General features: G+C 42.6%; 1 protein-coding gene across 1 annotated transcript; it reads left to right on the top strand.

Annotated features, from left to right (window-relative positions):
- Positions 1–934: 934 nt before the first annotated feature.
- SYNE3 (spectrin repeat containing nuclear envelope family member 3) lies at positions 935–36402 on the top strand (the record flags this gene model as incomplete). Its single annotated transcript, XM_082000082.1, has 17 exons — positions 935–1092; positions 4011–4183; positions 4626–4935; positions 9912–10073; positions 10815–11159; positions 12286–12422; positions 14371–14518; positions 15285–15467; positions 15738–15881; positions 16683–16817; positions 17796–17957; positions 18693–18856; positions 19826–19949; positions 20125–20280; positions 20950–21099; positions 22450–22488; positions 36205–36402. The coding sequence occupies exons 1-17, from the start codon at positions 949–951 to the stop codon at positions 36400–36402; spliced, it is 2874 nt and encodes a 957-aa protein (XP_081856208.1). The 5' UTR covers positions 935–948.
- Between the last annotated feature and the right edge of the window lie 24546 nt (positions 36403–60948).

Raw genomic sequence — 60948 nt, forward strand, 5'->3', positions numbered from 1 at the left:
TCAGCCAAGCTGACCTAGAAGGGCCTTTGTTATGATTCACCCTTATTAGTCAAGTTTAGTACGGCAGTGCCTAAGGGCGAGCGTAGGATGGCTCCCCTCCATTGTACAGGCACAAAGGAGGCCATCTAGGCAGCAGCAAGCTTGTGCTCTAAACAGAGAAGACATAAGAGCACATCAACAGAGCAACCAACCATCATACCCTCCCATTGATTGGGAAGGGACAAGAGAGAGAGAGGGGGAAATTAAAAGCTTGGGGCCTGATCTGGAATAAAAGAAGTGGCAAAAGAAGAAATCCATCAGTATTGATATTCCCATGTGGTGGCTTGTGAGGGGTTTGTCTTGGCAGTTGCTGGCTAATTCCTGTTTGTGTATCCAGAGGTTATTCAGAGAACCTCTCCATGGTCTCAGCAGAACAAGTTAACTGAGGGCCTAAGCATCTGATCCTGATCTCACCAGCTTTAAAAGGTTTATATACCTCTAAGTTAAGCATGTGCTGAAGTGATCTGCTAGTCTGGTGTCAGGTGCTCAGTACATGAGCCTGGAAGGGCATAGGGAGAGTTTTGTACTGACTAGGCTCTGGGAAGAAGCAGAAAGTGTTTGTGATTGGTGTAGCCAATCTGGAATACATCACAAACACTAGAATAATCTCATTTGAAAGCTTTGCATTAAATCTGTTTACTGTAGTCGAGCTTCCCACAGTTCCCCACCTTCTTTTTGTTTCCTGGTATATTTTCATTTGGGAAAGCTGCAGTGTGAATGTGTTCTCTGTGCTCAACTGAATCGCAATACTGCTACATTTTTTTGGTATTATTATTAAAAAGGAATGCCACAACATCACTAGCTTTTCTCCCTTGCTCCTTTAGATTGCCCTGAATGCATTCCTGTTTAGGTCTTAACCAAAACCTATTTATTTTCTTGTTTCTTATCCTTTCAGCTTCTTCGAATGCAATGACTCAGCAGCTACAGGATGAATTTGACAGTAGCGTGGAGAATGCAGAAGCTTGGATGAAGGCCATCCAAGAGAGACTGAGGATCAATGACAACACCAAGGGACCTCGATCTGCCCTAGAAGCCAGACTGAGAGAGACTGAGGTAAGGGAAAAGTGATGCAGTAGTTCAGAGGTGGCTATCACTGCTGCTGTTGTTACAGCAGTTATGGCTGTGAGCTCTGGAGTTTTCCATTAGGAAACTGTCAGCTGCCCCTGCTTGCTGGAATATTGGTCCTGTGTGGATGGGTTTACATCAGTGTTCTTTCTAATTTTTCCATCTACAAAGTGTTAACAGACATTGTAGGAAAAGAGGATGGCAATTTGATCTCACAGGCTTCCAAGCTTTTCAGATTGATTTGGAAAACTAGCAGCAGGTTTGTCAAGTTGAGATGTTTACACTCTCCTATGAGCATGCTCAAACCTGAAACAATTGAGTCGCTGCTTGCAATTACCAGATAGTGATTTGCAGAAGTCCAACATATAGTATGAGAGAATCAGATTACGTTAGTGTTCCATCTCCTCCAGGACTCCGGCCCTGAGAGAGAAGATTGCAGTGTCCTCATAATGGGCTGTTCTAGAGTAATCCCTTTGTCCTTTACCATAAACTCTGATGATAAGAGGATTTACAGCTCCCCTTTATAATCTGTCTACTGAAAAGGTGAATGTTTTCATTTTTTTCTGGTCTTACTTAATCTCTTGTATCACTCTTCTCACAGAGATCCCGTTGCAGATTGTGCCTGCTCTTTTACTGTGATTTCACATTCATTAACTTCAGATTCATTAGATGTTATCTTGTTCTGGTAATCTCAGAGAATGAAACACTCCTGTTTGTCCCATCTCTACCATTCATGATTAGAGGGAGTGGTGGTATTTCTATGATTAACACTGAAACTATTTTTATACTCATATTACCTTTAATTCCAACTAGTCTGTTCTTTAAATTAAATGGCTAAATCTTTCCCATCATTATTTACCCAAAAGTCTTTCTTTTTGTGTGTCTACTCATGTTTGGACTGCTTCTCCTGAAGTTGAACAACTCCAAAAAAACATTGCAGGCTTACATGGAGGACAAGGTTGTTTACATGATGGTACAGCCGTGTCTTCAGTCTTTTTCCTTAACTGTAGCTCATCGGAGGCTGGATCTTGCCATCTGGAGTGATGGATGATGGCTAGACTTGCATGTCAGTCATGAAAATCTGAAGTATTTCCTCTCGGTCTATAGATTTATTTCTGCCCTTAAATTATTTTCACCCTTTCCTTTTGTCTGGGAAACTGTGATATGTACAGTCTAAAAAAACATGCAAGAAATACAGGAACTTGAGTAAGGAGAGTGGTAGTTTGGCAAAAGGGGTGCATTCATGGCAGAGATATCAAGACGTAAGGTTTAGAGGTTTGTGGTGATTTTATATGGCCTGAACTGAAGCCTGTTGACTTCTGTGGGCTTTGGAGGAGATCTATAACATGCAAAAAATCATGCTAGAAGATTTTTTCAATTCAGACTTTGGAAATTCATCATTGTAAAGAATAACAAGTATCTGTTCTCTCTTCCTGTGTGTACCTTACCTGCCTCCTGCTCCCTCATCCTGCCTTCTTTCTGGGCCTGGCTTCCCTGTCCAGCTCACATGTCCTCATGATGTGCTGGCTGCTTCACCTATTGGCTGTTTTCAAATCCAGTGATCATTTTTCAGTTCCTTTTTTGCATCTGGCTTGCTTTTTTTTTTTTCATGCTTCCTTCCTGTGGTTTATTTTCTGTTAATTTGTTAATGAAAATGCCAGCCAAAGATAGCAATCATTTAAAAAACAGATTTGAAAAAGAAAAATGCCTGTACAGCCACTGCTTTCTCTCCAGCTGTTGTTTGCTTTCACTTGCTGGAAAAATGTCAGGCTTAAAATACAGCGTTACTCTTGATTTTTTTGTTGGGTGATAGCTATGACTTCTGTTTGCTTTCTCTGCCCTACCCTTTGCCCTGCTTTCCTGGATTCTTTTAATCACACTTTTCATAGTAGATGGTTCGTCCAAACACCTGTTTGTACGTCACACGCAGATGTGCCATGTACATGCCAAAAGAACAATCTTTTCCCAGAATGTGTGACTGGAAATCCAAAGGCCTGTGATTTGGTCTCACCTTTGCAATAACTGACGTGATGTTTTTGAACAAATCCCATAGGTCTAATCTTTCCAAAAGTAATTGCTGATTTTGAACCTCTCAGTGTTTTCATTGTAGAAGCCTTTTCCTTCAGACTTGAAAGCCTGCAGTTTGCCAGGAGTTTGTGGAAGAACAGCAAGAAAAGCTAATGTAACGATATCAGAAGTTTGGATAAAGTGATGCTGAAAGCTGACATCCAAATTGGGACATAATTAATCTGTTACATTGTACAGCACTTGTGCTGATTTTCCACCTCTGGGTAGAGGAAGAGAGTCTACTTAAAATTACATGGCTTAGCTTTCAGTTCCTGGCATTCCAATTTGTGCAAGATATACATTTTCACCAATTCGTAACTTAGCAATTTAGGGTCAAAGCAAAATTTGGTAGCAGGCAGAAAATTCCACTAGTTAATTTCTCCTGGCATGTTTTCTGAGCAAACTTTCATTTGCAGTAGGAAGCCTTTTTAATCTGCTTCATGATTTCTTGTAGTAGAGCTTAAAACTGAGATGTTGCAGTGTACTCTGTGGGGTTTGCCTCTATGCTCTTTGGCAGGTGGGGGATAACAACTGGCATGTAGCAACATAGTGCTATAACTTTATAACAGCAGTGGAAACACAGCCAAAGATATCTGATAGAAGATGATCTGGTTTTTACAACTAATTTAAATGTTTTTCAACTGCTATGTGGTTTTCAACTAAATTCAGTCCTTTAGGATGTTTAAGGATAAACAAGTCTGAAGAAAAGTTAATATTTTCCTTTCAGGAGAAGCTTTGCAGCAGGGACTTCATGATTCCTGGGTAAAAACAAAGTTTAAATTTCATCAATTATACTTGCTTTCTTTTCATGCTTTCAGTCTCATTTGTTTTTCTCACAGAAAATACGTGCACTGGAACCAGAAGGCAGCTTGAAAATGGACTCGATTCTTGTGAAGGCAGATGCTGCTCTTCGCAGCATCGATGAGGATAAGAAGCATGAGGTACTATCTAAACTGAAAGACATTAAAGCCTTGTGGGAAGAGACAGCCATATACATTACTCACTGTCACAGGTAAGACAAATGTACTCTTTGCACAAGGCTGCTATTTGGTGTGTTGAGGCAGTTGTCTCATACAGGGCTTCCATAAAGTGCTTCCTGCCTCTCTCTGCTGCCTGGATTGTCGATAGCAATCACTGCTAATCCCAGTCCCATGAGCATGTCAGGGACTGTGTGGGGAGAGAGGGCTGATGGGACCTCAGTGCTCTCTGCCTTTACAGTCCAGCCCACCTCATGGTCTGGAATGATGAGTTTGGCCAGGCACAGGGACCGTGTACAGAATATTTTCTCCCCAAAGCAGCAAGGACCTGGGAAGTGAATCCGGACCCTCTGAAGCCAGAGCATCTTAAAATTGTTGAGAACTTTGTCCTTTGCTTTGAAGGCCTTCTAAGATTGCCAGTCACCACTACTCCCATCATAATTTCATCTAACGCATCTCTCTTGCTCTCCCCAACAGCCGTATTGAGTGGGTCTGGCTGCACTGGAGTGAGTACCTGAAAGCCCAAGATGAGTTTTACGCATGGATTCACAACATGAGGGTGACCTTGGAGCCTGACATTGAGTTGCAGCTTGGCTTAAAGGAGAAGCAGTGGCAGCTGAGCCATGCTCAGGTTCTGCTGAATGATGTCTTAAATCAGTCAGTCCTGCTGGAAAGGCTGCTAGAGGAAGCTGCTTCCTTGTTCAGCAGGATAGGTGACCCCAGCGTTGATGAGGATGTTCAGAAGAAAATGAGGGTGGAATATGAAGGAATCAGGGAAGAAGCTCAGGTACACCTATGAAGAGTGGGAGGTGTTCAGATTTCACCAATATACAGTATTGTTTGCTATCTGCTTCTTGAGTGATGGGGCTTACCTGGTAGGACTGCAAAAAGAAGCAGAGCTGAGGACCCCTGTTCTTTCAGTCAGTGGACTGTTTGCAACAGTCATCACGTCCCGAGATAAGCTGCTAACTGGGATGCTTACACTGTGTTTTATGGTATGTTGTTGTAAAGTAACTGCAAGCTGCTTGCTGCGACCTAGTGAATATTGGTTTAGGCCATCTCCGTATAAAGTTTGAATTGTTCCTCATCTTTCAGGACATTAGTGATCCTTGTGTAACCAGATGCAAAGTACCCATTCCCGGAGCCAGGGAATATTGCATGCATGCTCCCCTGTTGGAGGAAGTAGCATTTGTCCGGATCCAGAGCTGCACTCCCTGCCTGCAGCACTGAGAACCATGGAGGTGGGAGTCAGCTGTGGCCCAACACTGAGCTCAACTAGCCAGTTCCAGTATCTGAAAGATTTTCACTGCACACAGATACTAATTTTTGCCTGATGCTAATCTTCTAGGTTGAACAGTTTTTAGATAGGCTGGTGTGAGACATCCTAGTTCATCTTTCAGTGCCAGTGATTTCCTTTGACCCTATTCCTGGGTAATGATTTCAAATAAGGCTTTATACTTTACACTTTATACTTTTCACTTCTAAAATTCTGGTAAAGACAGGATTGGATCATGTGGCATGGCTGTGGGGCAGACATCTGCATGTGGGCAGAAGAATTCAGCTTCATACTAGTCTAAATCTATAGAAATACTCAAAGGGATATTGAAATATGTAGGCACATCTATCCCTAGCATATAGAGATTAAAATCTAGTCTTTGTCTCACAGTGGCTTCCAGGAATTCCATAGGCTGGAATTACCTGGTGCAAATACAAATAATTTTCATTACATTGTTTCTGCTAGCTGCCTCTGTCATAATGTTGCCTTCTATTTGTTCCCACACCTACACCCCAGTCCAGAACTGGAGCCTGATAGTGATTTATGCTCTCCCTCCCTGGGTGCTGTCGTACAAAGTTAACTTCAGATCACACTGGAAGAAAAACAACACTGGGGTGCTCATGCCATTGCTCTGCTTGCTCTACAAATACCTTTTCTGTTAAAAAAAACCCAAACCACCCTGAGCCTCAAAACAATGAGGAAACCTCCAAGCTGGCACCTTTCATGAGCATGAAATTCAGATATTTTTTAGCCATAAACTACTGCCAATAAGTATCTCCAAAAACCAGCGTATATTTGGAAATTCTGTAACTGCAGCTGCCACAGAGAGGCTGTAGAGACCAACAGACTTGAGCCTCAATACTGATTATTTGTGTTTCAAGGTAGATATCTTCATTACAAGGCAGCTGGCTTTACAAATAAGGAGGTTCCTGGGAATTCAGGTGTTGTCTATCTAGATTGCCATTTAAAATTCTCATTTACTCCCTTTTAACCAAGATTTGTCTTTGGTTTTGAAGCAGGAGACAGTCATTAGGTATTTTAATAAGGCAGTTCTTTCAAACAAGTCATTTGAATACTCAAAGCCAGAATGTGACCTCTCTGAGACTGGTTTTACATAGTGTAATTTCTTTAACTGACTTGGACACATGCTGGTGTAAATGAGATCAGGAAGTAGCTCATAGTACTTAGACAAAATAAGTCTTTATATCTCCAGCCAACTGAGACACTAGAAAAAGCTTTTCTTTGGCATTGGTTACAAATACCACATTTCATAGAAGGATGGAGTGAGAGAATCCAGCTAAGAAATTCTTCTTTCAGGAGGTATGGAACAAAGAAGGGAGTTGGGAAGCCTTGGATTTTGCAACTGAAGTAAATGCAGTGTTCATTAGCTAATGCCAAGGTTACAGGCACCTTGGGAATTCTGTTGGAAAGTATAACAGTATTTAGAGAAACCCTGCCACCTCTTCCAAAAGGAGGGAGGAATGAATGAAAGAGACGCAGGAGTTGTAAGGGGATTGCTCTGGCCCCTCACATGATGAGAGGCCAGGCTAAATGTGACTTGCAGTTGTCAGCTGAATGCCTGAGCTGCCTCCCAGAGGAGGCTTGCTGGTGTTTGTAGATTACACTTGTGTTTGAAGAGCATTTTTAGATACCGTGCAGTTGTCCAGCTCTTTCAGAAGGCAAGCTCTTGGACAGTGTTTCTAAAATGGTTTGCCTGTCTCTGGTACGAGCAATTGGTGGGCTTTTTTTTTTCTTTCTTAGTGCTAATATGTGTCCTTATCATTCCCAAATTTTAAAAAGCACATAATTTTCTTTTAATTACATTGACAGGTATGTTTTTAGATGTGGCAGCCATTTCCTACGTGCTCGCCTAGTAAAATAACAATATGCAGAGGTATATGGTTGTGGGTTTTAGCATAAATGATGACTGAAGATGGTAACAAAACTTACGATATACAGTTTGTTGATCTGTAGTCAAATGTATCAAATATGTCTAAGCACATCAAATTAATTTCAGTCCATGTTGTCTCTGTTAACTGAAACACAGATATTTCTAATTCCAACGCTCACATACCATAGAGCTAAGACTAAAAGCACCAGGAAGGGCTACAGAAGCTTGCTGTACTTTATTTCAGATCCCACAGAGGGATTTAAATCTGGAACTTTGTTTATGTGCTCTAGATCACCTTCCAGAGGAGACTCGTTTGCCTTTGCTGACTGTGAAGGGAGCTTAGGGGAGGAGAGGTTTCCTATGCCTCTGTCCACCCTCCTTGAGTACCCAGGGCTGGGCATATCCTGCCCAGACACATCTTTGTCTGCAGCCCATGGCAAACCCATTCTTCTCCTGTTGGTCCTCTCACTCTTTCCAGGGCCATGTCCTTGCTTAATGTCTCCTCACGTCAACCACATGCATGTGGAGATTGAGTTTAACACTGTCCTGCCCCTTGAACAGCTAACAGAAGCAAGTGATACCATATTTTCCATCATTAGAAAGTTTCCCTGCCTAACCTCTTGGGGGAGGGGGGTGTCTTGGCCAGCTCTTTGTAAGACTTTTGTTTGACAGCTAGCACAGTCTGTCCAGATGCATGGCATCTCTTCCTTGACCTCATGGGCCAGCAGGAGTATGCAAACTGTGCGCTCCTTTGTTTTTGCTGAATAGCCTGGCCAGGGGTGGGTCATTCAACTTCCTTTATAACCCTCTATATATTAGCGTAAGACTTTTGAGTTTAATAATAGCTCCACTTTGTTACTCTGACTTGCTCGCTTTGGAGCTTGTCAGTGCAACAAGTTAGCCTAATTCCCTGGAATCAATAAGCTTGGGCTGACTTGTTTCACTTCCATATTTGGCCCATTTACACCACTATAAGATTGCATTCTTCAAGTCCCTAACTTGAGGTCAAAGTGAGAATCATATAACCTCTGCAGATTTGAGAATCAAGGCAAGGGGATTTAGCAAAGAAGTGAGGTGCTCTGCTGGATACATCTTGGCCACAGAAGTCTGCAGTTAGAATTCAGCTTTTTGGTCTCCTCCAAACCCATGCTTGCACAGGTGGTGCTGTTAAAGGTCCTGCCCCAGTAAGTAGGCAGCATTTCATCCTCCATGGGAAGCAGCTGGCCCTTAGCTGTCCCTCTTTTATCCCAAAGCAAGTAAACTGACTTTTGCACAAGTCAGCAGAGACTGCAGTGGTGGTGTGGAAGACAGACTGGTGTGGTGCCACCTGGAGGGTGGTGGCTTTGTACTGCACCGTGGGCATAAGCTGTCCCAAAGGTGAAGGGCGAAGTGCCAGCGGGACCACCACCCAACAGCACACGGAAGATCCCCTGGTGACTGATGCTCATGCCACCCTCTGCTGGCCTGGCTGGAGAAAGGCTGACAGGACTGAGATGGCCCACTGCCACCTCAGGCAGGTTGACGGGTGTGAGGACATGCCCAGAGCTTCACAGAGACAAGGGAAACGCAGAGGGGACTTTGAAACTCTGCCGACCATTGCATCTATCACCTTACTCTCTGTGGAGGGCAGCTGGGATGAAGCTCTGCTCAGAGGCATGGGGTGTGTCCCATATTACGCAAAATGAAACTCAGCCCGTTGCCTGTGACAGCAAAGCCTTTCAAGGGTGCTGCAAGCACTAAATGGATTGTACAAGGAACAATTCATTTCTAATGTAGCTATAGTGTACCTCAATTGCTCTCCATGCCAACTGGTGAAGAGCACGAAAAAATCAGTCTGATTTCATAGGAAATAATACTTAGGTGGGATATTATACCGGTGAAACAACACATTCCTTGTGATTTGTGTGAAGTTTCCTTTAGCAAGGCCTAAACTTCAGCCAACAAAGATAGTCTGAGCAAGTGTGACTCTGCCTTGTTGTGATGAGTGCCAGACTGGATCAGCAGGGAGCAACTGAATGGTCTGTGATAGCCCCACAGGATAGTTTGTGATCTGCTAATTGAATAAGTGTGAACGTTCCTCGTCTACATGATTGAAGGTGATGGTCACTTTCCATACAGCCTGCTTAAATAATGAACACTTTAAAACAATTTGCATGCCCCTAGCACAGTCTCTCTTATTCTCATTTTGAGAGATAGGCAAAATCAATCTGTTTTGTACTTATCTTTATTTTTAACCAGCATGGGGAACATAACAGCTTGTCTCCCAAAGACTTCTGTCTCTTCTTTTTCTAATGAGAGAATAGGAAGTTTTGGAAAGGAGAGGCTAGAAAGTGACCTGAGAGGACCTTGCAGTTTGTCTCCTTGGAGAGTAGCCATTGACAGCCTAAAGCATGACCCAGATGGGGACAAGCCTTTATGTACTTTTGTGTTCTGTTTCTTGAGGTGAACTGGACTTCACCTCTACCTCACCAGTGGAGGCCAAGTGCTGTCGAGGCTCACAGAAAGGGACTCTTGTTTATACATTCTGGGTTACAGTGGAAACGAAAAAGAGCCAGATAAGCACTCTTCTCACAGCTTCTGATGTCTCTTGTTACAGAGCAGAGTGAAACTGCTTGAAAAGATAACCAGGGAACATGAACGGTACAGCGCTAACGTCAACCAGTTTCAATCGTGGCTGAATGCTGTGACAGAAAGATTAAACTGCTGCATTGGAGAAGCAACCAAGTCTTCGGCAGAGGACAAGTTAAAGGCATTGAAGGTCCTTAAACTATATAATTCTAACAAGGAGCTAGGATTGTTCATTCTTCATGCCTGTATATATTTCTCAAACCATACAAGGATGTACTTGAGAAAAGAATTACACAAACAGAATAGGTGGTGACTGTAACATGGGCTAGGAGAGAAGAGTTGTATCAGGTCCTGAAGCTTGTTAGCATGTACGGTTCTCCCAACTGTAGTATGAGTCACAGACTGGTCTATTTTATTTTTTTAAAGCCTGATCTCCTACAGTTATGTGACTCTTTGAGAACCTTGCCCTTTAAACTTGTTTAAATGAATGATACTTGGTAAGCATGATCCAAATAGAGCCTGAAGGCTCACAGATTTTGAGAGTTTAGAGCTGGTGATAAAAATACCAGTTTTGAGGACAGTGTCCAATATTTTGGTGCTTAAACTGTTTAGCTTTAAATATCTCAGAGATATGACTGTTAGTATTTCTTCGTGCCTGCAGTTCCTGTTTTCTTTGTCAGGGACCCCAGGTGACAAGCATTTATGAAAATCAAGCCAATATTTTCAGAATCATGGCAGTTAGCATTACTCAGAAGGCAGTCAAATGACCAACTGTGGCTTCTGGTCACTTGAAAAAAGATGTGCTTTGAAATAAGAAGTGAAGAACAAAATCTGTACAACCAGGAAAAGTGATCTTTTTTTCTTACTGCTTCCAGCTTTTTCCCCAACTTCCCATTCCTGCAGCTAATCTTTATTTAACTTCTTTCTGCAGGAAATTGCCAAAAACATTAGGAGCGGTGGAAAGAAATGGAAGCACCTTGAAAATCAATGTGCAGAGGTGATTCAGAATACCTCCCCGCTCGGAGCTGAGAGAATGAAGGATGAACTTGAAGAACTAAGAAAAGCTTTGGAGAAGTTGAAACTGCTGGGTAGTGAGGAGGAGGAGCAATTGCTCAAGATCCAACAGTCAGAAAGTGCCTATGAGTCCCAAGCCAGACAATTAGAAGCAGACATCCAGGAGCTGAGAAAAGATCTACAAAGACTAGAAAATGACTTGGACCCTGGGGAAGGGGAAAAGACTGAAGATGAGTTTGTAACTCTGTGGAGAAAATGCAATGTAAGTTGTTACCCTTTGTATGCCTAAAACAAGTGGGATCAAGTGCAGTCATAGATTGAACATACATCGTCACACCCGACAGGTACCTGTCCCACTGGTTAAAGGTGATAAGGAAAGAGTATGAGTGTGTATGAAACAGACTGAGGAAAATGTGAATAGCAACAATGGAATCAAGTAGTCTAACCTTTATCTCACTCTGCACAGAGGGAGCAGGGTTGGAAGATGTGTTGGAGCTTGTGTCTTGAGTTCAAAGAGACCATATGCAAAAAGAGCACAATACAGAATAAACGACACAATTTGTTCTACTTAAAAAGAAGCAGGAAAATAATGCCTCACTGTATATACAAATACATACATACATACACACACACACACAAACTATTTCTGTATTACAGCTTTCATCTGTGTAAGGTGGGTACCTGTATTCCTTTACTGGCAGAGTCATCTTTATTCCTAAGAAGTACCAACTTTGTAGCGATCCAGTATTTATACCAAAATCAATCTGTTGCAAAAGTGGATGCAAAACATTTGTCACACAAAAACAGATAAGAATCTTTACCACTCATTTCCTCTTGAGGGCTGGTTTTGCATTTATTATCTGTTCTCAAAGTGCCTTTCATTGCTATCTGTATGTCTAGAACTCAGCGGGACTAGCTGGGAAAAGTATATGCAAAAATGATCCACAAAATACAGACTGGCTCAATCCAGCTACATTTGCATGGTTTTTATTGATTTTGTTTCCCTATGTCACTCTAGAATTAACATTCTATGTGAGTCTTTGAGAAAGATCTGTTCATGCAAACATAGTTAAGACTGCTCAAAAAATGTATCTCATCTTATATACCTCAATCAGTGAACTGAAACTTAGCCTGTTTGTGATTCACTGGGTTCAAATGGGGAACCCTGCAGATCAGATGCAGAGGCTAGGCAGTGTGAGGAGAGAGAGCCTGCAGGAACCGAACTGTTCCTGAGAATGTTTTCTGCCTTAACAAAGCCCATATTCCTTACAACCAGGAAAAAAGGCAGCAGAAAGGGGACTTATGAATAAGAGAGACAGCCTTCTCTCTTCATTTCATATGCCAGATGCTACATAAGGTGTGATCTGTTCATTATTTTTATGATTAAGGCAACGAGAGCAGCTCTGGCTGCAGAAGAATCCAAGGTTGAGAGGCTGAAGGCTCAGCTTAAGGAACTGCTACGGTTTTCCCAAGATGTGCAGCCACACGCTGAGAGTGTTGTCTCTGCAATACAGCAGTATCAAAGGTAGTGGGAAGTCTGATTATGCTGGGGGGTGGGGGGTATCTTCTCTCTGACATGGAAGGGATTGACAAGGGCCTAAGAAAAAAGTGATATACTGTCCAGTTGTAGATGACAGGTAGAAAAGAAAGGCTTTTGCTAATTACATATGCCTCCACATTTCAGTAAATCTGTAATTTTAGCCATTTCCTAGGAGCTGTAGGCTGCTGGTCATTTTCAGGCAATGATCTTGCATCATTAATGTTGTGCATGGTTTGAAGAAAATTAGATTGTTGGCAGCTAATTTGATCTTCTTAGCATTTTATAATAATAATTTAGTATTTTGCTTGCCTTTCATGACAGCAACTAGAAAATCAGGACAGGAGCTGTAATAGTAAACGGTTCAGAAGAATTATGGCCCTCCCTTGTTGAGTTTGTTGTGGTGACTCATCAGCCTTAGCAATTACTTGGCAGAGTTTATTCCCCTTCTCCTGGCAGCATGTATGCATGATTCCTGTTTTCAACTCGCCTTGGGTTGGAAACTCTGAAAGTTTAGCCTCTCCCCAGACTTCAGTGTTTCCGTTTCCAGGCTGCCTGGAATCAGGAAGTAAAGAAGCTGCAGCAAATATTTCAAACTAGAAGAAAGGATCTTTTTTTTAAGGAAAAAGAAAGGTCAGTTTTTCTTACTGTATCCAAGCTTATCTTCCTCTGTCCAGTGCACAGTATGCTGTCCTCCTGGAAGGTTTATAGGTCATTATGGGAAAGGATTTCAGTTTAAAAACTAACAAACGATGTCGAAAGAGAAGCAGAGAGGGCAGGGGACTTGCCTCTGAGTAGAAAATGGCAGCTGCTCTTTTGCCAGCTTCTCTCCAAAGCTTCTTTGCAAAGCCTGGCAGCTTCACGCTGAGCCTGGCAGGGGCAGCAGAGCAAATGGCAAAGGACATGTAATGTCAGAACTTTCTATTTGTGGAGCTTTTGGCCTCTGCAAGCTTGCCTTTGTTTAGCTCCTTAACGTCCCAGTGACACAGGTAAGATTATTGCTTCTGTTTTTATAGAAAGACAGTATTAACCTTGGTTGGCATTGCTGGTGCCTGCCTGTTTTGCGAATTTGCAGGATGCTGTTCCCATATGAACGTACAGTTTGGGCTGCATTCCTATCAAATAGGATTCTGCAAACTGGGAGGTCAGGAAAGCTGAGAATAACAGGAGGCAGCTGCTTGGGGTGTGTCACTGTGAGGCCTCCTTACTCAGCTGTATTTTGGATAAGCTGTTGTAAGAGAAGCCTGGATAATTAATGAATGTGTGCTGATGCTTGTTTTTTATATAGTTTTTTATACACACGCATTTATAACTGTGCATGTATGTGTATACATATATAAAAAAAATACAAGGCTTTTGTCAGAATCACCTATGTATGTCAATATAAATATAAGTGGTTCTGAAAATTTTGAAAAAATTTATATCAGAAAAAAACATGTATTCTTTTTTTGCAGGTAACACAGAGCGATCAAATATTTCTTAATGTAATTTTTTAAAGGAACAAAGACTCAGTAATATGTAAAACAATACAGGCAACTGCAGTTAAATTCTAAACACTCTTGTGTGCCTCCCATCAGTCAGTGGGACTGCTCCAATAATATGATTTGTTAAATCAAGCTGTTGATAGCAGCCAAGAAAGATCACATACAAGGGGAGACTGCTGGCTGCTGGAAAGGCAAAGTAATTCCTGATACACAGTTGCACAAGAGACAAATGTGTCTTACGGCTTCTAAATAAAGTTTTGTTGGGTGTCGCTGACTGACAGAGCAGCTGTCAGTATGCAACACCAGGCTCAGACAGTAAAAAAAAGACTGAGGCTTTTGTGTTGGTTACGGTTTACACACGAGTATTGTGTTAATTCATGCCTTGATGAATAGGATGTTTGGACTTGGATTTCTTCATAATCCTTCTCTCGGCTCTCACTTTATCCTTGCAGTGTTAGAGGCAAGACATCTAAAATGAGCACTGACACAGAAACCCAGCTGAGAAGACTCTTCCAAAATCCCCTGCAAGATTTTGAACAGTGGAAGCCATCGGTCCAGATGCTCCTGGAGACTCCGGAGCCAGCGCTGGCTCACATTGAGGTAGCAAACCCGTTACTAAGTTCAGAAACTGATACTTGTTTTGTGTTTGCCCAAGCTATTCCAGCAGCTGCCCACATACAGCTGCGGGACAGCAGCAGCTGGAAGGGCCTTTCCAGCACGGCAGGAAACCCCACAGCATGGAAGCCAATACTTAGCTTTAGCTGTAGCAGGATGTCTTGCTTTCTGCCCTCCATTTGGTTAACTGGAGTTGTCAACTGAATAGGCTGAATTAAAGTGCTAGGTATCTTTAACAATGATGATAAGATTGTTTAGCATTAGCCCAGATCTCCCTGGACGGGAAGTCTGTGGACTCTTAAGAAGTGTGTAGTAATACGGTTGTGGGATTATAATGCATGATTTCTGCATGTGCCCAGCAAGGTGTGTTTGTTAGTTTGTCATCCCTGTGATCTCCAGAATGTGTCTGTGAACAGGGATGGAGTCTGTCCTCGGGATGAGCATTCAAGCTGTCCTTTCTGTTGGTTGTTTAGGCCTCTCCTCTGCACAGACAACTCTTTCCATAGTACAGCTTTCCTCTATTTCTGTTCACAAAATGGATGCAGCCCTGGTGCTTCTAACATTACCAGGAAGACTTTTCCTTTAACTGGGCACTGTCCAGGTACCTTCTGTTACCCCTTGTTGGCCCAGCATGCTGTTTTTACCTGACTTTGTCATACTGCTTTGGTTGTGTGACTTGTGTGAGAGTAATGTGGTTATATGATTTTTATTTTTTTGGTATGATTTCACTGGAAGAATTTTTCTCCTTTAGGCTGCTCTAGCTGAAAGCTCCCAGTTCAAAGAGAAGTTGATGACATTACAACTGAAGAAAGATTTGCTAAACAATGTCCTTGGTGAGGAGAAAGCAAAGTCTTTCCTGCAAGAAGTAGCTGAAGCTTCAAAGGAGAGAGAAATTCTACACAAAGGTCTGCTGCAAAGCAAAAGCAAACTCCAGGTGAGCTTCAAAGCCCATATACAGTCTTTATCTGTGACAAAGACAGTGATCAATCTTTTACTAAGACAGTTTTATAGATATAAATTTAGTACTAACCAGCTGTACCAAATCCCTTCTTCTAGGTTGATCAAATATTCAAATAAATTTGTGGTCTGTTGCATGGTGTAGCTTGGTGTTTGTTCCGAGTACGAAATTGGACATTAACAAAAGATGATGCCAAGGGATATATGTTGAATGCTGGATCTTTTTTCTTCATCTCTCTCCATCTAGAATTTGATATCGCAACATAAGGACTTTGATGCTGGTTTTGCACCTTTGCAGAAGAAATTATCTGCCATCAAAGCCAAATTAGATCTAGAGAAGGAACCACGGCCTGACCTCTTGGGTAAAAAGACACAACTCCAGAGACTCCAGGTACATTACAGTAATGTTTGACTGTGATATCCTCAGTTAATTGTGGTCCTGTTTGTTCATATTTCATTAACATTAGGAATTCAGTACCTTGTCCCCTCAATTGATTATGTGTTAGATAATTTTGTTTGGCCCAGTTTATAGCATGGAATAAATGAAATTGAAGCAGTGCAGCTGAAGAACGGGCAAACTGGGCTTGAGGGAAGGAACAAGCAGCTGGAAGCTGTTGGTGCCATACCTTCTTGGGCTAGTTTTACTGTTAAAGAAGGTGTATTCTGATACATCCCACTAGGAGCGAAACTGCACAAGATAACCTGAACCAATCTAACTCCCTCCAAAAGCAGGGAGTTCCCATTGTCCCACCTCCTTCTTTATCACCCCACCTCCTGCTCTTTACCTTGTCACTGCTTTGACATGTGCTGGATTTATTCCATGGGTTAATTCAGCTGGCCAAGATAAGAAAACAATAATCAACAGAAAAAAATTACCATTTTCCACTTGGTTAGTGGTTTGAACTGGTTCAACAAAGGGTCCAACATGCAGTAGAGCCTGTTCAAGGCATGCAGTGGGACTACATAGCTGGGAGAGGGGAGAGAAGAGCAGGAGGGGAAGAAAGAGGGGATGTGAGACTTTCTTTTCACCATGGTGAGCTACGGTGTTTCAGCTATATGGTGCGACTTCACCCTTGGTGACCACAGGGGTGTTATCACCATAGTTCTTTGCAGTACTTAGCTTATTATACTAAGTCTCCTCTGGCAGCTACTCAGCGACATTACCCATTGGAATCTGTCTTTTTGTCTGCAGATGATCCAAGATGACTTGGCAGAGCTTGCGATTCAAATGGAGGAGGTAGAGAAGCTTGTTCAGTCAAATACCACACACAGGCATGAAATGAACCAACTTTCAGCTGACGCTCAGGCCCTGAAGAGATCATTGGAGGTAACATGAGGAAGAGTTTTCAGTTGCCTGAGGAGACGTCATTTTAGTTGCCTGAGGAGTTGTCAGTTGCCACTGTTTAAAAATATAAAAAAATCTTTGAGCATATGAGATTATATGCTTTGAGTGACAAATATATTCATTTCAGGGGAAGAAGGCACTGAATTCTTAACCAGGATTCTCTGATTATCTGTAATGTGATTTCCCTTTGGGATAGGATACCATCCACACAGATTTTGTATCTATATAAATTATTTCTGGAGTGGGCCTGAGATTTCTGACTGAAAGACCTCATAGTTATATTATCATGGAAGTGCTTGGACTTCTTCACAGATTCCTGGATAGTAGTTTTGTATAAAACTGTTTGGTTTTCTATAGCTTTGTGACCTGAAAGTTAATGAGGGAAAAGTGTTGCAATTGCATAATTACTTGTTTTGACCTGAGGCATTTTGTAGCTTGTAAACATAGCTGTAAAAGGACCTTCCAAAGCCATCTCAGAAGAAGAGCTTATAAAATTCCCTTGGTTGTGCACTTCACCATAAAAAAACATATGATAAAGTGTTACCATAATACGCACTGTGGAATTCTAGTTTCAATCTCAGTAATCCCATTTATCGCTGATCTGGACTTGTGACAAAATAGTTTGCGCAGTCCTTTCTGATTCAGGGAGTATAAGATGTATTCAGTATTGATTGAGGTATAAAAAAAACCCCAAACATATTCTTTATTCTGTTTCAGTTGAAAAGAAAGGGAGCTATTCTAGTGCTTAATGCCCCCCCATGTGGTTGAATTCAGGCCTGCAGGAGTTTGTAGGTGCTTTCTATGCCACTGATGCTAAAGGATAAAGTTTTTTGTGTCTCATTAGCAGCTGTTTTTTTCCTTTTTGCCTATGAGATTCTGTGCCAATAGTCAGTGTTAGATCCAGTAATGAAACTGCTTTTTGTCTGTGTTTAGCTGCTGACATATTTTTATCATTTGTAGAGGATGATACAGCAGAGTGAAGAGCATGTTCAGAAGCATTGGGCATATAATGACAAACTTTCAGACCTCCAGCAGTGGATCACAGTAACCACTGAGAAGATTGGCTCCTGCCAGGGTGCTGATGGAGAGCAGACCACTGAGGGCAGGGTGGAAGACCTTGAGGTGAGAAAAGCATCTTAGTGTAAGATGTTAATTATTCACTTTGCAGCATTCGGACATCAAGGGTGGGGGTATTCTAGTGAGTGTTTCCTGGATGGGGAGAGGAATGATCGTTTGCTCCTCCTGCAATAACTGTTGGTTGCTGCTGCCTCCCTGCTTTGCCCTGTGCTGTGAGATGTGTAGCTAGGTAACAGATAAGAACAGTGAGAAATAGTTAAGAACAATTGAGATAGATAAAGTATTATCAAAGGATAGGTGATCTTAAAAAGAGCTCTTCCTGCCACAGTGATCCCTCTGGACAATACCTACTTTTGCCTATATGTACTCATCGGTACATTCAACATTATTACTCTGCCAGCTGACCTTATACTGTGTTGAACTGAGCTGTTCCACAGCTGCTAGGTTTTCTCTGTGTAGCAGTATTTGGCATGCTAGATTCACTCCGGCAGGTTGCTTCATCTGGCAGCTTTTGCCTTCACACGGGAAACTAAGATAGCTCACAGGAAGGGTACAGAAGGGGTGCATTGGCAGCTTGCGCCCTTTAAGTTTTGCCATCAGCTCTTTGACCTGTGTTGGCTCTTTGCAAGAATCCACAGCGTATTTTTTTTCCCGCTAGGTATGTTCTAGCTAGTGCCAACAGAACCAGCATAGTCCCGGACTGAACATGGCCTTCAGTCTGACATAGCCTCTGCTTTACCCAGGATACCTAGAAGTAACTGTAAGGGCTGTACGTTTCAGAGATGGCTAGCTGAGTTTCCAGATAAGGAGATCCAGCTACACCTTGTGGAAGCTCATGGCCAGCTGGTCATGGAGAATTCTTCCCCAGAGGAGACTGCCCATGTCCAGGCAGAGCTGGATCAGCTGAAGGAGTCATGGAGATCCCTGAAGGAGATGGCAACTAGGTAAGTGCTCATGTACATCTTTCTTATGTCCCCTTTAAGGAGATGCTCTTTACTGCTATATGGCCAGGCACACTTGATGCTTTATGCTCTGTGCTGTGAAAGTGAACAGCTGTGTTACAAGGCTAGGAGCAAGATGAGATTTTATTTAATCATTTGTAAACTGGAAATCATTACTTTCAAGAAAACCATTTTAGAGAATTGGGGACCAGAGCAGTCTCTGAAGCTGCCTTTACCTCATGCTTGGAGTAGGCAGTGTCTCCTTAGGACCTGGCTCCCCATTGTACTGCCAGTCTGTATCAGAGGAAATGGGGCATAGACTGGGTGACTTCTGCTCTTCTGCCACACCTTCCTGTCCTCACTGTGTGATCTGGAGATATATCGAAGGAGGCTATATCTGCACTGGGATTTGTGCCTTTTGCAAACCTGCAAGAGTGTAAACAAAGCTACAATCCTCCCTTAGCTGGCAAATATGGACTTAATTTGTTTTGCCCTCATTGTGCAGTGTCAAACTGCTGCTTATATTTGCTAGCCTGTATTAAAAGGTAATACTATGCTACATGTGGGAGAATATTCATACATAGTGTCAGAATAAGTATAAAAATAGAATGACTAATTTGAGGAAGGCTTGATTGTACTGCCAGCTGTTACCAGAGTGGAAGGTGTATTGTCAAGGTAGGTTTTTTTTTTTTTTTTTGGTCCTTCATTCACCTGAATAAAAGAAAGCAAAACACTTGAAAATGCTAGAACTAGAGGACTGGTGCTGCTTTGAGATACTCCTGTCTTGATCTTATTTTGTTAAAAAGCTGTTGGAAATAACTTTAATAGTAATAGTGCTATTAATAGTAATAATAGTATAATTATAATAGTGCTGTTTCACCAGAGGTGTCCCCTCATGGCCCCAGTCAAAATGTGAATGTCTCATCATTAAATGTTTCACTGCACTGATGTCTCTGGTTTTGTGTTTTCAAGTCTTCTCAAAAAGTGGCAGTTAAATAGACCAGTGGCTGATAAGAAGAAAATAGCATCTGTGGACAGAAGGTGGATGTCTGGACCTGCCTTCCATCTTTTAGACATAGATCCCAACCATAAGCAGGTGAGAGGGGGACTCTGTATCTGCCTTCATATCAGCTTCACAAGAACAATTTTAATTGGCTTCATCTGATACTATGGTTACAAAGTTGGAGGTTAAGATCTTGCAATCAGGTCTTCAGAGGAAACATCTAACATAACAGTAAGGGCTTTTTTGTTCCTGTTGCTCTGTAATCTAGGAGAGGAAAGGAGAAGGGCAAAATATGAGCAGCTACTTGAAGCTTCTACACAACTTTGAAGAGTGGTTACAAGGAGAAAACACCAAACTGACCAAAATTCTTGCTGCGACTTCATCGTCCACAGAGGAAATTAAGGCACGCCAAAGCAAACTGGAGGTTAGTTGTCAGGGGATGAAGATGGAGACAAAGATTGTAGTAAGTGCAAATTCTTTCAGAGTTAAAAACAAAACAAAAAAAAAAAAAGCCAAGCAACGCCCGCCCAACCAACCCACAAAAAAACCCACGAAACAAACAAAACAAAAGCCACAAAACACACAAACAAAAACCAGAACAACAACAAAAAAAACCCACTACACTCTCTGCTTTAGGAGACTCTAGAGTAGCTGGAATTTAGGACAAGTATTTCACCATTTCTACTGAGAAAGGTCTGCCAGAGCCAGAGTGGTAGAGGGAAGAGAGCAACCTGGCATCTACCTGTTGGACTGGACATTTCCAGTGTGGTATGGCAAAGCTATTTGTTAAAAGCAGCTGATTAAAATCAGTGCCTGGTGTTTGGCCTCACTCTGTTGAATATAGCCTGATGCAATGACAATGGATGCTGTAAGAAATTAAACAAACGGAAATATCCAAGGCTACAGGAGTCCTGCAGATAGATGAGTGGCTCTTTTATATCATTTCAGTCCAAAGAAGCGATCACAAAAATGAATGCGCTATTCCAGAGTACCAAGTAGTTTGATTTGGTAACACTGGTCTTTCGAATGCTAGATTTAAAAAGTGGGGCCTTCTTAAATTCTGAGTTGCTGCTGACCTTGTCTTTGCCTGCAGGAGCTACAGTCTCGTGTGCCTGATGGTCAGCATCTCTTTGAGGACCTTCTTCATCTTCATCCTGTCGTTGGAAACTCTGAAGATCTGGAGGACCTGCGTTACCGATGGATGCTCTACAAATCTAAACTGAAAGAGTCCATAAGCTCAGCGGTAGGTGACAGCACTCCATTCACAGTTGTAATCTCTGCCATTGCTCTTCTAGGTTGCTTCACATTGCTAGTCATAATTCAACAGTACGTGTGTGTCGTGTGCTTAACTAAAATGTCCCTTAGTAAATGTCATCAAAGACAGAACAAACATAGCCATGTATTTATAAATACAACCACAAATATTCTTGTGTTAAAAGAAGAGTTGTGCACTATCTTCTTCCCTTTGTAAGCAATGTTCAGAATATTTCTTAAAATGGAAGGTTCAAAACAGAATGACAATTGGCTGTTGTCAAAGATGCATGTCGTTGGGGACTGTGAGATGTTTGCTGTGTGAATATTTTGGTTATACATCTAGTTCTGGCCACGTGGATTTCTATCTTTTTGCCTTTTCTCCACACAACATTCTGCATTGAATTATCTTTTTTAACAGTTCCGGCACTAAGAATGTATTTACTGTTCATTATTTGTGTCTTTTGCTGTGAGACAGAGTGATCAGAATAGACGCTGACTGACCTGAGTCAGAAAGTAACTGTGCACAGAAGGACTTAGTCCTTTTTGAAACTGTCTTTACGGGCTAAGGATTTGGAATGAAATGGAGGTATTAATGCAAGAACCAAGCGATTAAAGAAGTTACGGAATTTTTCTACATAAGACATGCTAATGATGGCAGAATTCATCCCCATATATAAGATATTCCAGGGCATGCCAAAGATACTCTCACGTTCTTAGTGTAAACATACATAATTAAGATTTTTCTGTCTTAACTATTTACATTATGTGTTCAACTTCAAGATACCTTAATCAGCTGATTAGACTTTACAGGTGTGCATTTGGTACTTGTATGCAAGTGCTTTGGAAGGTATCTGAACTCAAATACTTAAAATTTGAGGCACCGGAAAATTTTATGCAAGGGAAACCTTGTCTTCAATTCCAAAGTTTACTTAGAATACAAAACCTTTAAAGTGCATGGAAGGTAAGCATGATCTCTAATTATAAAGAGCATATTTCTAAGAATTGTTTGCCATTGATTGTAATGAGTTATGCTTTGTTGATCAAAACCTTGTGTAAGCATAAATATAGTCAATAGGTGTCAGTAAAGTCAAAGCTATTGCTGGGTAAACTGCTTATCTGATTCAAATGGTCAAGAATCTGAAAACATTTCAGCTTTCTGCTTAATGTGTGTTAAAAAGCTCATTAAAAAAATTTCCTGCTGGTTCACTCTATCCAGGTGGCCGTGAATGTGAAACAAACATCCCATGTGAGGTGAATACTCATTTATAGGCTCCACTCTCCACTGGGATTTTAAGTTCATGCTTTTTCCTTTTTCCTTTTTTTTTTTTTTTCTAAACAGAGTCCTGGATCTTTGGAAGAACAAGACAGATTCAGAAAGGTATGACAGTTTCCTATCATTAAGCTAAAAAAATGTTTGATCAGACATTTTGCAGATAATTATTTTAAATTAAATTTTTCTAAAGATTCTTGAGATTAATTTGCTTATTAAGAACCTTTCTTAAAGCTGTTTATTTTCTCCAGATTTTAAAAGAAAAAATATTACAGAGTTTTTATTCTTGAGCTATGCTTACTGCATCTCTAGAAGCTAAATATCCATCTCCTGGGAAGAGGTGGGGGGGAACTCAGTTTTTATACATCTACATGCTATATGAACTTAATTCATTTTTCAAAAGAGACTAAGGAAAAGCCCAGATCTCTCTCTAAAGGAGTTAGGGGGCCAAGTGCCTATAATAATTTTTAAAATGGAACTTCTAATTCTTTAGACACTTCTTAAAAAATTGTTTTGGATCATTCAGACCACCTTTTTTCTAATGCAGAAAACCAGAGAAAGTCAAGAGATTTGTCTAATGTTATTAGACTAATCCTTGTTCTAAGCAGCAGAATTCCTCCTGTGAAGGATTTTCTTTTGGAAGTGATGACATAAGGAACAGAAGCAGTACAGGAGACGATAAGGAGAAGCTTAAAGAAAACAAAATGCTGTCAGTTTCTTATTAAACCTGAGCAGCATTTCTGATCGCATTTTCATAAAGCCAGCGAGTTTTTCTGTTGACCTGAGCAGCGTTGAACTAAGTCTTTCTCTCTGTCACAATTTGCTTTGTTTTTAGACACTGTTAGCTTCTACTTTGTACTGTCATCTCACTTTCCGTTTGTTTTCAGAAGGAATAAAATAAGGCATTATTTGCCCAACACAAAGTAGATGATTGGATGAATAACATGTTGCAGGAACATAATCACATAATCATCTTAAGCTAAATCAAACTCTTGATTTCTCCTGTTGCAACATCTCTTTAGAAGAGAACAATATTTAAAGGGTACAGTACAGTGCACTTCTAGTATGGCCAGAAATCAAGACATTCCTCACTCTGATGAGATAATTCCTCTGGTACTCAAATCTGGAGTAGCATCTCCAATATTTTTCCCCAGCAAAATATTGACCAATTTAAGGTAGTTTTCACACATCCCTGGAATAGTTTTTGCTGCAGTTCAGCCTTCCTGAAAACCCCCAAAGAGTTTCTGTTCTTGTCTGTCTGGCTCAGCATTAATTGTTCAGTACTGTTGGTCATCCAGTAAGGTCACCAGAATTTTTCAGGCTGGAAAAACAATATGACATTTTAATACTTGGTGTAGAGGCAGACAAACATTTAGTAGTGCTGCTTTTCCCTAGAAGAGACCTATCAGAAAATTGATCAAGGAATTCTCTGCATTTGGGTCAGGTTGTTCGTAGGGGAAAACAAAACAAAAGCTTTATGCATAAGAACATCTCCACTGCACAATTAGATAGCATTTTTTAATTCCTCTGTCCCACCTCCCTCAGGGTAGGTGGTATGTATTGTTCCTTAACTTCTCTGAAGGAGACTAAAGTCTTCAGTCTGTTTTCAAGGATACTGGAATAACATAATGGCAGGCAGCAAACATTTGTCAATTAGGCCTCCAACTAGAGCACAAAAAAAGCATTCTGTGAGTTTTTAATAGCTACTGAACACAAACAAAGCGAAACAGCTCAGGGTGGGAAGGAAGGAAGAACTGAAATACCCCATAAGCATGAAGGAAACGGCTCCCATTGCACCAACAAGTGATTTGCAGTTTCCCTTCAGCCAGTACAAATGTTGCAGTAACTTACACCTTGCTCACTTCAGTGTGATTTTGATTCAGTGTGATTTTACTTCAGAGCATTCATTCTGTATTTAAACAGTGTCACTACAATGAGAATCCAAGTGCTGTAAGCAGAGATGTCTTTTTCTCATTCAGGCTAAGGCTTTTATCAGGATGTGAGCCTGTGTTGCCATAAGATTGTGGAGCACCCCTTAAAAGAACCAGAAAATAATGTTGATCCCTTTTGGGTGCATTGTTGCTCAGGCTGGGAGAACAGGAAAAGCAAACCAACTGCAGAATTCGTGGCTTTGCAGTTTATTTTAAATTCAGATTTAACACCTAAAGCGTGGCTAGAAATGAAAGAAAGATTAGGCAAAAGATTTTTGTATGTTTTGAATATCCTTTCGAAACCATGGTGAAGGAGACAAACTACCCTGAGAGAATGGCTGATCTCGGTAGTTAATATCTGCAGAAAGTGCTGTATCACTGTACTTGCAACATCCAGTGAGTCTGGATGCGATAGGATCAGGTTATCTCTTAATTTGTCAGCTCCCTCATGCTTTTGGGTCACACAAAATCATAAGAGGTGGCAGAATCTGAGCTATTTTTGGACTTGATCTCTGCTTTCTACAACACGAAGTCCCCAGTGACTCTGCTTGTCTCTCTTGTTTGAGCTGTGAATATTTTGCAACAGCAGCAGGTCAACTCGGAGAAGGGAAAGACCCAGCTGTGGCCAGTCTTGTTCCATTGCCTTCTGTTTTTATTCCATTTCTGGCCTGCATGGCCAAATGTTGGGCAGAATAGAGCCTGCTCCATGTATATTAATGTGGGTTTTTTATGATCATTCATCCTTTGCTGAGGACATGCGCCTGGCCACTCATGCCCTTAGGAACAGTATGGGCTAATGTTTGCGTTGTGAGTGACTTCTTGATGATTAACAAAAAACAGTTGCAGGAAATTGCACTGGCTGCAGTGAATTTTTAGCAGGTGCCAGTGACAGGGCAATGTAGATGGATATTTCTGCAGGGCACCTAACACACCCAAGGACATAGTCAAGCAAATGCTCAATAATAACTGTGATAAATGTTACTTTCAAAGGTTGGCTCCCAGCTACCTGAAAATATTCCATGACCATTCTTAGCATAAATAGGAAGTCAAAGGCTCATTATTTACAGGTCTAGGTATCACTGTTTGATTTATTTTCTTGAGTGCTCAGAATAATTACACTTCCTTGCTAAACAAATTATTCTGGCTTTATTGTTTGTACAAACAAAATAATCAGGATTCATTACATCAGTGGTCAGCTAATTGCTTCCTTTGAGATTCTACTAAGAGTAATCTCCTATAACACACAGACAGAAGGAACGTGTAACTTAATCTTATTTAGAGACACCATTGATCTGGAGTCAATCAAATTAATGCAGTCATTCAGGAAACTGTGCAAAGCAAGAGCTGCCACAGCTTGCCAGGAAGAAAACAGTAATGCATTCTGCTCTGCCCAAGTGCAGATATGATGGGAATTCTTAATGGCAGAAAGTTACATTACAGAAATGCACAGCATCATGTGTACATGTTTCTGTTAGTGGTGCCTCTCTATTGAAAGTACATGGCCCGTTTGTTTTCCTGAAGTCCTGCTGTGTGTTAGCTACTTGAAATGCCTGTACAATTACATTCTTAGTGAAATGGAAAAGACTCATTAAAAGGTATCTTTCCCTCAGTTTTCAATTTTTTTTCTATAGCTATAGAGAGTATCTCTCCATATTTTTTTCATCACTGTGGCTATAAGCCTGTGCCTACCTGCTTTAAGAATTAGGAATTCCATGGCCATTCCATTAGGAATACCATGGCCTAAACACAGGAAGAAGGGTAACTTACCATTCAAAATTAGCAGATAGACTTCTCCCTTAGCAGTAATGTTTGCTCAGAAAGGAAACATAGGTAAAAAAATAAAAAGCTGAAAAATCTTGGCTGCCTATTCCTAATTCTGACCCACTGTTCAGTATGCTGCGCCAGACAGCATCGTCCCCTTCCATCTCCTCAAGCCCACGAGCTTCCCTTCACATTACTGCACCTGTGAGGTGCTTGCCTGTCTGCTCTTATTTCTGCAGGTTTTGTGTTGTTTACCAATCTACATTACAGCTTTCCCAAATGATAGAAATCAGGAGCTCTTTGTCTTTTATCTCGTTCTGCCACTTCTGTGCCTTGCTGATGCTCTCCCTCTACAGCAGTGCTGATGCAAGGTGGAGAAGACATCTTGCTTCCCAGGACACCTGGTTCTTACTTTCTGTTAATGTTAACGTGCTAGGTATGTGGTTGGTGGTCCCTGATGGCTTTCTTGAAAAGATGCGTCCTTTAGTAGCCTACCATGTTGTGAAGTATTTGCAGATTTTCACCAGGGAGATACCTTAGAATGATTTTCTAACTGAAAGGTAACGAGAGAGAGATTTGTTGAGTCATAGCAGAATGAAACCAATTTCCAGTATATACTTGAAATTTTTTTAACACTACTGTAAAAATCACAGTAGAAAAAATACTTGTGATCAATACCTCAAATTGTATACATACTAGTTTTTTTTAAAGCCATCAATTTTTTAAATTATTTAAATAATATGCAAATAAAATTCAAATTATGTATGGTGACTGCAGAAGTTTAAGAAAAGTTTAATCTTAACTTCAGAGAAGTCACTGGTAAAGCAACTGGAAATATACATTGTGGACGTGATAAACCAGCTTCTGATGTCAGTAGCTTCTTCTATCGGTTCCAGAACTTGTTGCCTTTACTTCAGTTTTTATTCTTTCTATGCCCAATTTAATTAGTTTATTTCAAATTGCAAGGCTGAGTGGAAGTTGGAAGTGGGAGAAGTAGTTTTACTTCTCTGCCATCCTAAATAAATGTAGAAGACTGATGTCTCCTACTAAATTTCAGATACACTGAAAAGTCATCCAGCTACTAGGTGCCAATAACTCTCCTTCTAAAAGTAGTACAGCATTGTTCTTAAGTACAAAATACATTTATTGGGGTAAATTGTATTGCTTATGAGTGTATTTAAAACTGGTGCAGTGTTTAATAGAATTGAATTCAGTTAAATTCAATGAGCAACTCAGCCCCCCACAGCTGCTCACTCACTCCCCCTGCAGCGGGATGTCAGGGAGAATGGGAAGGGTAAAAGTGAGAAAACTCATGGGTTGAGATAAAGGCAGTTTAATAAGTAAAAGAATTAATCAAAGAAAAACAAAACCAAGAAAAACATGTGGAAAAAAATCAAGAGCTCGCCACCAGCCGATGGATACTGTGGTGGGCTGACCCTGGCTAGACACCAGGTGCCCATCAAAGCTGCTCTGTCCCTCCCCTCCTCAGCTGGGCAGGGGAGAGGAAGTATAACAAGAAGCTCGTGGGTGGAGATAAGGACAGGGAGAGATCAGTCAGCAATTACTGTCACGGGCAAAACAGACTCAACTTGGGGAAATTAATTTAATTTATTAAGAATCAGAATCAGAGTAGGGTAATGAGAACTAAAATCAAATCTTAAAAACACCCTCTCCCCACCCCTCCCTTCTTCCCGGGCTCAACGTCACTCCCAATTTTCTCTCCCTCCTCCCCCCCAGCAGCGCAGGGGGACGGGGAATGGGGGTTGTGGTCAGTTCATCACACGCTGTCTCTGCCGCTCCTTCCCCTCAGGGCAGGACTCCTCACACTCTGCCCTGCTCCAGCCTGGGGTCTCTCCCACAGGAGACAGGCCTCCATGGACTTCTCCAGCGTGAGTCCTTCCCACAGGCTGCAGTTCTTCACGAACTGCTCCAGCCTGGGTCCCCCCATGGGTGCCATCCTTCAGGAACAGGCTGCTCCAGCCTGGGTCCCCCCACGGGGTCCCAGGTCCTGCCAGCAACCCTGCTCCAGCCGGGGCTCCTCTCTCTCCCCACGGGGCCACAGGCCCTGCCAGGAGCCGGCCCCAGCGTGGGCTGCCCACGGGGTCACGGCCTCCTTCGGCATCCCCCTGCTCCGGCGTGGGGCCCTCCCTGGGTGCGGGTGGAGATCTGCTCCCCCGTGGAGCTCCATGGCCGCAGGGGCACAGCCGGCCTCACCGTGGGCTTCCCCAGGGGCTGCCGGGGAACCTCTGCCCCCGCGCCTGGAGCCGTCCTGCCCCTCCTGCTGCTCTGAGCTGGGGGTCTGCAGGGCTGTTCTCTCACATGTTCTCTGTCTGGCTGCAGTTGCTGTGCTGGGGTTTTTTTTTTCCCCTTCTTAACTATGTTATCCCTTCTTATGGGTATAACTGTGTTATACCACTGTCACTGATGGGCTTGGCCTTGGCCGGCAGCGGGCTTGTTTTGGAGTTGGCTGGTATTGGCTCTGTTGGACACAGGGGAAGCTTCTGGCAGCTTCTCACAGAAGCCACCCCTGCAGCCCCCCTGCTACCAAAACCTTGCCATGCAAACCCAGTACAGATACCCAGCCAGTCCCTGAGCAATGGCAGCTCTGGCAATACCCCCCTCCCTCACCCTAGTTTTTATTGCTGAGCACAAAGTCGTATGGTATGGAATAAATATCCCCGTGGCCAGTGGGGTCAGCTGTCCTGGCTGTGCCCCTCCCAACATCTACCCCCCCAGCCTACACACTGGTGGGGCAGTGTGAGAAGCAGAAAAGGCCTTGACGCTGTGTAAGCACTGCTCAGCAACAACTAAACCATGGGTGTGTTACCAACACTGTTTTCATCACGAATCCAAAACACAGCCCCATACAAGTTACTCTGAAGAAAGCGAACTCCATCCCAGCCAAAACTAGTACAACTGTACAACTAGTACAACTGGTTTAAAAACCGCTTACCCTGTTCTGAACCTTTTGCAAAACTTGTGATACATAAGAAACTTAAGTGTATCTCACTGCCTGCTGCTATGAAAACACATGAAAATATGCTTCAAAATTACCTCACTGGAAGTTTGACCTTCCATATTCTTATAACATGGAACTAAGATATTTTTAGCAACCCATCCTACCCTACCACATTACTGATCTTCCACTGTGCTTCCTAACTTTTATCACATATCAAACACTTTCCAGATAAAAAGAAAGTAGTTTCCACTGCTTATGTGCTGAAGATGGGACCAAACCAGGGACTTTTTCTGCTTGCTTAGGCCTGGAGAATTACAGAAATCAGTGCTACTTTAACAGATCAAGCTGTAGCCCTTGCCCTGTGGCATGCTTTTCCTAAAAGGACAGAAGCTAACCTTTATAAATCCATTTGTGTCACAGTAGCTTATGGCACAGTACTTAATTCTAAGCAACTTTGCAGCAGAAATTCTTAAATATCTGCCATATGTGTGACCACTGAAACCTCAGGTACAAAATACTGGCTTTTTCTTGTTTTCTGTTTCTTTTAAATCAAGCTTTCCCCAAAGATTCAACCTTATCATCCAGCCGTGTTGGGGTGCTCCAGGATCTCCACTAAGGGAGAAAACAAAGCCTGTAATTTGCCCATATACTTATTTATTTACGTACATACACTTACGCTCTTCAGAATTGAAAAGAATGTTACAGTTGCAAAGTCAAGCAATCTGAAGATAGAAAATGTCAGAGCTGAAATGGCTTGTGTGACCTCAGTTAGCCTCCCTTCAGCACATTCATTCTGGTAGCTCTTCATGAGATGGAGAATGATAAGCACAGGACTCACAGCCCCTCATTCCTCATTGCCGGTTGCCTAACCTGGGCAGTGTTTGCATTTAGGAGACTACAGTTCTGAACCCAGTGAACTCACTGTCCTTTTCCAGAGGCCACATAACCTCAAATCAACAGTATCCAACTCTTAGTTCCTGCTGTGGTGTATGGGAATGAGCTACAGCTTTGCCCAAGAGCCTGTTGGACACTCAGTTCTGTGGCAACAGTAGCATCCAGCTCCCCCAAAGAGCTTTCCCTCTTGAAAAGACCAGCTGTGATTTTCAATATGTTGCTTATCTTAGAGAGGGATGCTCATGGCTGAGTTGAGAACTGATGCGGAGCCCAGCTCCAAACTATCTCACACTGAGGTAAAAACCCAGCTTGCTTTGGTTTGAGAGAGCAGCCTGTGCTCCCCCTGGAACGGGTCTCTTCTTGTTGGCAATAACCTGCCTCTGTGAGTGGCAACTGAATTAGTACCCAGTGGGATCTCAAGTGGGAGAAACTCTGGGCCTCTCAGAGGCAAAATATCACTGATAAGGCAACTGCTTTACCAAAAAAAAAGATGATGCTTGATGATGGCATGTTCCTATTCAGAATGAGAGAGATGTATGGTAAAGCTGCTCTTGCAGCCTTCCTGGCAGCTCTGCTTATTCTCAGAGGAATAATGAAGTGGTAGAATTCATACCTGTGTAGGTGACCCTTTCCAAGGCCTAGCTATACTTCCTATTAAGATGTACTTCTTTTGTCCCTATTGCTGTAGTTTAATCCCTTTATGTTCTGATCTGCCTGCTGTGGAGGTAGGTCTGGATTCATCCTGTCTGAGCATTTAACTCGGGGGTTTACAAAAGCATGCAAGGTGCAGAGAGTGTACATGGGGATTGACTCTCCACCTCTTCCACAAGAAAGAGCTAGGAGCCAGGTTCAAAGCTAACACAAGGGATTTGTTCTTCATGCCTGTTCTTCATGCCACAGGTTGACTTGTGGAACTCCTTGCTAAAGGATATTGAGGACTTGTATAGATTAAACAGGAAACTGGAAGTATCTTGATGAAAGATTCACTGAGCGTTAACTAGATGGACAAGCTACATCAGGCTAAGGAAACTGCCTGAGCTGAAAGCAGTTGGAGGCTGAGAATATTAAAGAGAAATTATTTATGCTTGCCTTAGTACCTACACATCTGCGCAGATTTCTGTAGAATATAGGATACCCGAGCAGGGTACAGCACTGGCATGAAGCAGCATGGCTGTTGGTGGCTTTGTCTGCGTGGTGTCTGTAAGACACTGGGGCATTGGTCCCTTTATCCATGGGGAAAGCAGGAGTTTTCAGACAGCAGTGCATTTCCCAGGATAGTATCTCAGTGAAATGTTCTAAGGTAAGAGGAATGAATCCAGACTAAATGTTTTTTCTCTGCTGGATCACTGATTCAGTGGTGCAGGTATGATTTTTGTCAGGCATGCTGGTGACATACAAGCAGCAGCAAAAACTCACTAATGAGCATGGCATAAAATGCTATATTCCTCTGCTTCCTCAAATAGCTAGATTAACTGTGTGTTTTCACATATCCTGGAATGTGGTCAATAGCAAACCAGGGAGTGCACTGATTTTTAGTAAAACACTTCAGCAACTTACACAGGAATATTATGTAGCAAGTTCTAAAGTGCTTTTCTGCTATTTCCCATCCAAGTGATTTTTCACGGTGCATTTGGTAAGGAATTATTAACTGCAAACAGATTTAAGTGCTGAGGACTCCCTAGATCTAAACCGATGCTTGTCATTCAAACGCCCCAACATGAATCAAGTACAAATGTGAATGTTCACAGCCAGTGCAGTTCGTTTGGTAACAAGCATGCATTTAACATTACACAAAACACAGCCATCTACCCCTTGACAGTCCTTGCTTGTCCTGGTATTTTGAAGGAGAAGGGGGAGGACATTTATCCTTGATGGTGAACTTTAAAAGTATATTTTCTTTTTAAATGTCAACCTATTCCTTTTCCATGTGTGTTTCAAAAATGTCTCTGACACTTTGGCTCGATACCCAGGTATTCCAGCTGTTATTCTAAGATGGTGGAAATTAAAGTTCTGTTGACTTCATTGGAGCTTTGCCAGTTTTCCTCAGAGGAAGATTTGATTTCAGAATATTTTGTGAAGCCTAGATCTGGCACACGCACTGCAGGCACTGTGGGTGCTGGGTAGTAGCTGTACTGATGCCAGTAGCTGGAGTGATTGGGGAAGGGGAATTCCACTGCATAGCAAGGGTTGTGGTTCCTACCTTTGATCTCACATGGAAATGAAATGTTCACACTGTCTTCTGCAAAGGTGGAACTGTGTCAGACTGTACTTTTCTAACCCAGAATGATGTGCTAAAGGGTTGGGAATGTAGTCCTGACTCCAAGTAGATTCATACAGCCCTGATCACTCTTGAGCCCAGCAGAGCAGAGGTTTGAACCTTGGCCTCCTGAATTCCCTGTTGATGCCATAGTCTCAGGTCACCACAGCCTGAAAGCATCTCTCTCTTACAGCACAGATCTAAACAAATACCTTGACTTAGTCTTAGTAAAATTGAAGTGCTGCTTTTTTCACACTCAGAGAGGGAATCAGTGCCCAAAACCTTTCCTGCTTTTTCCAACTGTATCATCTCTCCTCTTAAAAGTTACTGTGTTCCCTTCGAAATTTTCTATCCTTTAACTATAACACCTCTAGTACTACCACCAAAAAAAAAAAATCATATCACCAATTGTTCCAGCAAGCACAAAGCAACAGAACTAATGTAGGTTTCATGTGCTCAAGGAACACCAGAACCTGGGCGTATAAGTAATGAATCCATTTGTAAGGGCATCTGCCAAACTCCATGAATAGGTAGTTCCCAATTCTGACTTTATTTAGTTGTCTGTGTGCATAATCCTGCTGCAGACATTGAAGTTAATGGTAAATCTCCCATGGACTTCAGTGTGTGCAGGTTGGGGCCCTCATATATTAAGGGCTTATCATTGCAAATTTGCTGAAAGCACCAAACCCTCACAGCTCCTGGGTGTCTCATCTTGAGTCCTGCAGAGACATCATAATACCATGTTTGTGATAGCAGAGTCATCCCCATGGCAACAAATGGACTCAGAAATAGAAGATTCTGACCTTACTCTGTGATCAAACAAAACAGAGAAGCTGGGCAGCAAAGGCAAAAGTTCATCAAACACAAATGCCTATAAACCCAACAAGCAGGTGGGAGAGAAGCAGCAGATAAAGACAAAATGTTTCTACTTCTCTGAAGTTTTGCCCTCAGGCAGATGTCCCTTCACAGATTTTTCTAACGCTAAGGTCTGCTATGGTTAGCCTGACTATCATATCCTGCAGAAAGCTCCAAGGAGAGCAAACCATAGCTTGTTAATAAAGCCATTTCACATTAATTCCTTCTGGAGGATGGGCTTTGAAAAACAATAATATTTTACAGCTCCTTCCAGTAGATCTGAAAACAAGGCACTTCATAAAAAACATTTCAATCTCATCCCTTATCTTGGAGTTGCTTTAATATTCTCTGCTTTAGAGATCAGGGCAGAGTCAGTGACCTGCTCTGAATCAAATGCTGGGTTGGTAAAAGAATTGGGATAGGAAAAACGAGTGACTAATTGGAAGCGTGGTCATCTTAGGAAGCCAATGACAAACCTGAGCGACCATAAGACACCTGCTCCCTGGGCTGTGGCAAGAACAGAGACGAAGCACAACTGGAAAAGCCCAGTATTTCCCACCAGTTCATAGGCAGAAGGAGAGGAAGACAGGTGTTGCAGCTGGTCTGGCAATGAAAGAATAGTTTCAGATTGAAGTAGCTTTAAAAAACAGCACTAAAGGATTAACAGCTTTAAAGCAAAAGTTTTAGGTGCTGCTAGGAAGACTGGCAGTCCTTCTCACAACTGCGTCAGTGAGAGGTGGACTTCTAATTCCCAGTTTGAGTTTGTGAGAACATTTTTGAGACTTCCAGCCATAATGAACTATTGAACGGTCAATCACAGGATCCTACCCTTTAACAACATCAGCATTAAGTTTTGTTATGTCTTAGTGGTAGAAGAAAAAGCATGGTTTGAACTGTCCCAAGGCAGAAGTATCTCTAATCTGATCTTCCACCAACAGAACATACAAACAAACTTTTCCATGGCTTCTGGAACCTAGAAAAGGCTTTTTTCTTTATAGATGGGACAGTATAATAAATGTGTTTTGTCATATTGCTGCATATTATGGATGCAGTGGTGAATTAAGAATGAGAAAACATCGATGAAAACAGCAGCTTCCAGTGACAGTCCATTGGTTTATACTGATTCCACCAAGGAATGGTTGTTTCATGGCATTACAGAGCCAAGCCCAGAAAGCTCTGACCAAGAGCGTAACAGTTTTAAGCTGCTGCCCTTACACGTAACAGTTTTAGCATTGACTATAAACACAGAATCCCTGCAGGTTTTGTTCAGCCCAGAGGCTGATGAAATCCAGGCGAGATGAAGGATTTCAGCTCTGGGCTCCAGGACTAAAGAAGGGAAAGTTAGTACAGCTACTTCCCCCTGGTCCTTTGGCTCATGTTTGAGAACAGGTCACAGTAGGAGCAGATGACTCCTGTGATGTAGCCAGATTGGTGAAGCTTTGATTTGGAGGGTGAATGATACCTGTAGCCAGGGAGGTTGCCTAAGGGTGCTTAAAGTCAGAGTCTCGCTTACAACCTGACATTTCTTCATTGCCCACTAACTACTGGCAGTTCCAGTGTCCAAAGACCTGAGTTTTCACTGGCCTTAGCAAGCAAGTTACAACTCAGATACTGCCAAAAATGATAGAGCAAGCAGCTGTTGCTCTGCTGCCTCTACATCTGCCTGACACAATAATTAAATCTCATCAGCCATTTGGCTTATGGAAGCAAACCAACTGCAACAGAAGAAGGATTTCACAGTACAACTGTCTCACGATCTGTAACTGCAGCTATATATTTGCCTTCGTAACTAATTCTGTAAGCATTTACATAGAGCTGCAAGAGACTGAGAAATTTAGAAAGCAGTGTAAGAGAGAGACCGTTAAAAAATAGACAAGGGTAATTGCGTTCCTCTACCACCATTCTCCTCCTTACCTTCTCTGCTGATGATTCCCACAGACTATTTGTGGTAGTGCTCTAGTGGGACAAAGGCATTGCCTAAGTCGAGCATCCAGTAGAGGCCTGAAGTTGCTGCAGCACTGACATTGCCTGTGGCTTGAAATAGCAAATTAACTTCTTCTTGTGGAAAACGTGGGTCCCACCTCAGTGGATGTTCTGCATTGATTTTTGTGATGTAGGTTGATACCTAATGCAGTAGCAGCATTATGTGTTATTTCTATGTTCTGAGTATAAATCCATGTTTTATGAAATTAATGGGTTATTGAGCCCTCCTTTTCAGGACTCCCTTACAGATGGTTGACTTGGCCTTTTTTTGTGAAACACACGTAATTCAGCTTATTGGCAGGAGATAATCCCACCAGTGGAAATCTCACTTCTTAATTAATCTTTCCTGGATTCTGTAGCCCCAGATATGTTCTCCTGTTTGTGCTAATCCGTGTTAAATTCATGAGGTTAACTGAGCTACTCTAGATTTGCACAAGCATAAAGAAAACTGCAGTGTGACTTTTTTGTGTGTCCCTTCCATGGCTGCTCAGCAAAACGTGTGACTTTAATGTCCTTCTCGCTGTCAGCGTTGTGTTTTCTCACGTTCTCTTGCATCACATGAAAGGTTAAGATGTGCATGGTAAAGTATAAGAGGTATTGAGGCAAGCTGCACTGCAAGGCCTTTTTTATGGCTTGCAGCCGCATGGACCCCAAAGTCAGGATCCAAAGAGCACATTGCAGCTTGGGACATGACTGTGAGCTGGATGAGCTGCAAACCAAGCTCCTTTCTGCTGAGAGAGAGCAGAAGGCTGGCTCCTCTTTTCCAGGCATCAGCACTCCCATTTTACTGACAGGAGAGTTACTAACGCAGACCTTCTGTGCTGTATGCTGACTGTGAGGAGACCAGTGGGCAGCTTCGGTGTGAGCATTTGTAACCACCGCTTTGTAATTGGAAAATGGTCTTGGAAGCAATTGTTTTCTTCCGCTAGAAAGCCAGCAGTGTTTTTCTTCTAGAAAACAACAGTTTGCAGTAGTGAATTCTTGAAGACAGTGAAATATTCTGCTAAAGGAAATCATTTAAGCACCAGCTTCAGTCAGCTGCGCTGTACCAAGTACCCAGGCTGGATCCTAGGGCAAGGACAACATGGGTGGTTCTGCCCCTCTACCTGACAGTTTGATGTATTTGAAATGCACCTCCCCAGGTCTTTATTTTTCTGAGTTTCTCTTTGGTTTGTATCTTTCAGAAGCGGTCTGGAGGTGTATGCTCATTCCTGCGTCGAGTGTGCTGGGCAGCACTACCACTGCAACTGCTCCTCTTGCTCCTCCTGCTTCTGGCCTTCCTCCTGCCTCTGGCAGAAGAGACCCACAGCTGCACGCTGGCCAACAACTTTGCTCGGTCCTTCAACCTGATGCTGAGATACGAGGGTCCACCTCCAACCTAACTTCTCGGCGTGGCATGAGGTGACTCTCAGAAATACAGAGTCTTTGTTTTTAATAATTGCAAGTATTGTAGATTTTAGGGCTTCTAACAAGGCCATCATGTCAACTGGATAGGTCACATAAATGCAACATAAGATTAGTCTACTTTAATCAGGTATTTGAGCAGATTTAATATTTTTACAATATTTTATTGTAATATTTATAATGTGTATATAGAGATTGTGTATGTGTATGTATGTACATATATATATATATCAAAAAATGCATATCTGTGGTCAAACTAACATCCGCCATCCACTCATCCACTGTTTGGAGATAATCCTGCAATTTTTCTACCATCTTTCAGCAAGGAATACTGAATGATGGTTTGGTTGTGGGACTTTTGGATAATTTTTAAAATCAGATTCTTGTTTTTTATAACCAAAGTCAGAGCAAGTATGAGACGATGTGGGCATGCACCAGAGTACAAACTGAAGAGCAGGCAGAGTAGAATCATGTTTGAATACAGTGGTTGACATTCAGTCCAAGGAACATTTCTATTTGAAATCTTGAGCTGTTTTTTTTAGTATCTGGATGCAGGGATTGCAGAAGGTAATAGCAATGTTTCCACTGACTTCAGTAGCAGCGGGGCTGTTCTCACTTTTACCAGATTTTTACCAGATTTCTTTTCCAATTACTGTGTTCTGCAGCCTACCTGAATCAGGAGAGGTAGAATCCAGTAGGAAGAAAGCTGGAAAAAAATTAATATTTTTTAACACCTCTATAGCAGAACTTTTAAAATCAGTCTCAATTTTCTGAACAAGTTTTTGAGCACTGAACAAAACCTTGTATCAGTGATCTTGTCTATAAAAAGCAGTGGGTTGTGGGGGTTTTTTTTCTGGATTTTTCTGTTTTGTTTTGGTTTTTTACTTTATGAAGAGGCGTTTGGTAATGGATCATAAAGCCTGAACGCAGCCTGGCTCAGTGTCTGCAAAGCAAAAGTTGTAAGTACTTTAGTAATACCACCCTGGAAACAAGATTCATTCCTAGGATGTTTTTATATTAATGGTTTGTCAAACTGGTGTAAACTGATTGTGTCAAATACAGTCAAGCATAGATTTCTATATAGTCTAAACTCTAAGATTATGACAACTTGTCATTTATTTACCTAACCTTAAGCCTGATTTATCAAATTTTTGAATGTGCGTTTTAACATTGCCTTTTAATGTAAAAGCAATTCTCACATTACTGTGATGAAACCATTCCTAGTGGTGTTTTACCTAATTGACTCCTGAGAGAAAGTTAATTTCTAAATTTTTGTGCCGTTTCTGAGAGCTATCACATATTGCCTCATCTTTTTAACCACAGTAGTTGTCATGCAATAAAAAAAAAAAATAGCAGAGGAAACAGTTACTTTTCCCATCCTGGCTCTGTTGTGGGAAGAGCTTGTCTTCTGGGAATCAGTATGGTGTATTCAGTGTTGTTTTCCAAATTAGTTCCAAAATAATATTAAAACTGTTGTGCAGATAAATTATTTAGTAGCTGAGGGACTGAAGGAGGAAGTCATATTTCTTTAAAAAAACAATGAAAGTTTTGCTAGAGAGGCAAACTTGGGTAGAATAGGGAGGCGTAGCAGCAAGGAGCTCATTATAGGCACAGAATGAGGGAGAACAGGCAGATGTGAAAGAGGATTAGCTAAAGATAGGGAAGAGTCCAACAATTTATAAAGCCCAAGAAAGGAAGTCATGATGAGCAGAAATGACATACAGATTCTAAGGATGAAAAATCTCGGAATCTTTTTGGTTCCTTCTCCCTGCTACAGTACTGGTACTACTGCATAGTAAATGGCTTTTCTTCAGTAAGTTTTAAAATGGGGCAACTAACAGGGACTCAACCGGTATTCTGGGGAGACTCCTCCACCACCAGGACTCTGTCACTGTGTTCCTAATAATGCTTCCAACTGCATTGTGTTTGCTGGAGTTGGATAAAAACGTCAAATTTCTGCTAAAAGTGAAAAGAAGGCTGTGAATTGGAGAAAGGAGAGCAGGGATGGCAAAGGTGTTCAGGCAGAGTGCAAGGAGAGTGGGAGGAGGCTGAACTGATGCGGAATAAAACCTGACTGTCAGGAGGTAGCAGAAGAGATGTAGAGAGCAGGCAGAGGGGGGCTGAAAGCAGAAAGGTGAGGAGAGAGGATGTATGCTGATCAGTAAGTCAGACATTCACATCTAAATGGGAAGCAAAGGACTGTAAGGCCTATGATTTCTGTCATGAAGGAGCCAGATGGAGAGGAGCTATAATTCACAGAATCAAATAATCACAGGATCATTAAGGTTGGAAAAGACCTTCAAGGTCATCAAGTCCAACCATTAACCGAACGCCACCATGTCCCCTAAACCATGTCCTGAAGTGCCACGTCCACACGTTTTTTGAACACTTCCAGGGATGGTGACTCCACCACCTCCCTGGGCAGCCTGTTCCAATGCCTGACCACCCTCTTGGTGAAGAAATTTTTCCTAATATCCAATCTAAACCTCCCCTGGCGCAACTTGAAGCCATTTCCTCTCGTCCTATCGGGCAAATTAATTCCTTCTTTGCAACGGTTCTTTCTGACAGCAGAGGACATACCTCCTTCTCTCCCCTGATTAGCTGTTCAAGAGCCATGGACGTTCCCGCAATGCTCCTCTAAAAGTTACTGCCAGCCCTGAGGGAAGAACCCCGTGGCTGTGCAGCTAATCACCACACACATCTCCATTTCACATTTTCCAGCAGAAAAGAAGTGCGGGGGAAGAAGGGCAGTAACAAAACCTGCTGCCTGTGGTTCTGTATATGTGTACTTGTGCATGCACTTTGCCATGGTATAGGTACATTGCACTTCTCTGAGTTTCGCTGAGCCATTCCAGGTGATGAAAGTAAAATGCCAGTGCGAAAGTAAAAATAATGAGGAATAATAGAGCCACAAAAGAAAATCAGTAGGGAGATAGGCAAGTTTTTTCAATGAAACTATGAAATCTCACATCAGATTTATTTCTGCCCAGCCTTTCTGATCTGGGTGATTTTTATGAGTTCACAAAATGCATTTGACACCACAGGAGTATACAACTGGGGAAAAAAGTCCTGCACAGAGGACCATAACAGAACAACTGTATCGTCACCTTCCATTTTTCAGTGTTGTGGCAGGTTTAAAAAAACCCACTAAATTAGAAACACACTTGTACTGCTGGGTTTGCATTCAATTTATTCTATAAGTCCCCTGTCTGTAATCTTGGAATTTTTTGCTTTAAATCTCAGCAAATCCATTCTCGTTAACTTAAGTAATCTAAATATCACACGTAAGTGATGAATTTACTTCTTTGCATTGGAAACTATCCAAAGCACAGGATGTTGATGTTCATCTCACTCATAGCAATTTCGCTCTTCCATGTCATTGGCCTCACCTGTCCAATGCAGGTGTGAGATTTTTCAAAGAGAGAAAGAATTTTAAAAAAATCACAGAAGTAAGCTTGAAATGTACATCCAAAATGTACTTTTTTGTTCTCTTGTTTTTCTTCTGAAAAGTTTGTGATACTGATCCCTGGAAGTGTAAATACTAATCAAGTCAGTAGTTGGAATAATGAAAGCAAACTGCCCAGTTCAACTTCAGGAAACTGAACAAAGCTCATATTCCTCAAAACAGAAACTAAGTCAGACCATTTCCAAATCAATCCTTAAAACCTTAAGCAGTGTTCTTCATGCCTGAATGTTTGCTCACACATGATTTGGGGGTTATACCCTCACTTTTGTGCCTATAAAATCTCCAGCTCATACGTCTCTGACATCCATACATAACTGAGATGTGTTATAGCTCAGCTTTGGATCAGGGCTGCTGCCTTAAGGCATCTCCTGCCAAAAACCTAGGATTCACAAAACAGATAACCATCTGCAACTGAAGGCTTGGAATACTTTAATCCAGATCCGACCACTCTCAGAGAGTGCTAAAACCTTATAAAATAGATTGAATATGTTTGAGCTTGTGAATTTTGCATCTGGCTCAGGCCGCATAGCCTACACCGCACGGAGATACCCAGCCTGTTCAGAGAGCAGAGCTCTTGTGCTTCTCTCCAAGCTCTTTTGCCTGCACTATTGGACACAGTATTTGATTGACCACATTAATGACCCTTCAGTGTTGAAGGCAAAATCCTACACTGCAGTGCCCATATATTAAAGTAAGAATTCTGCACAGCCCCAAAGGCACACTTCAAACCCAGCCTTTGGAGTGAAAGCAAGCCTAATTTATAAATTGTAATTGATTTTCTAGCCAGATGCTTTCAAAAGAATTTTCCATGACTGCAATACAGTGAGGTAGAAAACTGCTGTTGTGCCACATGTCTATTAATAGCCCTTTCTCTGATTCCAGCTAGCAATTCAGATTGTATTAAATATTATTTATATATGACCTCTCCGGAAACCTCTGTATGAAAAACATGTTCAGTTTTTCAGCACACAAATTAAAAATGTTGTATTCCCGTTAGCACAGAATCTCCAGAGCAGTCATGATTTCTACCAAGTACTAGTTTATTTGCCCTGACTGAGATACTTAGTAAACTCAAAACACTTGGAGCTGAAAAGCAAGCTACTAGCCTAATAAAACCACCTAATGATCACTGAATAATTTAGAATGGCTTTACACTTCTACCTAATCCTTGTCGTTGCGATAGTTGAAGACCTCAGAGAGAAGAAATGTGTCCAAAAATGGCCATCACTAGGTAGGCAGACTAACCTCTGCACATCAGAAGAAGTAGTACATTCTCTTTGGTTGCTCTAGGACCTCAGGAGTTTGCTCCGTCTGATCTCCTCTTCAGTATTAAATAGGAAATGTTTTACTTTGATGTGTGTGCTTACACATCTCATTAGCACTAAAAAGAGATTTGAAAAGTTCATATACAGGAATTCTTTTAACTTGTGTCAACAAGAGAGTACACTGTCTTCTTTTCTGCAGAAAAAATAAAACTGCTATATGGTAGAAATTCCCAGAGCAAACAAAACTTTTTGGAATAACTGAAGATTACAGACTGAAATTAAATTATCCACCATAGTAAACTGGAGGAGTAGTTTTGCCTTTCAAGAAATGCTGGTATAAATACCCCAATAAACATATCTTTGCCAGGCATCATAGGTGTCTTTAAGTACCCAACTGGCTATAAGAACTGCTTTTGGCAACTTTACTATCTGTTGGACAGTATCAGTTGCTACTCTGCAGCTGAAAACACATTTGCCCAATGAACTATATCAGCTTCTTCCAGAGTTGCTGGGGGCTGTCAAGGATATTCTTAGTAGTTCTCTGATCATTGACCTGTTCTGAACCATTACAAGTTTATTGCATTAATCTATCTGTCAGCAGTGGCAACTCTCAGAAAGCAGTTTAATAAAATACTAAAGACAACATTGTTGGCACAGACATCATGATTCATCCAGAAACCAATCTTACTGTTTTTGCCATGCTTAAACTTAATTATCTCTTGGTTATACCAGGTTATAAACAGGCTAGTCGTAAGTCTTGGGTAACTGTGTGGAATGCTTTAGGCACAAGACTTTTTTGACTTGCACACATACGTTTAAGAATTGTGTTCATTTCACGTTCACCATTGCTCAATGGTAAAACAAAGGAAAACAAAGATTCATGCATGTAGCATTTTCAAAAAAAAAAAAAAAAACATAAAGCAGGATGGAATAATTTGTCATACAGTTAATTTTTTTATTATCTCTTGTCTATGCAATTTAAAACACGAATATGTGTCTACCAGAGAGGTATCAGTCGATCTGGAAAGAAAAAGAGTATCTATCAGGAATATACCAATTCAAGCAGTGGCCTAAATGGCACTCTGTTACCTAACCTACTTCAACAATTGCCAGATTTCACTCATTGTACCTGCGAGCTAACTACCCTCCACCTAGTAAACTGTGGGTGAGATGAAACTGCACAGGTGAAGGTGTAACATCCCAGTAGAAGCAGCAGGAGACATTAGGTCTTCAAAAGGCAGCCTGGTATCTTGATGCAAGATTTGGCATCATGAGAGCAACCCAGGGCTAATGACACAGGAACAAGGGTTTGCTGTCCTGCTCTGCCAGACAAAATTTTGCCCGTGACTGTCAGCTCTGCCCAGTTTCACATCCCTGACTGTGGAAGGAGGCTCTCCTCAGGGTGATTCACTCTAGCTGAGATTGAGCCTTGGGAGCATTTTTTTTTTGTCATTAAATACAGAAGAAACTGCTAAATCAAACCCCCAGTGACAGAATGGTAGGTGGTAGGCGCTGATGCTCCAGGAAAAGATGCAGGAAATGCTAGTGTAGATAGAAAGATAGTCATGAAGGTCTGTGTTCAATCCTTAGGAATTAGAGATTCATTATAGAACTGAAGTAGGAGGGTTTCTGTTCCTTTGCAAGTACATTCCAGGTGTTGCCTTTAATCTTCTGGATTTTTGGGGCGAGTGTTCAGTGCCTTACTGAATGCTAGTGGCTTTTTGGCTTCAGAGCCATTTACAGCAGAGAGTTCCATATCCTTCTTATGAGTTGTGTGCAAAAGGTATTCCCCTGAATTTGTTTTGAATCAGAAACCTTTTGTTTGGCGGTTGGGGGTTGCTTGATTTCCTTCTTTAGCCCCTGTGTGTTGAATCCAAGGAAGCAGAAAGACCAGCACTACCCTCTCCAGACCATGCTTTCTTTCCTTCTTGTATCAGAGCAAAGAAGATTTGGCTTTGTCTTCCCCTAAAGTAAAGGATCCCAGTCTTTTCTGCTTCTTTTCATGTTCCAGTTCTTTTACACCCTTGATCATTCCTGTCACCTTTCTCTTAACTGTTTCCAGTACCGTTTCTTCCTCCATACGTAGAGCAAAAAATCTGGTCCTGTTTCAATAAATTGAAAGTCAAGAAATTTTTCCCCTGTTGCAGTTCCTCCTGCGGATGCTCTGCCCGTTCCTGACACCTATGTCAAAACAGCCTTCATGACTATCTGAGGGGACTCTTGCCAGCCACCTTTTCCAAGTCTCCTGGCCATGTCCTGCCCTCAACTGCCTTCCATGTTGACTCAGGGACTGCCCCTAATATTCACATCTGCAGTGGGAGTGCGAGGGTGTCGCTTAACAAACAATTATTAATAATGAAAGCCTTGCTATTTCATAGCCTGCCCAGACCCTTTTCTCTTCTTCTCTCTGAGCAGGTTTTGATGTGTAATCCAATTACTGCATGCAGAAAATTGCCCCTTAATCAGCGAGGAGGGCCAGTGTTTCAGTTTCAGCTCTGTTATCCTCGTGCTGTTGCTGCCTGTATAAGCGCTCCCATGTGCTGCTGGGCCCGGGGCTGTGCACTCCAGGGTCTGTGCCCTTCAGCTGCCCGGAGTGTTTGAATGTCACTGTTATACACCCTAATAAGCCAGGACCCTTTTTTTTGAGATGGAAAAAAAAAGAAAATGGTCACTTTTAACAAACTGATTTCACAACTCATTTATCAAGCGCTCTAGCAAACCATTTATTTTAGCTCCTTTTTGCTCCATCAAAAGCTGTATGTTAAAAGAGAGAGGTGAATTTGGAGAGGCTGGAAGCAAGGCAGGCTGTGGTGCCACCCGCCCTCTCCAGCGCCTTGCCGGGAGGCCTCCAGCTGGAATTCAGGGGTAGGAGCTGTTATTTTTCTTGAAGTGACTCCCACCTTCAAAATCAAATTATTTCTTTTGTCAAGTCCAATAAGCCTTGAATACCACAGACTTGGTTTCACTACAGATATGAATGAACACCTCTGTATGGTACTTTCCATTGCCATGAAATATGTATATGTATATGTATATATATATGTATATGTACGTAATGGGGAGTGTAATTATTGTTCTACTTAAAGAAAGGTGACATTCCACTTCAATGTAACCTTCAAGTGCAGCTTTTAAAAGAAATAGTGTCTTAAAAGGAAGCTGGAAGAGTTTAGAGGTATATGTTTTAATGAGCTTTAATGAGCTTTAATGAGCTTTGAGTTAGGGCTTCAGCCTCTAAGGCGAAAAGCACCCAAGACGATTTTCCCATCACCTTCCCAGATCAGACCCTGTAAGAGTTTAACCTTTAAGCTTGAGCACTGGCTATTCCTAAAGGTATTTGGATGCTGCATTTACTAAATGTGTGTCTGATCTCAAACATCAACCTCCATTTTCTACATGTGCTTGACTGGAAGGCAAGAGACATACATTTGTCCTGCTCAAATACCCTGACTGTCATTTCTGTCTCAGCACATGTATTCCTTTTGATCAATGTCACTCTTTCCTTGTGGTTTTTTCCTTTTAATTTGTGCTAATTGCATTTATCGGGTGATTCCAGGAGGGCACGCTCCACCTGCCCAGCCTCAGGGCTTCCCTTCCAGCAACGTACCTTCTTCTCATTTGTTTACTTGGGTGTACTGGACCACTGTGAAGCAATTACACAAGCAATAACACGGGTGTTGCATTTTTCCGTCATTGCCTTTTGTAAGATGTAGCATTCCGTTGACATTGAAAAGTGGTAGAAGACCCAGAAACTGCATTGTTGTTTACTAGCAATATTAGCAATGTACAGTGCTTCTACAGAGGACCTGTCCTCACTTCTCAAAGCAGCTGGCTGTCTTGGGCCCAATTTAATTAACAAGGCTGGATTATAAGCAATCTTGGATCCCTTCACCAACAGGTCATCAATCTTGCTTCCACAAGTTTTTGTGCTTTTGTTTAGTTTCAACCCAGAAGAAAGTTTAAAGAAATGTGCTAAGACTCCCACATAGGGTGAGTAAATATCCCATATATTTCACAAAAATTGCATCAAAATGAAGGGATTTATTCTCACACTGAACAGAATTAATAAGAAGTTCTAATTGATGTATTAAAAAGTTATTAAGAACAGCCTGTAGTGAAGTTTCTGTAATCAAACCATTCTCTGCTTTTAATTTAAAAATCAGCAAATAATTGAGGTACATTTTGCCACCTTCTGTTAGAAGTGACCTGGAACTAAAATGTGAATCCTCCCAAATGGGAGGTTTATTGATGCCAATCTAAATTTCACCAGTGTGTCCCACATTAGATCACCCGCCTCTGGGCAGAGAGGAAACGTGAGACTGTTCACAAGAGAAACTCACATTGTGAATGGTTTTTAAATTCTTCAGAGCTCCTATCCACTTCCAAATGTCAGTAATGGGGAGGATCAGAAACCTTCCCATGACCCCCCTGCATTTTGCGTGTTGAAATCCTGGCTCGAATTCAAGTCGCCACCTCAGCTTCTTGTAAATGTTAATATTCAAGTAGAACAAAAACGTTAGAGGCAATTACAGCATGAACATCTCTTCTTGTTTATGTATAGTAGCTGATAGCAGAGTCTGTAATAATAATCTGTGTTTATACATGTGCTGGTCAATGTAACAGTTGGGCACAAAATAGCTTTTCACTGTCACAAGAAAATAACTGGATTGATGTCGCTTTCTGCTTGTATGAATATAATTATTTGCCTTGCAGGGACCAGTTCCACTTTTGCCATGTTATTTATGATTTTTAAATACATTTGTGATAAATTAGGCTCGTTTCTAAGGTAAACAATACTGGAGCCAAGCAGCTGTCTCTGTACATGTGCATGTTATCACAGCTGATATCAAGCCCAAGTCAGACTCCTTGTCTTGCTTGGACCTTTCCTTAACCTTTCTGGCTTATTCAGGGAAATGCGGACCAGTCTATTTTCTTATAAAAAATGTGGCTTTTTGAAAAGCTGAACTTATTTTTTAAATCCTTTCTTTTTACAAATATTGATTCAGAAAGACTGTAACAATCATATTTTTCTAAACTGCCAATTGCTTGTGTTGGGAAATAATATATAGATATATATTTTATTCTACAGATTTCCATGTAGTTTCGAAACTCTTTGTTTTCATATATATTCTCCTATTTGCTAGAATTATCTCAAAAAGCTGTAAGCTTCTATATATTGACTCTATGAAATTGTATAAAAATGCGGCTGCATAAAAAGACTGACTTCATTTTTTATTTAAATTGTTAGAGCCAAGACATCCTTAGTGTTACTCCATGCAAGATGTACAGAAAGAAATCAGGTCATTGTTTCAAAAGGCTGGACAGCGTTATGTGACACTTCCTAAAAAGTCTCGACTGAAAGGCAGGAGAATTTATCCTAAAAGTGGTGCCATTTCAGGGCCTGATTCTGTAGTTGATTCACACTGTTTAGGACCTTATTTCACATTTTATTCCATGAAATTTCATCGGAAATATTAAAAATAAGAGCCTATGATGTGTGAATAGCACTGACAGAATAAGGCCCTTTTCAAATGAAGAACAAGGCCTTTTAACCTTTAAGAGGTTATATTTTGAATATTTCAGGACAACATTTTGTGTTGTCTTCTGCACTGTGGACTCCTCCTGTGTATTCTGGATTTATTCCATAGCTGAAATGCCAGATTAAATCGGTTGAAGCCCCATGCACAGATGAACATAATAGAAGGCTGCAGTGAAATACTGCACAAAATGGCCTGATTTTATTCTTCAGAACAATAGTTAAAGTCATTCACAGTCTTGGCTTCTGTGCACCTGTGAAGCAGAGGCCCTTGGTTTATACTTGGTCATGGTGTAACATGGAAGGATTTCTGCTCTCTGCCTGGAAAATACTGTCTATTCCTCAACCTTGTCAGAAGCATAATATTTTTTCAAGTTAAAAGAAAAATCTGATTTTGCAAGACTCATCTGGGACTTAAGGGCAGCTGGGACCTTCTGTGATCAGGCCACATCATTCTGAAAGTTTATCCCTCAATGACAAATAAAATATGATGTGGCTTTGCTGTTTGCAAGTAGGATAAAGGGACTGGAAATTCATCACCCCAAGCCCTAGCCTTGTGACTGTTTTGTGATGCTCCACTGTTACCAATGAACTATGTTGAATCGGATTGTAAAATCAGAGTATTTTATTGCATGTGTCCTTTTTTGTAATGAAAAAATAGTTGTATTTGATGTTGCAGTCATAATGCACTAAATAAACACATATGTATTTCTTTTTAAGGACTTCTAAATTATTCTGAGGGGTGGTTTCACATTTTTGCTGTGCTTATTTCTTACCATCAGAGTGTTTGGGCTGACCTAGAAACACCCAGAACAAGTGAAGCAAGGATAAAATTTGCTGCTGCCTGCCTCTCTGCTCATGTACCACTGGACAAGGTTGTGCTGGATGTACCTACTTCACTCTAGCCCTGTAAGATTTAATAGAAAATGTCAGCTTTTCGGTAAGACCGTGCAGTTGTTTGAATAGAATTCTACTGGACCCAAACAAAATATGAATTTCCTAAAGTATATTACAATTCAGTAAGTTTTCTTACGGCATTGGCCTCTGACACTTGGGGCGGGGGGGGGGTTCTCCATTCTAAACCTTCTAAGACAAAGGGGAATTTTTTGAGAACCTCAGGTTTCAAGTTAACGCCAAGCACATGTCATGAGCAAGCGGTGTATTAGTTTAACCGCCCTTGTTTCCTCTGAAGAGTAATCACTGCAGCATGTAGGTGCGCATGCACAGCTCTCATTAGCATCCAAGTAATTGCTGGTTTCTCTCCTGGATCTTCATGAGATAGTCCGCCAGGATCTCGGACATTAAAGGGCTCCACAGGCAGTTACTTCTGGAGGAGTGGAAAACCACTACAATTTTTTTAGTGAGCCTGTGGGCTAGGCTGCGTGTTGCATTTATGAACACACCGAGCTCGTTCCAGTCTTTGCCTTCTCTCGGGTATTTGGACCAGGTAGTCCTGTGCCTTCCTGTAATCTGTGTCCTGGTAAGCCTCCGAAAGTACAAATGCCAACACTTCAGCCGATCATAGCTGTGTCAAGATCAGAGCAACAGCTTGAGTCCCTCCCAGAAGACAACAGGGTAAAACAAGTCCAGGGCTGTAGGAAGAGCAGACTATGGTGGTGGGACAGTTACATTCTCATAAGGGCTACAGTCAGTGCACAAAAGAATTTTCTGTTCTTACTCTTTTATTTTTTCCTTTGCAACGAATTTTTTCATCTTGCAGTTTATTTTTTGTGGAGCCAGAAAGTAGGCTTCTTTGTGTATATCAGCCCTCTTCTTCTGGAACAGCAAAGAAACCTGGGACTTGATTTTGTCCCAGACACTGTGTACAGACCGGGAAAGATGGTCATCCAGCAGGGAGGAGAAAAGTGCCTCAGAATGGATAAAACAGTTCACGCTTCTAAGGTGAATGAATAGTTTGTTGACCAGGTTCAGGCTGCAAACAACTCTACAGCTGGTCGGTGGGAGTGGAGACAGTCAACAAGAATTATTATAAACACTTTTAGAGGACAATGAAATACTCCGGGCAGTTATAAATCTCTTAAGTTACATATTACTGGAGAAACACCTGTTTTAGATAGCAACCCTGCTGCTAGAGGATGGAAGTATCTGTTTAGGTTGTAGCAGCAAAAGGTGGCAAGTTCAATAAATAAAAATAATAGGGTAAAACCCTCAAGTGGAGTAAATCAGTGTAGCTTCATTGAAGCTGTTGGAACTAAGTCAATTTACAGCAGTAAGAGTCTGGCTTGCAGTCAACAGGGATTTTACAGAATGCTTAAAACCTCTCCATTTAGAGAGTTCTCTGCCTTACGCCTGTGCATTAAATCGCATCCACTCAAAAGTCCTTGCCGGTATAATGAGGTCATTTTGGCTCTGAGTGTTCGTTATACGCTTAGGTGAATTAAGGGGAAAAAAATACGACATTAGCAAAGTCTTAAATAAAGGGTGGAGCAAGGTTAGTGAGTGAGAACTATTTAAATAAAATCAATCTCAACCCTGGAGAGTTAATGGGGAGTGGCTTTCTATGGAAAAGGGCTGATGGTGTGTTGATGCTGCACGTAGAAGCTGAGCGCTACGGCCATGAGAGGTTAAAAGTAGGGACCGTGGTTTTTTCTACGTTAATATTTCAAGCTTTCTAAATTTCATTCTGTGACATACCATGAATGCAGCCTTGGTTTCCAACTGCAGAAAAATGCTCTGATAAACACATATTGCTGGAGCAAATGAAACTGAAGGCTCATCCGGTTTTACCGTAGCACTCGTGGTATTAAGAGGGATTGTAATATAATCCTCTTCAATGAATAACCCTAACAGATGTTATCAGGGTTGCTCTGTACGAGCCGTGGACCTCTTGCTAGAACTCCCTCTGTGGAAGTCCAGTTCATAAATTGTCCTAATGGGCTGCCTGCCTCGTCCCGCCGCTGCAGCAGCATGAAAGGGAGGTGGTTACCAGCGGCCTTGAAAGCCGGCATTATTCCCATCTGGTTTGCATTACAATACTGCTAAATATTTCATGCTTTTTGTTTTACAAACAAATAAGAGCAGAACTAATCTTTTTGTTTAATGTTCCTTGATTGACGTTTGAGTGAGGGGGGGAAAAAAGTTTGTGGTTTGTTTAGATTTTTCTTTTTTTTTTTTTTTTACTTCAGATCTTAACGTGGCTCTGCAAAAGCTTTTAATGGAAGATAGAGCAGATTGCCGTCGACTTTTCTGGTGGGCTTTTTATGGCACCATTGATACAGGAAAAGATAGAGGGGAAATCCAGATGATGAATGTGCTGTTCAATCAGCTGGGATTTCTTTGCTTGCGAGGAGATAACCTGATGAAGTGCAAACAGAGACGGGGAGCAGACGTTGACTGCTTGTCAGCCATATACAAAACTATCTCTGGCCGGGGCTGCTGGAAAACACAGCAGCTATTAGTACCCCTTTGCCCTTTCACAGCACCCTGTCAGAGGGTCCCCATGCGCTGCAGCAAGAGCCATCCATTACACCGCAGAGCCGCGAGTCCGCGCAATCGCCCCCGCTTCACCGGGAGGGGAACAGCAGCCCTGGAGGATTCAGCCGGCATCTTAACCTCCCGATTCCCTAAATTCCTGCTGAGGTGGATGAGTGAGGGCGCTCCCGCGGGCGCTCAGCATCTCCGGCAGCGGGTGCCGCCTCTGCCCCAGCGGGACATGGGCATCCCACCTCCACGCAGGGACGTGCACCCACGGGGCGGCAGTCGTGGCGGGGGGTCAGGAGCCCCCCTGGGGTGCACAGCCTCCCCTAAGGTGCCCGCCTGTGGAAATGCGGCCGTAGGTTTTGGGCGGTTTCCCTGCAAGTCCTGGCACAGAGCGGGGCCTCTCAGCCAGTAATTCCCCGCTCGAATGGCCGCATTGGCTGGTTTATTTGGCATTTGGACAAGTGTCTTAGATAGCTATAGAACAAGAGGAGATGGCCTCAAGCTCCACCAGGGGAGGTTTAGATTGAATATTAGGAAAAATTTCTTTCTTGAGAGAATGGTCAGGCATTGGAACAGGCTGCCCAGGGAGGTGGTGGAGTCACCATCACTGGAAGTGTTCAAAAAACCTGTAGACGTGGCACTTCAGGACATGGTTTAGTGGGCATGGTGGTGTTGGGTTGATGGTTGGACTTCATGATCTTAAAGGTCTTTGCCAACCTTAATGATTCTGTGATTCTGTGATCTTCATTAGGGCGCCCATTGGACTGCGTTAGCTGTGAGGCCTAATCGCAGGGTGGGATGAAAGGTATGAAATGCCACTCAGAAAGGACGAAATACTGAGAAAAGGTGAATATCCACTCCCTCAGCTTAGTGCAGCTTGGCCCTGTAACGGCGTGACGGTGTGTCAGTGCGGATAGTTAAATCACCATACTGCATGTGACCGTCTAGTAATGGTTTTTTGTATCATTGCACAAAGGGAAACGGGCTTGTCCGATTCACTCTTGAGATGAACTCTCTGCAGTTACTGCAGGATGAATTTTTTCCCCCATGGCTGATGCATCGATCATCCCAGCCCTTCCTCCCATAACCACTGGCCTAAATTCAGAGGCAAAAGTGAGTCTCGGGGACTGACCCTAATGCTTGCCTGCAAATAGGCTTTATGACTTACGCTGAACAAGACACCCAAGCAATAAAATTATATACTGCTTTCCATATTATGTTTCTTATTTTTCTAGCATTTTCCTCTGGAGGATCTCAAGGCCCGCTGTAAGGTTTAACTAATCTCAACAGTCATCTGTGAATTAAGTTCTTTTTGCTAATTACAGCTGAAATACTATTGCCAGAGCAGAAGATTGCTGTTCTTGAGCATCTCTCTACAATAGCACACTATAGTTTCATTCAGGATTGTAAAAATAAATGGTAACTTGTAACTGCCGCAGTCCCTTGCATTCAATCATTTTCATTGTGGATTTTGACGTTGCACTTAAAAAAATTTCAAATCCAGGAATAGTAAATGCCGAGTCATAAAAGCTTAGGAAATGGGTCGAATCCAGAGTGCAAGGCAGCATTGCAGTGTCTGATCTGCTGTCTCTGATAATACTCTCAAGACAAGGGTCTCTTTTTTTTTTCATGCCTGAACAAATGAATTGCAGCATGTATGAAATCTCCAGAGGCCATCTGTGACTGTAATTCATTTACCCACCGTATTATGGAACAGATTTTCCAGTGAGTTCAAAACTCGGGGAAGGGGGGGGGGAAGGGAATAGTATGATGAGAAGGATCTGTGATCCATATCTAAAAATAAAAATATTATTCAATTGTCATATTTGATGGATAAAGTGTCTGACGCACCAGACGAAGCCATAGCAACTAGATAAATATGTTTAAAACATTTAATTTTGATACATTAGGAATGAGTTGGAGCAGGGGCTTATCGACACTGAAATTAAGCAGACATTTCTAAGTTCCTAAAAGCCTCTGATTTTGTTTAGCTTGGAAGAAATTTTGCTGTAGATAACTTGGAAGTGTAAGGGGAAGTTGGACCTGGTGCACAAAGGAGCAGCTCTGACAGGTCAGGACTAGCAATTACCTTTCTCCTTCATCTGTTACTTTCCAAGTGCCAGCAGCTCTTACCTGATTTGCGTTAGACCACACGAGGCCCCTCGGCAAACTTACAGACCCTCGGCCGCTGCTTTTAAATTGAAATCAGTACATTCATTTATGACCTAAGCCGCTACAAAAATATTTTTACATATAGGGCCCTCTCAGTATTTCTGTAGTGCTGTTACCATTCAGTAATTGTAATTAGCAACACATCCTCGTGAACAGCCAATTAGTTATGTGGCTGTAAGCGTCAGATTTCCTCCCCGAGCAATTCCAAGGATGTCACCAAAGTCACATCAGGAATGGATTCAGTCCAAGGCTAGTAGTGTTTACACTGCGTGTCATGTTGGTGCCCACTGAAGGGTTCTATGTTCTGCAGCACGTCCTGTGTTTCTTTACAAAATGATACCATGCAGAAGAGGGAAACGGTGCCAACTTCGGAAAACTGTTTTCCGTAGGCATCTACATAACCAAGAGTTATGCTGAAGGAGGAAAATGTTCGCTTCCATGCAGTAATTGGGGGTCTGTATCTGAGCAGAGAGGGGCGGAAAGAAGGCGAGAGGAAGAGCGATACCCAGGAGGAGCATTCTAGCTTGCCGTCGGTCTGAAATCAATGGAAGGTGCTGCACTGAGCCTTTCGCCCATGGCCCCTTGTAAGCACCAGCGTCAACTTCTCCCTCCTAACGCATCGGGCCCTGAAAGATCTTTCTTCTGAGTGCAGAAGTGAGGACGACACACGCAACCACTTTCTTTTCCCTCCTCTTCAAAGGATGGCAGACGCACTCATCTCGCCTAACTAGCTAACACGGGTGCTGCGGGGCACGAACTGAGAAGGGGCTGGGGAGTAGCAGGTACAGCTGAGCATTAACAGCCCAGCCTCCAGCCTCCGGAGGAGGATTCGCAGCTCTTCAGTCCCGCAAAGCAAGCCAAGTGCTTGCTTGGGGGCTGAATGTAGCCTAATACTGCTAATGCTGCTACATTACAGCTTTCAACATGACCATCACAGTCCATTAAGGATGAAGTAGCTGCAGATTGTATTTCTTTTTTGCTCATGCCTTCACATCTATAGCAGGTAAAATACTTCGCAGAACGCCCGTAATGCTGACTGTAGCTTTTTGTTTGGGATTATACGATACTGGCAATGGGACACGGACCAGCAAAACTGTATCTTTTTAATGACATTATTTATTTTTCCAGTGGAGAACTAAGACATATTGGCAGAAATATGCTTTTGCTGGTACAACTTCATCTATGCAACAGGCTTTTTTTTACATGCAGATATATATATACCATGATACTCACGATCAGCAACATTTGTAGTGTTGGGCTTGTCTTAGTGAATGAAGACACTAGGCAAGAGGTTAGTAAATAAAAGCAGTTTAGGCTCCTCTCTGTCTCAGCCCTGCTCCTTACTCTTCAAAAAAATAGGGAAAAGGATGATGTACGTGACATGCTTCGGCATTATCACTTAATTTACACAGGGTGGCAATTTGGTCCTAGAAAACTGAAACCAAATTCAAAAAAACCCCAAAAATCATTCAAAACCCAGACTGTCCAAGGCGGCGGCACGGGACAGGGCTGAGATCTCTGTTCTGCCTCCGGCTGGGTCACGGGTGTCCTCTGGTCACTGGGGGGACGGGGGTGAGACCCTGCTGTCCCCAGGAAATCACTGCCAAAACTCCCCTTGGCTTTCACTGATTTCACGGTGCAATGGCGATTTCGCACTTTGGGAATCTGGCTCAAAAAAGTGCGGAGGAACTGGGGGAGGCTGGTTATTTGCCAGGACCAGCTGTGGGTGCCTGACTTGCAGGAGACCCACGAGAGGCAGGACTCGGGACAGGGCACGGGAGCCGCAGCTTGCCGCTGCTGGGGGATGCCAGTGCCACCTCCCACCCTCCCTGCAGAGCTGAGGGGTGGCGAGACCTCCAGGAGCTGGTCTGGAAAGACGGCATAAACGGGCTCCACAACGCTTCCTTACGGGTCTGGCAAAATTCAGGCCCCAGCTCCGTGCCCCGGCGCAGCGCTGGGTTTCCCAAGGAGGGAGGAGGCAGGAGGGCAGCACCCCGGGCAGGCAGGCTCCAGCCGGGCACAGCCGCCAGCCCGGAGGGGCACGGCCACGCTGGGGATCTGCTGCTGGCGCCTCAGCCCGTTTCCTCGGAGCCGAGCAGAAAAGCAAAATGCCTTCTGCTAAAAATCATGTCTAGAGGTACTTTTTAATAACGTTTTTAATCAGGAGTCACATTGCTTGTGGTAAGAAATTCCAAACGGATCTTCTTCCACGTCGTCGCTGCCTTGCTGTGTTTGGCCCCCCAGCTCTCTTTCAGCAGGGAGCCGGGGGAGAGGGCTCCTGGTGCAGGGGCTGCCCGAGCCCCCGCAGAGGAGCCGGAGGCTGCACAGCAGCCGGCCCCAGCCTTGCTCACCGCGGGCAAGCCGGCCGGCAGGGAACCAGCGAGGCTGCTCTCCATCAGACGTTTGGCAGAACTAACCCGCATCCACAGGATCCTTACAACCAGCAGTTTTCGAATAGGGCCATTTTCCCTCCACAACCACCTCGGCAGAGCTGTGCTGCAAGGCTGAGGCCAGCGGCAATGGGTCCCAGTCCCTCCTTCAGCCCCTGCCATGGGGTGCTGGCGAGGGGCAGCGTGGCTGCCTGCCAGCAGCACCGTCCCCTCCAGAAGGCACCTGGCAAAGCTGGAGAAAAGCTAGAGGGAAAGGGTTTTCCTGAGAGGTTAAATTTCTGCATGAAGGCAAGCAACCTCGGCTAGTGCCTGCCTGCCGTGCTGGAAGAGCAGCCGTTGAGTCTGGGTGTCTCCTTTCACTTCAGAGCAGTCCCGAAACGTGAGGTTTCATCACAGGGTGAGCAAGCTGGGGCGCTCTTGTCTTCCTGGGGCCAAATTTTGAGAAGACCTGTTCTTGTACGCAGTTCCCTCTCTAACAGTGTGTCCTGGTTTGAGTGGTTCATATTTGTCCTTGATAGAAGCCTTGCCTTGTCTGAATTTCTACAGTATTTTAACCGCTAGTCATCCACCTTGGTTTTGCTCTGGGAAGAGCTAAATGGCAGCAAGTAGCAAGAGCTGGCACAGTGCCACAATATTTTGTGGTGTGTTTGGCAGCCCTGTCTCCTACCCGCCCGATGTGAGATGTAACGCAGATGGGAACGGCCAATACGTGCATTGCTAGGCAATTCTTCCAGGACGACAAAATGACGTTTAATTTCTTATGACAGAAAACAGGGTCAAGAGAAGAAGACTCATGTTAAGCAAGAGGAGAAAGGTAAGCATTTCCTTTGGTGCCACTTTCTTCCCAGCCTCTGAAAATGGAAGTCAACAACCTGGAGACCTGTGTTGGATCAAGTTGGTAATCATACTGTGAGCACACGTTTCATGCTACCAGTATCTGGAGCTGGATGTCACATTGCTCTGGATGTCTTTGCCTAAACTTGGGGAAAAACTTGGGTTCAGTAAAAATTGACACTAGGTGTGTTAGGGCCCAGGCAGCTCTTGCATTTGTGCAAATCTGTTGATATTGGAGTGAGAAGAAAGTCAGAACATTTCTACTGGCACCTAACAAGTATCTAACATCCAACAAAAATCACACTCAGGCACATGTGCCGTGCTGCTCACTCTCTGCTCAGATGAACGCAGCCAGAAGTGCCAGACCACTTCTGTTTTTAAACCCATTCGTGTGAGCCTCTTACCTGCGAGGAGCCTGGGCGCCAAGGCAGCAGTGAGAAAAGCCGGGCAGCTTCACAAGCAGAGAAGTCCATGTGGTCCGCGGGCTCGGGCCACCCGCCCGGGAGTCTGGGACCCTCACAGAGAGGCGTAATCCCATCGTGCTGGGCATTCACCCAGTGGAAAAGTGCCAGATGAGAGCGGCGGGGGCTGGACTACGACCTGCAGAGTGAGAGATTATCTGATATTTAAATATTTTATTGGAGGACTTGGCTGATAGGACCCCCCTTGGAGAGCCCATGTGCTGACTCTGGATGCGATCCAGTTCCAAGTTTATACCTCCAGTTCGCACTGTCGCTGTGGGAAGCTCTTGTGGGGGCACATGTGTGTGCACGCACACACGAGGCTGCACGTGCTTCTCAAGCGAAGGGGACAGGCCCCGTTTCCTCTGCCCCGTTCATACCACGGCCTGAAACATTTATGTTTAAATTCCATCACATCGTGCAAAACCTCTTCTGTTTCAACTGGCCAAAACCAGCTGCTATTTCTTCTTTTGTTTGAAATTTTGAACCAAAACAGTGTTTACTTTAATTCTTGAGAGTGTCACAGATAATCTGTGGGATGGAGTCCTCATTTTCCATGCACTCCAAAACCACCGAGTGTCACGCACAGCTGTCGGTAGTACAAAAAAATGAAATGGAGTTGCTCAGCTCAGACAAAAGCAGATAAAAGCTCTGTGTGCGTTTTCCTGTAAGAAAAAAAGGAGGAAGGGATGAGGAGAAGAATCTTAATATAAAAGAAATGTGAGGATTTTAGAGACTCACAGGAGGATAAAAGAATCTGAAATCTGCCAGTAAAGAGGGATCTGTTGCCTTCCTGCAGCTTGGGGATCTAATTACTCTTTTTTTCCCCCTTTATTATAAAGCAACTATTGCAGAACATAAATGACCTTGTAGACTCACTAGATATTCCTGCCAAGAAGCGTATCCATTATCAAGTAATACATTTTCTGCTTGTGTAGTTCCAGTGCGCTCTTTTGAAAAGCAGTAAGTTCTCTTCTGACTCCCTTATCACATTTCAGGATGCCTTTAGTCATGGGACTCTCCTTATTCAGTAGTTCACGTCAAATCTACTTCAGTAAGCAAAACTTCGAGTTCTTTGAGAATTGCTTTCCTGTTCCCCAGTGAGGGAGGTGTTGGGCTTGCTCCTTCTCTCACTAAAATACATTTGAGGTTTGCTATAGATTTCAGGGAGGCCACGAAGGCACAAAACAGTACTTCTTGAGACCAAGTCTCTTTGGAGCTATGCTAATTCACACCATCTGAAGTGTCTTTTTGCAAGAAATCAGCAGCAAAAGGAAAATCAGTGTTTGGGATAAGCATTTCAAAAGGTTAGAAACAACTGTGGAAGTGGGTCTGCCAAATTTTGAAATGTATCATAGTTCAGATCATCCTTGCTGGCTGTATTGCTACACGACTTGCATATCATGAAACCTGCGTCTCTGATAGGGAATTACTTTAGACTCAAGTCAGACAACAACAATTCTCGATGAACAAAAAACTGAAACACTAGGAGCCATCTAAAACAGCGTGGATGCACCCCAGCGCCTTTGGGGGACTGTCACGGCCAGCCCTCCCTCCTCAGCTGTTCCCAGCAGCAGGTCAAGACTGTGCTCCTTGTCATCACCTGCAACCCATCCATGGACCATCTCAACAAGTTAACCACAGAGATGACCCCACCACAGTGGGAATGGTCACTGTGAAAAATCCCAAGTTCAGGTAAGTGCGTTGGCCTCTGAGGCCAAAACCTGGATTTGACTGCTTTGCTTTGTGATACATTAAGTGCCACAATAAAAAAAGATTATAGTTTTGGAGAGAGTGAAAAAATATCCACTATTTTTAGCTTAGAGAGTGAGCCTTTTGTTTGCTCAAAGTAACTTGTAAATGGGAGTCGTGCCCTTAAGAATATAGTTACTTGCCTTCATTTAAGAAAAATTAAAATTGCTATTGTTACTGTGTCCCACATTTTAGTCAACCATAATGGCACTTGGGTTTTTATTGTTATTGTAAAGCTTTCAGGTATTTCTGTCCCACAGGAGGATCAAACATCAACCGTCTGTGCGTGATGCATCTTCTAACTGCAGGTTTGCAACAAAAGAAAAGGGTTTGCCACAAAAGAGTCCCAGAAATGCAGAAAATTGTTCTGCTTTTTTTAAAGATGTTTCTTGTTAGGACCTGTCAGTTACGATAGCCTCCCCAAGCCACGCTGAAATACTGAGTGTCCCACACTCACACCAGGGTCGTTAACGGCTGTGCCACGCTCTCTGTGCACCCTGAAGAAGGCACGCTATCTCTGTCATTTTGTGGTTTCCCCGAATTCTGGCATGAAGCAAGATGGACTTGCTCTGTTCTGCATGTACTCATATTAGATATTTCAGGCTTTTATTGGCCTAAGAATTGCAGTGCCATCACCAGACCGAGGTTCATGGCTCTTCCCAACTCCAGTCTTGCCTCCCACCCATCTTCCTGACACATGGAAATAGGGCAACATCTGAGCATGCTTTAGTACAAGTCCAAGCCGTTGCTCAACAGGCTAGATATATAAAGCTTGATCTGGATGAATAGTCCACTTCAGCAGCAAATACTTCGGCTTTGGCGTGGTTATGGCTACTCTCAACTTCTCATTGCCGATGGGGCCAGAAATTTCTTTGCAGGATCTGGAGTGACTCATACCTAGCTCATTTTGTTCCTGGAAATAATAATGAATATGTGAGAGAAGATCCCCTTCAAGGTTCATGTCGTTGTCCCTGCCTTGCACAGGGTTACCGGGCAGCATGAGGGCCTCAGGATGAGAAGGCTGGTGTGATGGGACCTTCACAAGTGTTTTAGCAATATGCAATACCTCAGTATATACCATATACCCGACCATTGTGCTGGGATTCAATCACCATAGAATTGTACTCCATCCATTAGAACGCAGAGTGTGGGCCCAACAAAACGGGCACAAAGGGCCAACTGTCCATGTTGTTGCATGTGTTGTATGGGATCAATAAGGATTTATTTGCGAAAGCAGTATCATTAAGGCCCAAGATGTCTGTCTTGACACTGAACAAAATGCTTGCCATTTTGAAAGACATCCAGTGAAACCCCTGAAAGTGTACTTGTATATGTTGGAAATGGATGTGTTTGCATGAGAACCCTTTGTGATTCTATATTTATAGATAACACCACCGTAGATATACACGAGGCTTCTGGTGAACTGTTCAAGAGCCACTGATTCATTGGGCCAAGCAGTCCCTAAGAGCTCATCGCAAAATTCTCCATGTTGATCTGAATAGAGTGGATAAAAAAATTAAGTATTTACAGCTTCTGTTTTCATTTCTGTTGATCAGTTCAAATTTTTCTTCTTTGCAAAATAGGCAAATAAATTCTTTCTAAATGAGCTTTTATCCTACTGGTAGTGTCCCAGTATCTTCATCTGGGTAGATGTGACTCCTGGGATCTTTTCAGTCTCATTTTTGACCTGGGAATGGTTCAGTCAGATCACCTGTAGACTCCAGGCAAGTCAAGGCTATCAGTCTCACTGTGCTCTAGTTTCCCCTTTCCGAGATAAATTATAGCATAGTATTAGATAGTTCCACCCTTCTCTACCCCTAGTAAAGAGCTTCATGGTGATGGAGAAATGGTCTTCCAGGTAAGGCAATGGACTCATTTGATATGGACTGTCTTAATTGCTCTGCCATAGATTTCTTATGTGATCTGGGACAAATCCCCTGGTCTTGAAATACAAATTTTCCCTCTCATAAGTAAGGCTATTAATATGTGTGGCACATTAAATGGAAAAATCTATTGGTATTTTTGAGACTACTAATGAAATTAAAGCCACAGAGCAGCTTTATAACTAGCTCTAAGCAAATAACCACATCTATCAACATCAGAAGAAGCAGATCCTGTTTTCAAGTGAATTTGTGTCTTGTAGTTGATTCTTTTTTTAACTGGGCTGGTCAAAAGCTGCAGCATGTGTTTGTGAGAGGAGAGAGGACTTTATGAATGCCCTTAGCACCGGAAAAAGCTCAATCAGAATTACTTTTTATTACACACAGGATATGTTCTTCATCTGGGAGAGACAACTTGAATGATGGATGGATTTTTATGTCTAATAAAGCATTAACCATGATCTAAACTTTTCCTGCAGTTAAAGTATTTAGAATGGCTCTTTCCTGTGTGGATTCTCTGATGTCTCTCTCTGCTACCTGGCTGCTTATTTAACATAGAAACTGCGGGAACATCTTATCTTTGTGATTTCTAATCCTCAGTCAAATCTGGTTGAAACTGGTCCATGAGTTCAAAAGTTATTACGGGAGGGGCAGATAGAGACGCACGAACACACACACACAGAGTGTGATCACGTAAGCCTTTTTATCCATGCTAAAAATAGAAAACCCATGAAATACCTAAAAATTACTTTAAAAGATGAAGCTTAGGCTGGAGACGGACTTTTTTTCATCTCCAGTATCAACCATCAGTATTTTGCTGAATGCCCTCCGCACGCCCATGAGGTGTGGGGTAACACACTGGCCCCAGCAGTGGATTCTGTGATGTGAAAACCGGGTGGTTGTACCACAGCCTCGTTATCTGAAGGACTAATACATGGGTCCAGCTGTGGTCTCTGGGGAGGAAAAACTTCTGGTCCTACCCTGCATAGCTGGGTTGCCTCATCACCCCTTCTACAGGAGCCTCTCCAGGGAATGCCACTGCTCCCTAACTTAGGTATTTTGGTATCACGAATAACCATGGAAACAGGATTAAGCCAAGACTCAGATGGGAACTTCTGTCAAAATGCAGATCAAAATCCTCACGGCAGAGCCCAGGGCAGGGCTGGGAGTCTCCAGCATCGGTAACTTGCTGACGTGCCTGCAAGGGTACGCCGCTCTTTCCCCATAGGACTTTCCGCAGGACAACAAACCCACCAGCCTGTAAGACACTGGATCCATCTCTATTAGTGAGGATGGTGTACCCTGATGTACCCCAGTGGAGCATGGCCTA

Source organism: Phaethon aethereus (assembly GCF_964289735.1).
Source record: "Phaethon aethereus genome assembly, chromosome: 5".
Taxonomy (NCBI): domain Eukaryota; kingdom Metazoa; phylum Chordata; class Aves; order Phaethontiformes; family Phaethontidae; genus Phaethon; species Phaethon aethereus.